This window comes from Tamandua tetradactyla, chromosome 3 (genome assembly GCF_023851605.1).
Source record: "Tamandua tetradactyla isolate mTamTet1 chromosome 3, mTamTet1.pri, whole genome shotgun sequence".
NCBI lineage: Eukaryota > Metazoa > Chordata > Mammalia > Pilosa > Myrmecophagidae > Tamandua > Tamandua tetradactyla.
The window spans coordinates 204,552,960-204,620,963 of NC_135329.1; the positions used below are offsets into that span (position 1 = coordinate 204,552,960).

The 68,004-nt window shown below is 37.0% G+C and overlaps 1 long non-coding RNA gene across 1 annotated transcript; it reads right to left on the reverse strand.

The window, feature by feature from the left end:
• Positions 1-21,577: 21,577 nt before the first annotated feature.
• Positions 21,578-60,616, reverse strand: LOC143676614 (uncharacterized). Its single transcript, XR_013172222.1, has 4 exons — positions 60,560-60,616; positions 41,427-41,537; positions 40,868-40,970; positions 21,578-21,746 (listed from the first exon to the last, which is right to left on the reverse strand). It is a non-coding gene; the product is annotated as an uncharacterized LOC143676614 (long non-coding RNA).
• Between the last annotated feature and the right edge of the window lie 7,388 nt (positions 60,617-68,004).

The window sequence follows — 68,004 nt, forward strand, 5'->3', positions numbered from 1 at the left end:
AGCCTTGTTATGGAACTGCCCCATGGGGCTGGGAAAATAAATGCCAGCTGCTGGGTGGGGTGGGTACAGAAAAACAGCAGCCCACCACACCCTAAAAATGCTATGTGTGATTTCCATTTCAGGAATGGTTTGAAAATGTGAAATTTTTCCCATGAAAATGCCTCAGACCCAGACCTTTATAATCTAGGATGTTGTTTTTTTTTTTCTTAATAATCTATTGTTTCTGGTTTGACCACAGGACAAGACAGTCCCTCCTTCACCCCAAAGCCAGACTTGTCCTCAGAATGTGAGGGCTACCTTAGCATGCCTGGAGGGTCCAGCTGAAGATCCAGGAGCTGCATGCCTGCAGATGACAATCTTAGAGGGGAAGCATCATTCTCTCAAGGATGTGGAACAATCTGGCAGTGCTACTCCTGGTGCTTTAAAACCTTAATGAACTCTTCTTTCCCATTGAGCTTTGGTCCTGCGTTCTGTCTACATTTCCATCCTCCAGCTTCAACTCCTGTTACTCCTGTTCTATTTTTTTCCCCCCCAAGGACTCCAGATCCTCTCACTTCCCACCCATGCCTTTAAATCCACAGCATTCACTAAGATATCTCTTCTCATCTTTCAAGACATCATGGCAAAATTCACTTTTTCTGTGACAAATCTCCGTCCTTGGTTTTCTTAAACTACTTTGGTCACATCCTGGTTTATTTATTCAATCACTATTAACTGAGCACTTACATGGTACCCAAATGTCTGCCAAGGGTTTAACGCTATGTGGGTGAATGAAAGTTACAATCTGTGCCCTTTGGATGTATATAGAAGGAGACGGAGAATTTAGTGGTAAAATAGAAATACAGAACTATAAAGTGGAGAAGTTATATGAAGAAAATGTACAGGACAGAGAATAATGAAATGAGGAGATAAAATTGCTCATAAAGGTCTGTTGTGGCATTTGCCTGGTTGAGTATAATGTATTTCCTTTTGTGTATTTCTCTCATATAAGTCTTTGAGCTCCTCAAAACAAAGAATGGCATATTATGCAACATATGAAGAAAGGCATTTATCCTGAAGTCAGGGCTGGGATTGACCCAGGAATGAAACAACCTGTGGACAGCAGTTTAGACCAGATTAATTCAGTGTTTGAAAACCAAGCAAAAGCAATCCACTGTTCCTGAGTAACCGTGATGACAACCCAGTACTCAGTGGGAGGTCAGTTGCATTCACCAAAAAGCTCACGTTCATAACAGAAAAATCAGTTCTCAAAGGGAACTTGCTCTGTGTGGTTGGCTGTTCCCTAGAGTCCTGATAGCACTAGGGTCCAACTTCAATGGGAAAAACAGAAAGGACAAAAGAAAAGCAGAAAAGCTTCAAGTGAGAAAATGAATATGCATGTCATTTACTTCAGAAAATTCATAGTTGTGTACGTCCATGCTCGTCTCAAATTATACACCACTGGCAAAACAAAATTGCTAATTTAGTAATGACTCACTTAGTTATTAATGCTTTAATAGGACCGCTTTGTGGTATGCCTATTATTTTGCTGGTAAACCCATTTCTGTGAGTCTTTTGTCTTTCCCCAAATATTGTGTGTATTGTACAGTTGTTTTGTAGTTTTTTCATTACTTGTCTCCTAGTATTTCCCCCTTATTGAGGTAAAAAAAGATGAATATTTTCTTTGCATTTACATTTATATTTCTATATTTTTAATTACACTTTAAAAAGTTCAAAAGTGGAGAAAACATCTTGAAAGATGAATCTGAAAACTGTTAAATTCTTACAAGAATTAAGACTTAATATCTCCACTTTTAACAAGGATTTACTTCTCAACTTATTTTTAATTAATCTGTCTTTTTTCTAAAGGGTCTCTTCAAGATTGCCAATGATTTCTGCATTTTAACTCAAATGGAAATTTATCAATTCTCATCTTCACACTGTTCAACAATCTTCCTCTTCCACTGGCCTCTTAAGATCCTTAAACTTCCTGATTTCTTTCCTTCTTCTCTGGCTGTTTCTTTTTCATTTTCTTGTTGAACCTTCCTTTAGTGACTTACTCTTGTATTCAGGCATATTCTGGGGCTCAGTTCTAGCTTCCCTTCTTCCCCCCACATGCCGCCTCCTGTGGCAAAAGTGCTTAGATAAAACTGTAGACTAGCTATGTCAGTAAGACTTAGTTGTTTGCTTAGAAACAAATGGACAGTTTGCTTTACAAAGTTCCCACAAATCAATTTATTGGAGAAAATGGACTGTTTACCTTTGTAAAGAACTTGAACCCCAGACTATTTATCAGGAGTCACTTAGTGGCCCTTCTCTTTGCCCTCCATGCCTAAACTGTTACATCACAAACTTTGCCTTGAAAGAACCGCCTTAAACCACCTTAGCTCCAACCTTGTAAGCATTCCATTCCTGACTTTCCCTTCTAAGACACTAGTAATGTCAAGGTGGTGTTCTCTCTTTCTACAATAAATTCTAAGCTTTCCTTTATTAAGGGTTTTCTGTTGATTTTTAGAGAGTTATTAAACGCTCTGGGAAATTTTCTCCAGAATAGTTATTTAGACTCCACAGATTTGCTGATTTCCATGCAGTACATGTGTCTCTCTTTCTACCTCTAAGAACTCTCCTCAAAGAGTCAGACCTATTATATATCCAATGACCTCTATAACACTCCTAGTTGAATGTCTCAGGGTTATATAATGTTCAACACATGTAAAACTAAACTCATAATCTGTGAAGACCACACCTACCCTTGTCCCCAAACTCAGTAAATCTAGCACTAACGCAAGAAATCACACATCAGAAGTGTTCATTAGAGATACACCGTTCCCATACTCCCAATCCATACCAAGGTCATCAACAAGACAACTGCAGATAAGCTCCTACAGACCCAGAAACCTGGGGCATATCATTGACACCTGCCTCTTAACACCCCCCACTTACAGTCAGACAACACATCCTGTTGATTCTACACCCAGAAAATACAACAAATCTGTCTACCTCTGTGCTTTTCCACCGATAACACTCTTGACCAAACCATCACCTGCCACCCAAACTACTGCACAATCTGTTGTCCACATTCAGTCCATTCAGTCCTTTAATACTTGAGGCATCTGAATCTTGAGGGATCATTTAGGGAATAATAACTCCTAGGAGTATGAACTGTTTCTATCAGGTTCAGCAATTAATTCACTTTCTACTGCAGTATTTCTTTTTTAATTTCTAAAATGTAAATAAAATAAATGCATTTTTTAAATTTAGTATAAAGGATTCTTTTTTAAGTATTTTTATTTATACACCTAAATCTACCTACTTACTATTATTTAATCTTTCTGTCTATCATCTATCTATATCTATCTATGTATCTCTGCATAGATATTGAATAAAATTTCTGAATGCTAACGATGGTTTTTCTGGGTGATGGAGTTTGTAAGCTTAATTTGGCTTTTTGTGTGTGTGTGTGTGTGTGTGTGTGTGTGTGTGTGTGCGTGTCTGTAAGTCTGAATTCTTCATCATGATCTTACGTGGTTTTTTAAGATGCAAAGTCTATTACACTAACATACCATAGCAGTAATGTCACAAAAAACATTTTTACATGTGGCTTTTTATTATTGAATTTGAATCAGTGAAGAAAACAGATAAATTCTGATAAGTTTAGTAAGTCAATCATATTAAAAGGATCTATGAATTGTAAAGTTATGTTTGACTTCAACAAGTCTGTGATGATAAGAAGGATGATGCTATTAGAGGCTTCCTAGAAAGCAGCCACCCAAGAAATCATGCATCAAAAGTGCTTCCCTTAGAGAAACATCATTCAGCTGAGTCATTCTTAGGGTTATCAACAAGAGAAACAAGAACAAGCTTCGGGCAACATGCTTCCTTTGAAAGGAAACAGTTCATACCATTAAGACCAGTAATGAAGTCTCAATCTTCTTGGACTCCACTTTAGTGCAGAAGATTGCAAATGCTCAGAGCTCAGTATTAGAAACTATTGAATGAGAAGTGGACATACAGTCCAACTACAGAGACACCAAATACAGAAAACTAATTCCTAGGCTGGAGAAGACAAATCAATCCTTTAGGGAGGAGGAATTGCAATAGAATAACAAACCCATTGAAACATCTTTGTTATTAGCAATTGCTGTCATTATTAATGATTGTTCATACAACCCCTTATATATATTTTTTGAGATCCTCATATAACCATACATATGAGACTTCTGAGTCCCAAGGAGGTTATATACTGTAAATGATTTATACAACTCTATGGGTTCTAAAGTATATGCTCCCCTCACTATAAAGATGTCTGTCTCACTTTAGAAATGTTAGAGTATAAGTTTGCAGAGCCAATAATACATTAATATCACATTTTACATATTTATACAGAGTATCAAGTTCAGTTATGCCAAAAGCTGTATTTGTTATTTTCAAAATGATGTATGAGAAGAACTTGCTTTTAATTCATATTAACATATTAACTATTTGCTTATAATTTTCTAATGATTGTTATATATATTACTGAAGCCTGGACTCTTCTTTTGAATTCAAGATTCTGTTTCTCCTGAAATCAACAGCTCTTTCAGAATTCTATCTTTCAAAAATTTATTTTCATCTGAATTTCTGCTAGTATTTTGAGAAAAAAGTAATAATCTTAGAATTATTTATGTTTACATCTAATCAATTTGTATTTTTAAACATAAAAGCACTAATAAAGTATAAAGGATTCATTCTGACTGGCTTGAATACCTGAATAATATATATAATGTTTCTTTTGTTAGCTATAGTTCATGACCACTTTCTATTACAAAAAAGCTATATTTTCAAGAAGTTTTTCCATATAATTCTTCTGAAAATTACTCACTAAAACATTCCCTGTTAACATTCAGGATGATATTTCCTACCTTAAATTTCAGTATTGAATAATAATGAGTGAATTTTATTTCATTATTTCAAAACCATTGAAAGAGAAGTCTCCTATAAATTTATTTTGAGTGACATGGAAAATAATCACAAATGGATCAGCCAGAAATTGTCATTTTAATCACCACCAAACCCAAATTTTTATTCCTTGAAAGAGAGAAATAGGCTTATATATAGCATTTACTTAATACAAGAAATGTATACATTTTCCCAGCCCTGAATGAGGTGTGTTTTTGTATTTAGTTTCATGCCTGTGGATGCATCTTTTTAACATCCCACAAATTTCTCTTCTCATGTTCTTAAATTGATGCTTCTTTATTCCTGGAGAGCCCCTTCCCAAAGCCGTTTTTTCTTTGGTTCCAGTGTGGATTGTAACTCTGTGTCATCTGAGCAATGAGTTTCACTGCCACACCATTCCAGGTCCCCTCTTTGATCTGTTTCTCATATCCTATGTTTTCTTTTTCTTAATATAGCATCTCTTAGCAAGTAACATCCTTGTGAGGTGGATGAAAATTTTTGCAAATACGTGTTTTTCATTTTTAAACCCTCGCAATGCATACATATTTTAGCTAGCTATACATTCTTTTCATTAGAAAATATTTTCTGAAAGCACTGCAAAACAATCACCCAATTGCTTCCTAACAACAAGTGTTGTAGGTAAAATGCCTAATGGTAGTGTGTTTCTCACTAACTTGTAAATGTCACGTCCCTGCCCCAAATCCCAGAAATTTAAGTATCATCATTTTATCCCTTGGTATAACAAATATTTGAAATTATTTATCTGGGTAATATCCCATTATAAAGATTTAAAAACATGCAGATAAAAAGTCAAGAGCAGGAAAACTCTACAGAAGATTTATTTTCTTGAATAGTGTTCATTAATGGAAAAGCTACCAAATAATTAATCAAATAAGAAAAATCAGATCTCCTTCCTCTGACAGATGAAAGTGCGTCGAGAATGAACAGCTATCTGTTAATCACCAGATACTGGCTCCATTTGAGCCAGTGCTGGCTTTAAACCAATTAATTTTGGGACACATTTCATCAAAGATGCCCCTGGCATTTGGCAACATGAGTGAAAAACTTTTAACAGTGTGGGTTAAAATAAACTAAAGATATAAACCAACTCTGTCCAACAGAAATACATCATGAGCCACAAATGGAATTTTGAGTGTTCTAGTAGTGACATTAAAAAATAATAAGAATAAAAAGAAGCAGGTTAGATTAATCTTAATTATTTTTATTATTTTGAATGGGCAGAAATCAACCCCAGGTCTCCTGCATGGCAGGCGAGAGCTCTACCTGCTGAGCCACCATGGTCCACCCAATTATATTTCTTTATTTAAACGTATATATCCAAAACATTGTCACATCAACAAGTAATAAATATGTAAAAAAAAATTGAGATACTTTGCGTTCCTTTTGCTTTCATGCTAAGTATTGAAAATCAACAGTATATTTTACACTTATAGTCCTCAATTCAGACTAGCCACATTTCAAGTGCTGGGTAGTTATATGTGTTTTTAGGTGCAAACCTAGTCACATAGCTAAGATATAATGTCAACAAGAATTGAAAATTTCTTTCCTATAATTATGATGATGACTGCATTGATTTTAGACTAATATATAAATATTGATTCCTCAGAAGAATGTTGTTAGTGGTTAAAATAACAAGAGAGAGAGAGACAGAGACAGAGAGAAAAGCTTTCCTTTCTTAGTACTTGTCTTGTTCTAATGTTAAGGTTTTAAGATACCCCCTCCACCTCCACCCTGCAACAAACTTTAACTGAGAGATTTTCTATGCCATTGGTTTATATAAAGATCTGTGTGCTGCTGCTGATAGAACCTACTTAGGTACTCAATTTAAATATATATATATGTAGGAGTTACTCAATTAAAAAATTTATATATATATTTATATATTGGAGTTACTTACTTATGAATTAATTTATTTAACTACTATTAAGAAGTATGAAAATACAGCTCATGAATATTTTATTTCCTTTTGGTGAGCGTGTAGGGGGAGGATTGGTTCCAGTGTTCTCTTCCATTCAGTTTAATTACTATTTCAACAGCACATTAAGAGGCATCTATAGTGAACCTAGATAATAACACTTTTCAGAAATTAAAATATTTTGGAAACTCTTTGGAACCTAAGAATTTCCCATAAAGCAGTTGTTCACAAAGTGTGGTCTCTGACCAAAAGAATCAACACCTCTGGGGCTCTCCAGGAGTGAGCATTCCTGATTTCCATCCCATCTTCAGAATTACAAACATGGAAAGGTGGGGGCAGCAGCCTGTGGTTTAACTGGTCCTCCACATGATTCCCCTGTTTATCATTATTTGGAAAACCACTGCCCTGAGCTCAGTGTGAACTTTTTTTTAAACCTTACAGTTTGTTTCAAATTAATAAATCATTTCATTTTGGTTGCTTTGAAGATAGCAATACCCAATATGCGACAAATTTCCTTTGGATCTCAAAATTCCCACAGCTTTGCTCTTGACAAAAATTAGTGTATTTCTCTCTCATAATGAGATTGTCCCATAATGACTTGTATTTTTATTTTGGCTTTGGATAATCTCAGAGCTAAACGTATGGATTCATAACAGCCCCTCTCTCAGAGTAGAAGGATAAATTAATCTCAACATTTAGTATACAGGTAAAAAAGTTGAAGACAATTTGTGACTTATCTGAATGGTTTCCCTATTAGGTGGAAACTAGCTCATCCAATTTTGTAATTCACCTACTTTATTGAAGTTTAAATGCTGGCCTGTTGAAGAGCACAGAACTAAGTTTATTTGAATTAGCCTGACTTGGAATAATAGGCAACATCAATATAATTCATAGTATGTTTATTTTAAAAATGTACCATCTTAATGAGTGAAACAGAATTTATGTCCGTTATCAAAGAAATACTACAAAGAAACTAAGAACAACAGGGAACTTCTACCAGCTTCATGCAGTTTTGTCTAAGGCTATCAAAAAGGCTTGATAATGATCAAAATACAGAAATAGGGCAGAGATGAAAATACCACCCATTGAATTTCATGTTTATTTGTATGTATTTCTGGTTTATAAGGCAAAACTCCCAAGTTTGTCTTTGGCCGAGAGTAAATAAATTTAATTACAGGGATAAAGGAGATAACCAAATGACTCTTTTCTTTATTGTGTTTATCACTATTCCCTGTGAAAACCAATTTGAAGCAGTCCTATAGCCAAAAACAATTGGAACCCATAGGAAAGGCTGCTCAGAGAGTCCTTTTCACTGAGCTAGTTAGGGAAAGTCCAGAGAAGGGCAGTTCTAATCCTAAGGCTACCTAAAGGGTCAGTGGTTTCTGACTGTTAAGTTTGGGTTCCTTCCCCCATCCCAGTGCAACAGAATTAGAAGTGGAGGACTCCTAAGGGAAAATAAGAATTAAAAAAAAAAGGAAATGAAGGACGGAATTGAATCTAAGAAAGCAGATAAATACTTTACATCCTCTCAAATAGAACAATAAGGAGACCACAACATCACTAAATGCAAAGAGTATCAATGCCATTTTACATATTTTCCATAGGTACCATAATATTAATTTTTTGCACCATCACTTGTTTCCGGGACACTTTTCAAAGTCTTCCTTTTGTGCAGTTTCTTTGAGGTGCTTATACAAGTGTTTTACTTTGCTGCCGATCAAAAGCCTACTAAGAGGAGTTTTTTTCCCTCTCTACCTGGCCCTCTTCCTAAGTGGTCATTTCTTCCATCTGGTTGTGTGGCCGGGAGGTTATATTTCTGCATCCAAAGTTATACCGTAGTGCCAGGGATATGGTTACATGATTGAATACTGTATTAACCTATAGGGTATAGCTAAGAAGCATGCACTGATATTGCACATATTTAAACAGTAGGGGATTTACTTATAAGCATTGTAGGGAAGATAAACACCACCTATTTCTTTCTCCTTAATCACAAAGGGAAGATTAAAACAAACTGCTAAAACCCTTCCATGCAATCTCTGTTTTTTTTTGCTTTTTTTTTCCCCTTGGGGGATAAGAGATGTTAAGCACATGTTTTTGGTGAATAGTTGATACACTGGTGCTAAATACAGATTGCATTTTTTCCTAGTAAAAACCCCTTCCCAGAATAAAATGAGTCATCACTTGTGAGTACAATGAATCGGCTGGAAGCATTTGTTATTTGGTTTTTCTTGCTGTTGAAGGGGACCCTGCAGGTCCTGGGTCCTTATCAGGTGCAGAGAAAGACTTGTCACAGTTGTTTGGTAGCAAAAGGAAATGGTTTATTAGCCAGTGGAGACAGGAGACCGCACAGTCTCAAACCTGCCCCCCTGAACTAGAGAAACATAAACAAGGGGAGGTGGAGACAAGGCTGATGGGGATACTGGCACATGGTGATTGGTTAATAAATATCTAAATTAACAATTACAGGTTAACTATTGTCATTGGCTGTTTGAAATAGTCAAATTCGGGACTGCACACTAGCCACTTCTGCTAATTGGTCCTTTATCGTGAAAGGTGGGGCCTGGGATATCGCCAGAATTGGCACTAGCTGGAGCTTTCATTTTCTTTTTGGGTCCCTTGTTTCTTTTCCCTGAAGTTTCTGCTCTCTTTAATTCTGTTCACAGAGTATTTTATGTTCTGGGGTCACTTTAAGTTCAGGGTCCCTCTCTCAGCACATGGACAGCAAATTGGTTTGGACTGATTTTTAAATAAAGTGGGCTCCTCCTCGGTCATTTTGGGAAGAGGGTGGGACTCTTGGCTTGATTTTTGTCTTAGAATCCCAGTAGCCAGAGAAAACAGGAGGGAGAGGCAGGGGCCCTTGGTTTGGGTAAGCCTGGGGGCTCTGTCACTGCTGGGGTGGTCACTGCTTTGTTTTTTAAAGGATTTGTGTGGAGAAACAAGTTAGAGCACCTGAAATAGAGCGTGCAACTATGTCTTCTTAAGGAAAGAGGCTTCACTTACATTTTTCCATGCTCATTCACTTCTACATTGTTTTGTCATCACATTTCTACGCTGTTCTCTCCATCACTCTGAATCCTCTAAGGGGTCCCAAAGCTGCCAAGTATGACTGCGCCACTTGATTTTGTAACTAGGGTTTCTATCATCAGCATCGTTATGTGTCCTTGTGTTTTTTGGTCTGCTCTATTTAACTTTTTTTTTTTTTTTTTACAGCTCATAAGCATGCAATTTCTAAGGTTTCTCAACTCAGAGGTACTTATTGGGACCCACTATCTATGTGTCAACAAGCTCATTTGTTTCATTCAAACAATCAATATCTATCATTTCTGTCCTACTTCCCCAACTTCTCTAGTTTTCTGGCACACCATTCTCATTGAGGGCCATTCCCTCATTAGAAACTCCCTCTCGTTCTCTGATTTTCCTAATTTTTAGTAGAAGCACATGATAGAAGAGTCATGCACTTGCTATTTTTAAAAAAAAACAGTTGTTTTGCAATATAATTAGCATGCATTTAAAACTAGACCAATTTAATTCCATCAATAAGTTGAAACAAGACAGATATATTCACTGATATCACTTATGAATTTAAGGAATTCGATCAAAATGTGAGCTGCATAGATAGCCCTTCATGTATAGTTCAGGACTTTGTAAGACATTGTTAAAAACCTCTTTCAAATCTGTCCCATTTTGAAGTGATATCCAGACTTATATTGGACTTCAACTGTCCACTCTCAACGTGGATAACTAAGAGGAATCTTAAAAATCCTGAATCCAAAACCAAGGTCCTCATCTCCCTCTTTCGGCAAGCCCCTCTTCCAGCATTCCCCTAGTTGATGGAGACTTCATCCTTCAAATTACCTAGAACAAAAACAAACAAACTTGGTGCCTTCCTTGCCCTTTTGCTTTCTTTCGCACCATTCATCCAAGCCATTATTAAATTCTATTGATTCTGCCTGTAAAATGTATCCAAACACTGACCACTTCTCTCCATGTCCACTGATACAAGTCTGTTCCAATCCGCTGTCCACTCTCCCTGGGATCACTGCAGAGCCTTTGAACTGGTGTCCCTAAGTCTGTTTTTATTTACTTCAGTCTGTTCACCACCAACAGTCAGAGTGATTCTGTTAAAACATGTCAGTTTCCATCACTCTTTTGCTCAAGCCTTCTAGACTCCTAGATTTGACTATGATTTGACTCATTCAGTGGCTTAAAAAGCCCTGTCTGTTCGAACTCCTCTGCCTATCTGACATCTCTACTAGCCACCCCTGATTTACTGACCAGAGGGTCATAGTCACACTGTCCTCTTTGATATTCTTAAACAGTAGCCTGTTCCAAACTCACTACTTTGGGGATCTGGTATGTTCCCTCTACTGGAACTCTCTTTCCGGGTGTCTGAATGGTTATGCGCTCTCCTATTTTGCATTTTGACTCAAACCTCACCATTTTGGTGAGAGCTTTCCTGATCACACTTTAAAAAAAAAAAAAAATGTTACCTTCCCTCCATCCTGTCTCTATCAGCCCCATCTGCTTTATTTGTCTCCAGAGGCCTCATTATCTTCCAACATGCTAAATATTTTCTTCTCTTTAAAATTTTTTTTTTCTCCGTGCATTAAAATCTAAACTTCATGAAGGTGGAGATTTTTCAATAGTTTTGTTAGCCACGGTATCCCCAACACCTACAGGGTTCCTGGAACACCATAGGTGGCTAATAAATATTTACTGAATCAATTAATGAGTGTGTGACTTGACATGACAGAAAATAAAAAGAGCTATCCTTTTTGTAACATATATCATGTTTTAGACAATTTATCTATGATGCAGTTAATCTTAATAACAGCTCCACACTCCATAACTATCCCCAAATTATATGTGGAAATTTAAGAATTAGAAAGATCAAATTGTTCAAAGCCACACACTTTTAAGAGAAACACTCAGGATGGGGGATTTTCTTGTTGATGGTGAGACTGCCCTTTGTAACTCAACCACCAACTACATTTTCCTAAAATAAAAGTTTCAGGCTCTGGGTCCATTATTTAAATATTTCTTTCTTAAGAAATGCTATATCTCTATAGATGAAGTTTCTTGGATGGGCCTTTGTATCAATATATATTTATATTAGCTTTCCCTATTGAATGCAGTTTCTTTTTGCATGCATTTATTGAATGAATTTGAAGGTTACTCTGAAGTTGCTGCATGTAACCTTATACATCATGTGCTGTTTAAACTCTGTGGCTGTGTTCCCAGTGGGACATCTATTAGGAGATTAAAAGCAAATATCTCTTTTACTTTCCAAACTGGGTGATAGAGGTCATATGCTTTTCCCATTTACTCATTTTGAGGATTGGCCACTGTTAAAAGCCATGTAACAGATACTGTGATTGAATATAATACTATGAATCTCAAGGCCTCTACAAATTGAGATAAGAAAGTTTAATAAATAATACCAATTTATTAAATTTCTATAATTTGTATAGGCCACGTGGTACCTCTACATACACATTCCATGTAATTACCACAAGAACTCCACGAGATCAGTCTTGCTTTGATCTTGCATTCAAGGACTATAAGAGGCCAAAAGGCCAACTGGCTTGCTGAGGATTCTCACAACTAGCCTTTCCCCTAGATAGTGGCAAAAATAGGAAGCATGGGCAAGCATTTTGTTCCTGGGGACTCCTACTTCATTATGAACATAGAAGGTCATACTGGTGGATAAGTACCTTGATGTGTGGCACGACAATTTATTCACCTTTCTGCACACAGCAGTATCTAGCTGCTCAATTTAGAAATATGCTTAATTTAGTGAGATATTAAAATTTTTCATATATTTTTATCAGAGAAATTGAAAGTTTACAGAAAGACCATGCAGAAAATACACCCACCCAAATTTTAACATTTCGCATTAGTGCAGTAACTTCAATACACTGGACGAGAGAATATTATTATAATTGTACTATTAACTTTAGTCCATACGTTATACTGGGGCTCACTGTTTGTGTTGTACAATCCTACGTAAGTTTTTTTTAATTTTTGTTCTAGCAATATATATATGTACAATCTAAAATGTCCTCTTTAAACCATATTGTTATATAGTTCAGTAGTTAATTAAATTCACAATGTTGTGTTTTGAAAAGGAGACAAAACACACCTTAAAATGAGAAAGACTACTTCAAAACGTCATTGTTTCAGTTGCAAAGTTTTTTCAATAAAACAATTATTCTTTGGTCTTAAGAAATGCGTCTTGAAAATCTGAAATATGTTCTCTTAAAATAAGAAAAATTATGGTAATTAATCTTTGTCCTTTGTTAGAAGATTTGACCTTTATAAACAGGCCAAATTCACTTATAGCAACATCTCATGAATCTGATTTTTGACAAAGACAGATAATGCCATTTAGGATTAAAAACTAAGAAAGTTTATTTAGTAATGAAACAACTTTTCTTGCATGACTTAATATGTTCTAAGTCAATTTTCCAAGAAATTTATTTAAATGTTCTGAGCCATGAATTATTTAATTCCTAAAGTTATTTTTGAAGGCATACTCTTTTAGCATCATACCTTATACACACAGATTCTCAAGAACTATAATTCCTTTACAATTCTAAAAGTATTAAAATAAGCAAAGAACAAAAGCACACCAAATAACAAATGGCAAATCATTATATGAAAAATATTCAAACTCACCAGTACGCAAAGAACTGCAACTTTCCCTGTGAAAATGTAATGTTCTTGCCAAATATAATAAAATGAGCTCTCTCAAACAATGCTATTCTTTGAGGGAAAATTGGAAACCACTATTCAGGGGCTACAAGACTGTAAACCAATGTATGACTTCAGTGTTTGCTTCAGCAACTCCCTGGAAAAAATATTTATCTGAGATAATAATAGTCTGTTCACCTGGGCAAACAACTTACCTGATCACAGTTTACGTCTAAAAATTCACATCAAACCCTCACTTCACTGTGTCCACCAAATCCTAAGCTATTATGCCATACATTTTGACCAATTCCAGTTACCCTCATCCACTTGAGGACAGAGCCCAAGCCCTGTAAATATCCAGCCTAACTTCCTCCTGTGGAGACAATGTGAAGACTGCAATAAATTTTAACAGCTTTGCTTTATTAAAAGGTTGTCTGCTGATATTTCAGAAGATCAACAATTGGCTTCATTCTTCCCTTTTGATATTAAACATGTGTGGTTTTTATTAGGCAAGGTTTCAGTTTGCTGGTCTAGATATTGCCAGTTCAATAACTGTAATTTGACGTAGAAAAGTAATGAGGTTATCCTACCTAGTAATTTTTGGATGCTTAAAATGTTCCAGCACTCTAAGCATTCTCAGCACATTATGAATATTAAGTTATTTAATTTTCAAAACTACCCTATGAGGTAAGCAATGATATTTCCATCCAGTGTCCAAAGTTACAGAACAGCTGCTTTTCAGAGCCCAAATCAGAGCTCAGGCGGTCCGAGCCCACACTGTTTACCACTATACCATCTGCTTCTCATATAGACATATCATATTTTTCTAGAAAGAAGCAAGGCCAAGAAGATTGGTACAGGTTCAGCCCATTAGCGGTGCTGAACTCAAATATTTGTGCATAAAGTATCTTCAGAGATTCCCGCAAGGAAAGATTTCTGCCTAACTTTTCTTCCCTGCTTCTGAGACTCTCTCAGAGACTGTATCATCTCCCTCTGTTGACTTATCTTCCCTGAGTGCTGCCTCTGATTTAATGTAATTGTTTCTATTCACTGTGGAAGATCGCCACAATGTGATTGGACAAGCATCCCTTATAAAATTTTAGGAACACTGTCTTGTGCTTATGCAAAATGCTTCTCTGTGTCTGCAGTGAGGCATCTTGCTGAAAGACATGACATATTACCCAGATCAAATCTTATTGTTTTATTCTGGAACAAGCTGAAGCTAACTTTCTGGTTTTTAAAAAATACATGATATATCATATATATCCATATACAAATATATCCCTTTACAAACCGAATGTCCTAAATGTAAGACTTGAATGTAAGACTGAAATTGCATAGTACTTGCAAATCCAATGTGTTTTATATGTTAAATAATATGCAATAACTATTGAGCAGGAAAAACGAATGTCATATTTTCAACTCCTGTCACATTTATGTAACTTCCTTACTGAAATGCATTTTACATATATTGGAACTAGAAATTTAGTTGCTAATTTAAATTAGACTAGCTACAGAACGGTCTTTGATAACAGCAAAGTATGAGGTTGACAACCAGTCACTTTTCCTGAGCACATTTTCCACTAACTGTATAATAAAGAGAATTGCCCTGGTTCCTTGAAAATCATGGTTTGGAGATGGGGCCTTCTTATCTGAGATGTAGAGATATTTATAAAATTTTTAGAAATAACTTCTGCCGAAGGTATGGTAAATGAAAGGTATCAATCTGTGATTTTTATATGTCACTCGGTGCCAATAAGCACCAACTGAACCACTTGTATCTCTAGCTAAAAATATAATGTATTATGCATCCTATTCCTTACTCTAAGTCTTAGTGGGAATCTACCTAAATTGAATGAAGTTGGACTGCACAACAGAGCAAATATCGATGCTTATAAGCATTTTCTCTTTAGAGCCCATACACCCTGTAAACCTCACTGAAAATAACAGCTTTTAGGGCAGCCCACGATGTCTCAGAGCAGAGTTCTCGCCTGCCATGCAGGAGACCTAGATTCCCGATGCCTGCCCATGTAAAAAAAAAAAAAAACAATAGAAATTACCCTCATTTACAGTTTGTGCCTGACTAGTGTATGGACAAATGGAGAAATGGGGTATGTACTTTGGACTCCATTTGAAAAATTTCATTCATTCTCAGTTCTAAGCATAGAAGACTCATTATGGTGATTTAAGATTGAGATATGACTACATTAGCCCCATTGATTAGCTTTCTTTTTTGCGCTGCCTCCCCCAAATATGTATAGATTTGGCCAAAGCAGAGGTAAAGAACAGTGTTTGGCTATTTACATTGAAATCTTTTAATCCAAATGCCCAGTTAAAGTTTCTATGTAATAAATGAGATGCTTAAATTTGAAATGTTATCAAAATTCTTTCACAATATGTAGTATTTTACTATATATTTTTCTAAGACTGAATGAATCCTAGGTAGATAGTTCTTGGTAGATAGAATAGAAGTTTCCTGTAAAAGATCTATTTTTGAGCTCAGGTTTTAAATGCCACTTTAAGCCATTGACCTTGAAGTACATGCAATAAATGTGGGAGTCTTTCGGATACAGCTGTCACTACAAAATGATCGCTCACAGATGGATCTGAAATAATAAACATTCAGTGAGAAATAAAAGCAACTCAAAACTGGATGCTTGGGTAGATTACATGGAGCTGAAAATGATACCAACTTTTCCAGGCAAGATACATTTGCTTTTTTTAATTCTTTAAAAAGCATGTCATTTTTTTCCGATCAGCATGGTTCTTTTCAAAAAACAGTACAAAGGCATTTTTTCTCAAACAACATTTTATCAAAGTAGTCAAAAGATTCTTGAATTACTGTTCATATTTTAAGCTATTACATACTTCCCTGATACAGAAGTTAATGAATTTTGAATCTCAGGTTTCAATATATCTGGCAGTGGAGATGTTGTTATTTATCCAAACTAATTCTGTTACAAAACTTTTAACAGTTGGAAAGCAACTGATTCTAAATGCCAAAGAACAGCAAGAACTTATTGTGAAGCAAATGGGCACATTCATTTATTTTTTTCTTTCTGGATGTAATGGTTTGTCACAGGTTTGCAGTTTCTGAAAATAAACCCAAATAATCTGTTTTCCCATTTTGTAAAATTATACACCTATATGTACCTTCTCCAAGTTTCAGATGTAGAAGCTGGATTTACAGAGTGGTTTTCAACATTATCCAATTATGAGGTCCATCAAAATCAATATGTGTTAAGTGTGAGGTTGAATGATTTCAAGTTATTTGGACATCACAAAATTCAAAACTTTGTGCTTGTAGTGCACATAGTGAGCTTCAGTTTGCCTGCTCGGAGAAAAAGAAAATATATTTCAGGATGGAGTGACTTTGGAAGCTTTTAACTTGTAGTTTCTACTTTTCTCTCCCTTCATGCAAACTACCTAACTTTTGATCAAAGGAATGCACTTACTTTTCATTCCTAATACTTATTTTGTTTTATTATTATTATTATTATTATTATTATTATTATTTTTTACATGGGCAGGCACCGGGAATCGAACCTGGGTCTCCGGCATGGCAGACTAGAACTGTGCCTGCTGACCCACCATGGCCTGCTGCATTCCTAATATTTATTTTAAAGTTTACAATAATTTGGAGCTTTTTTTTTCTTTTAATTCTCCTATCCCTCCCAAGTGTTGGCAAGAGAACGAGTAAATGGTATCAGTTGGGGAAATAAGCTTAATAAGAAAGAAAAAAGCTAAAATGTAATCATAAATACCTGGGTTCATTTCACGTTTGTATCCTTGATGCAGTGGAGGCTATAAAAATCAGAACTGATCAGCCTGTTAGCCAAGACCCACAGATGCTCACTTTGGTAACCACACTGCCAAGAACATTCTGGAATCAGCACCTCTTGGTCCCAGGAACTTAGCTGGGACCCAGGCATCAGCAGATCCAAACCCATCCAGACCTGCTGAGCTAAGTTTCACAATGTGCATGAGAAGTAAGCACAATCGCCTGCTCGCTGCCACCATTCACCCTAGAACTGAGTGAGAATGTGGAGGTTCTGCTGACTTAATGAGCAGCCACTGTAGAGTTTTACTCTGCTACCATGAAAGTTTTGGAGATTTCCTGTTTCTCTCTTGGTCTCCGGTCATACTATCTTTTATCATTAAGTGATCACTGTGGTCTTCGGTGTAATGCGATCAGGGTTGCTTTCAAGATGCAAAATCACAGGCTTGTCTTTGCTCAGGCTAGCGACCGCCATCTTTTTGCCTTTTTGCGGTAGAGCAAAATTGGCTACTGTTTCCTTATGAATAATGAAGACAGTGAGAGGGTGGGTGAATTCCAGCCCACTTGAAGAATAGTAAAGCTGCATGTTAAATTGTATCCCAAATACGGTAAGTTTAAAGGAAGTAATTGGATCCACACACTGCAAAACTGGATTGAAACTGAAGACCAAATTCACACAGTTGATTTAAAAGTCAACTTTTTGGAAAAATCAACATTTAAATTAGCACACTCTTAATTGATGCTAAATACTTCACTTTATACACTCTTTTTTTTTTTTTAAAGTACCTGGCTCCAACCAATAGTTTACTTGTCCTCTTCTTTCCTTTTTCTGTTCCCCACTAAATCTAATGAACCAGTCAAATTCTTAATCTGATGTCAAGGGAACACTATTAAAACTGCTTTTTAAGCTGTGACTTTCTCTATATTATCAAATACTACTGTGCAATATTAATAAGCTTAGGGAAATCAGCAAATCACTTTATATTTGATATTCATTGATACTAGTGAAATATGCATTGTCCATAATTATGAAGTATGTCATTTTCACCGTGGGAAGCCCATTCACATTGACAGTCACAGAATTGAAAATAACCCAAATTTCTCTCTGCCAAGAGATAGCATTAACCAGTTATCATTCCTACCCACCGAAGTACAAAATGGTAACAAATCTACTGGGAACCACCCAATCTGCAGCATAGTTTTTTTTTTTAAATCTTTTTTAAACCTCAACACTCCCAGACAAAGAGTCCTTTCCCACAGCTGAGTGACACGGGCGGTAGCTCTCTCACCAGCTTCTCAGGGGGATTTGATGAAAATAGCAATATAAAATACCTCATGTGCAGCATGTGCTAGATCATCAGTAAATATCAGCTACTATTATTCACCGAAGATGTAAATTACGCCTTTCCTTCAAAGAAACCACGTGTTTCATAAAAATATGTTAGGTGAAGTTTAAAATATGAAAAAGCTGTTCTGGAAATTGCCGAAAACCCTTGCAAAGTCGTAAAGCAATCCGAACGAGCCGTGCAATGACCCTAAAAATTCTCATTAAAAGAAAATCATCTGGGTTTCCCAGTGCCTGCCTATGTAAACAAAAAAAAGAAAGAAAAAGAAAATCATCACCAAGTGAAGCTTGGCAAAGCTCACAAGCTTGATTTCAAGACTTGTCATGACCTACAGAGCTGTGCAGTTTCAGCGGCTTAAAAGTGGCTAAGCCCTGTGGTATCTGCCAACAAAGCAGGGATGTATATTTCATCAACTATTTTATTATCTAAAACAAGGTTTTTTTGTCCTCACCCATACCACATCCCATCCCATTTATGAACTCCCTGCTTTCTCCTCTGATAAAGGCCTCAGTAACCTAAAACAGTTTTTTAATTGTTTTAAAATCTGCTGTATATGTCAGGTTGTGAACTCATGAATGGAAGCATTTGTCTCTTCCTTTCTTCCTAAATGCCTTGGGGCTTGAACATGTTTGGTGACATATTTGGCGGGACCCACTGCTGACAGCAACTGAAATGAAGACTTCTTCCCCAAAGTCTTTGCTTCAGTGAACATTTTATTTCAAAAGCTCCCTAGTGCCAAAACCGTTGCTTTCAAAATAAACATTTTTTTCTTTTTTCCGTTTGAAAGAAGGTGTTAGTTTGAGGATTAAACTTTTCCAAAATAATGGAAGTATTTTCGTTTGTTGTTAAGATATATATTTTTCTTTGAGGTGGAGAGCATGTGTTTGTGTGAGCGTGTTGTTTAATCAGTTTATTTTAAATGAGAGTCGACTTGCCCTAAATATCAAAATATTTTAAAACCAATTCTTCCACCTTGGCCACAAAGTCACTAAATAGTTTGCAAGCAATTTTTCTGAAAAAAGTGCAGCTCTGGGCCTTATGACTATCAAACATAGCTTCAACTTTACAATTGTTGTTTTAATTCTTTATCAAATTAAATCCATACATACATTTTCAAACTCAAATAGCTCCACAAAATTTATAATTAAAAAGAACAATCCTCCTATTACCACTTCCAATCTTTGAGTCTCACTGTCCAAGGGCAATCATTTTTGACTTTCAGCTATTTCTTCTATCCCTCTACATTTCTAAGTAATATTTCTTGACTTTTTTTTGTGTGTGTGGTTATTCTCTTACTATCAAACACACACATGTTACCCCCTATCCCTTGTCCCTCATCTGATCTTCTCAGCAGTTATATAATACTTTGTTTAAATCAATACTCAATGTTTACATTATTAGAACATTATTATGACTTATGTGAATCATTTTGCCTTTTATTCCTTTGATTATGTCTCACCCTCTAATTTCTCTCTTCTCTCCTTTTGAAATTTATTTTAGTCAGTGGCTGGAAAGAAAATGGGGTCATTTAATTAGTTAATCATTATTCTGCTATTTCAAATCACTTTAGCTTTTTGTTTGACTTTCTGGTGATTTTATTCTGATCTGAACCTTAGCTCTCCTTCTGCACTCTCTCTCTCGGACTCTTTGGGTTTTGTTCTTTTTCTCATATTCACCATCATTCTATTCATTCCACAAATAATTATGGAAGCCCTTCAATGTGCACATACTCCCCCAGATTCTGAGTGGTGATGACAACAAACAAAAATCCCTGCCCCAATGGAGCTTATATTCTAGAGAGAGATACAGAGCAAAATGTAAGGGAAGTAAATTGCATGTCAAGTGGCAAATGCTAAAGCAAAAGCCACAAACAAAAAGGAATAAAAAGTGTCCAGAGCAGGAGGAGGTTGACACTTCAGTTTGGGTGGTGAGGAGACTCTTCACCGAGAAGGGCTCATGACCGAGCTGAGGGAGTAGCGGCTTACATATCTCATATTGACTTAGTAATTAACCGTATTAATCACATATCTTACTTTTCTAAAAGTTGCATTTGACTTTGCAGATCGGCTTGTCATGTTACAGTCTTTTGTGTTTTATTCATATTTTCTGTCCCCCTTACTGTGTTACTTTAAAAAAATGAAACCCATTTATTTTATATTTTGCAATTTGGGTGATTTTAGTACATGAAACCTCTGCTGGTTTTTTTCTTTTCAGTTGTTTTGCTCATGGTACTTTACTCAGTTCCTTGAATATTTCAACATTTCCTTCCTTCCTTCTTTCCTTGCTTTTTCTCTCTTTCATTACTGGAAGCTCATAATTCTTGGGAATTAATCTACTGGAATTCTTTGAATCTTGCATTAAAGGTTCATTCTTTATTCTTTAGCTACATTATGTTTCTACCAACTCAGGACTACTTTAAACTGAGGTCTTGGTTTGAGGTATTTAGGATTGAAATGGTAAGGAAAATTCAAGTTGCAAAGCAACCTCTGGTTACAAATTATAAAGGAAAAAATATGCCTCCAGTCACCCACTGCTTGCTAAACTTCTTAACCTGTAATTTGCTTTCAACTTGCAGCCTTCTGGTAAGTGTGTAGAGGAGAGAAGGATGAATGGGTGAATGAGGTCCGCAAGGAGAGAGGTGTTTCTACTTCATTCACACACTGAGAACATAGCCTATTAGATCACCCATCTTGATGCACTCTGGGTTTATATCCCATCCCCAGAGCTCAGGAGGCCATGATAACTGAAGTTCAATTTTGTCTAATATGGCAAATACCCTCAAGGATAGAGTTGACTTCAGTCTTCCCTCCCCTCTTCGGGTTACTGCTTTCAGTTAGCTTTTGGTTATTTCTTCTGTTGAAAATGAATTGGGGACCAAGGGTACAAAAAACAATTCAAGCATGAGATTTTATTTAACATTTTTTTAAGTTACTGATGAATTTAACTTATTCTTAGAATACTTTATTGGACATTTGTTGATTGATGTCTTTTATTTTTATTTTTGAACAATGTCCATTCAGTTCATTAATCATTTTGGATGGATAAAAAATGATGGATTATCTCTCGAGTAGCTCTAAAGAAAAAAAAAAGACATAAAATTACAAAAACCTAAATTATAGCACAAAATTTTAATAATCCACATGCAAACACTAAAATATAATGATTAAATATAATTTCAAAATCCCCATTCTGTATGGAAATTATAATTCAAAAGAATGAATAAAATTGCTTTGCTGCTAAAACCTCATTTAATTTAAAATAAAATCTAGAACTTGAGTTTTTACAAAGCTTATAATTCTATAATATATGTAATTGCAAGTAGGGACAGGAATAAGGGAAAGATTAAAATCATTTTAACCAGAAATGTCATGCCTTTCCTTGATATGACAGTCTTAATCTAATGGTTTAGGCTTTGAAGAGTCAGATTGCTTTGGGTAGGGAAAGTAAAATCTGATACCTGAAGTGGTTAGTTATGAAAGGGAAAAAAATTTACACTCAAGGGGATTGCATTAATTTGTAGATTAGAAATGATGAGATGGGATGAAAGAATTACCATGCTCATCCTTTGTCTTTCCCCATTGGATACAGAGAGAGTGACTGACTTTTCACCTGAGAAGGATCTAGAATCTTCTAAATGACTAATGACCAAATCTTTTATTCATATATTTTGCATGCATCAAAATGTTGTCCATTTTCAACTCACTTTGACTGTTTTTGGCTGGTTCCAAAATAATTGTCATTTTATAAAATGGCATCCACTTACTTTGAAGAGCTATCTTCTGGCAATAATGTGAGAAAAACAAGGCTAGCTACAACATTTACAGTGGTTGATTTTTACTACATTGGTGCCGAGGGCAGAGTTCGATCGTCAAATGTTTAAAAATCTAACTTTTTAAGAATTCAGAATTGGGGCAAATACTCATGGTGGTCTGTTATTTTCAGAATACTAAATATAAGACAGACAAGGAGTTCGAACATTTGGAATATAATATCATCCCAAGTTAAAGGACTGATGACAAGTTCTTAAAATACTTGAGCCTCATTTTTCTCATTTTAAAATGAGGAGTTCTGACAAATTCACTTCCAAATCTAATAGTCTATGATAATGTGATTATATTTTGTCTGAAAATCTTGATTCTATCCTAATGAAGAGGCAGGCTCTTTCAGATATTCTGATAGAATCATTAGGCCACCTGGAATCTTTAGTTGGAAACATAGACTCAGCATGATGTGAAATAATGTGTGCACTGCAATGAGCCCATATCCCATTAGTAGCTAATTAACAACCTTTTAAACGACATTCCTAAATGAATAACAAAATTCATGCCAAGGAACTCTGCTACCTCACCGACATTCCAGCTGTTATTTTGATTTTAGCTGTGCTGCAGTCTAGTGTCTGATGATTTCCATTTCCTTATTTCTAATCAATGTTTATAGAAATACTAATATCAAACCGTAATTACAGAAAAAATTATCGGAACTTCTTATCTTTCTAGTCCATGTTGCACCTTCATTTCCTCTAAAATCTTTCTGAAATGTCCTTTTCAGTATTCTTTTATCATCATCATTTAGTCAAGTAACTATTCCTGATAGAGCAATATCAGCGTTCAAAATACTTTTGTCTTATTAGAACTAAGTACAAAAATTTTTAAATAATAACTAAGAGACATAAGCAATGAGTGTCCTAACTAAATTTTAACCTGAATCCAAATTTAAGAATGCAATGAAATAGCATATTAGTCTTCAACTACTTATGACCATGATGAGAACTTTATACCTGGTGAAAAGACTATTAAGATCCAATACAATAATCTACTAATATCATAGAACCAACATTTAATAGCATAGTGCTTCCTCAAGGTAAGATGATATATATATCAAAGAAGTTAATTAGCTCATTATATATGCAGTGTGTGTGTGTGTGTGTGTGTGTGTGTATGCATTTTGTTGTAGATAACTATACTGAGAGGATATGAACTTTCTTATTGGCCGTCTAACAGTATAATAAATCTAACCAGACAATAATCAAGCACCACCCTCACCCCCACTTTTTGTAAACAGACTGATTTAGTAGAATACATAGTTACTTCCTGTATTTTGATATGATTATGCTGGCTTAGATTTCTCAAAGTTGAGTTTACAGAAATGTTTATGAATATTTAGCATACATATACACAATTGATTTTTTTGCTGCAACATGTCAAGGTAAATTACTTTTTCAGATGCTATACTGAATGAACATGTATGCATAATCACTTGGACATGTAACATGTCACTGGTACAAACTTCATCAAGAGAAAATAGTAATGAAATATCTCTGGAGTAGTTGTCTGCTGAAATGGAGAATAATCATCACAGTATTTTTCCACAATAAACTCCTGGCCAGTTAGTTGTTTCATCATTAAGGCTTAAGTTTTAGAATGGTCAGTATTGAACCACTGAGTAATAAATTTTGAATTAGAATTAAGTTTAACCTCATTGCTTTGTGCTTTGTTTTGTTTTTCATTTTTTAATGTATATGGATCAGTTTAAGAATAGTTTTCTTATATTTTTTGACAAATTATTCTGGATGTACTGCAATGTTGGAGAGAAAGTTATGAAATTATCCCTCTGGGTATAAATTTTGGCGTAATTCCCATCAGTGCTGTCTAGGGATATTTCTATTTTAACTTTTATACTAGTCCTCTCATTGGGTTAATGATTTTGTAGTTTGAATTGAGTTGATTTTAGGTTTGTTTGTTTTGTTCTTTTTTGCATGGACAGGCACTGGGAATTGAACCCGGGTCTTCGGTATGGCAGGCGAGAACTCTGCCTGCTGAACCACTGTGGCCTGCCAGGTCTAATTGATTTTAAATAACAATAATATATATTTCATATTCCACTACATGAGCAAGAATGGTGATTTTTTTCCTGTGGAACTTGACTTTTCCCTTTGTAAACTTGACGTGTGTCAGGTCCAAGCTTGAGAAGGGTTGATAATTTATGGAACAACAGAAAAGATATCCAGAAAGTGTTCAACAGGCTGAAATGAGAAGTCAGCATTTATCTCATGAAATTGAACAAGAAAGGATATAAAATTCTACATTGCAGTTCAAAATGTGCCCCATATAGCTATGAAACTGGGAGAGAGAGAATATCTCTCTTAAAAACAATCAATATAAAAAGAACTGAAAGATTCTGATTGACAGCAAGATTAATATTAAAAAAAAAATCTGTGATGTGGCTGCCAGAAATGCTAATGGTTTCCCAGATAATATAAATAGAAGCCTAATGTCTAGGTGAGCTGTCATTAAAGTGTGTAGCAACAGAATCACCTGGAATACTTATAAAAATGCAGATTCCAGGGGCCCTTCAACATCTACCAAATATGATCAAAGGTTTGGAAGTATGCCCTAGAATCTGCTTTTAATAGTCTCTGAAGTGATTTTCATACTAATACCCACCTAAGGATTAGTATAGAGAATAAATGGCATATATATGCACAGAGCTTGCACAGAGTGCAAATGTTCAAATAAATGGTAATTTTAAGTACTCTTTATGGTCTATTTATTAGTTACATTGGCACATTTGTAAAAGTCTTTAATGCGTCAAACTTTGCATTAACTACGTATGTGGGTCCTTTTGTGTCCTCCTTCCCTGCCTTGCATTCTTCCTTCCTTCCAAATTTCTCTTTTCTGGCTTTTAACAAATATTCATCAGAGGCTACTATATAGGGTATTATCTTTGGGTATGGGGAGATTTAAAAATAACATGGGACGTACCCACAGGCAATATATACCTCTCCTGGTAAGAGAGGTAAAAACTGCATATAAATAGGCATAAGAGAATGTAAAGGCTCAGGGAAATTTCTGGAATTGCCTGCGTCATAGCAGTGCTCCAAATGAGAGATGGAGCAATAAGAACAGACATTGGCATTCACCTCCGGTATCCTCTTAATGGAGGTCATTTCCTTCAACAAGAAGACCCTCGCTGGAGGAAGTGAAGAGCCTCTTGAAAAAGGCAAGCTGTGTTCTGTTCTCACTACAACCTCCTCCATCCTTCTTATCCTCCTCCCCACACCCCTCCACAGACATTAAATCCTGCTCCCTATGATGACCGAATCTTAGGAATGCTCCTTGATATTACTGGAAATGATTTCATGCTCCATCACCTTCAAAATCTAAACCAGAACTTCTCAAACTTTAATGTGCTTGTGACTCAGAGCTCTTGTTAAAGGGCAGATTTCAATTCAGTAGGTCTGAAGTAGAGTCTGAGAACCTACATTTCTAAAAAGCTCTTGGGTAACTCTGACGTTCCTGGTTGAAAATTTCTGTCTGTCAATACAATATTCAGTTTAACAGAAAATCAGCTAAAAGTTAAAATACCACCTTGAAAAACAAGCATAATAAACAATCAGAAATCAACAGTGCATCAAAAGCAAGACTCTGACCAAATTATTCTGTGAAATAATTTTTAAAGGTGAAATGGAGAATTTCCTACATATTTAGAGTTGCCTGAGAAATGTCTCCACAATTTTGTGGTTTTATATTTTTCCAAGATATCACTGAAGCTGCAGCTAATTGCATTTCTCCTGCTACAAAAATATTTTTTCATGCTACAGTGATTCATGAATCACCCGATTATGTATGTTTATTAGGTGACAGCTCTTGTTGACAGTGGCAGAGCATAAAATGCTTTCAGAGGAAATAAGAGATCCAGGTGTATGATTTGGTTTACACAATATCACATTGTTCCCATCGTGCTTTGGGGGATGTTTATTAACGTTTATTATTTTGTGATATGACCACATGCAGGTTTAAATTCCAGATTGTCGTTGTATTAGTCAGATTTGTCCAGAGAAACAGAACTGACAGAATATATTATATATATATTATATAAAAAATTATATATATATCCTGTAGGGCAGGTCATAAGATGGAAATGCCTTTGAAGGTTTCTATGAATATCCCAGGAGAAGCTGGCTGGATGTAGTAGAAAGGAAAATTATTTTTCTCTGATTCCTGAAGTCATAAGTTCACCTTTTAAGTTTTCATTGCTGAAGGCAGTCTTCTTTGTTGATTGTAGATGTATCAACCATCCGTGAAATCAACAAACCAATGGTTTAAATCCATTAAATAGCCTCACAAAAACAATTAGGCTGGTTCTTGCTTGACTGCACAATTCTACTCCATAACCTAACCAAGTTAACACATGAACTTAACCATCACAGCCATCTTTCTTTAAAGAGTATGAAGAAAATAAATCATTGAAAAAAGAAAAATAAGAATTAAGCATTTAGATAATAGTGCAGACTCAATCTTGAGATCAAGAGATTATCTTGGATTATCTGGGATAGCCCAGTCCAACCACATGGGTCTTTCAAAAGTGGTGGATCTTTCTCATCTGAGGTGAGAGTCAAGGAAATGTGACTTTAGAGGAATGATAGAGTTTCTATGTCACTGGTTTTGAAGATCAGTGTCAGAAGACCACTAGCAAAGGAATGTAAGAATGTGGGCAACCTTTCAAAGCTAGGAATGGATTCTTTCTTAGAGCTTCTGGAAATGAATGCAGGCCTGTCGACACCTTGACTTTATCCTAGCAAGACCCAAGTTGCACTTCTAACATACAGAACTGTAAGATGATAAATTTGGTGGGTTTAAACCACTAAGTTGTGTGATTTGTCTCATCAGTATTTAGAAAACTAATAATAGGTTTTTAGTTTATAGGGGCACAAGATCACATTCTCACTTCTAACTCTTGGTTCCTGGACCTATGTTCTCTAGTTAAGGGGGAAATAGAGCACCATATATCGGTTGCTGATTGTGATGATTTAGAGGCTTCATGGACACCGGAAGATCATCCTGTTAAAGCCAATCCATTCCTGTGGGTGTAGACCTTCCGTAGGTAGGACTTTTTGATTAGGTTATTTCAGCTGATGTGTACCCCAGGTGGGTCTTAATCCTCTTACTTGAGTCCTTTACGAAAGGATGAAATTCAGAGAAAGGCACTGAAAAAAAAGCCATATAAGCTGAGAAAGAAAGCCACAGAAGCAAGAAGCTGAAAGCACGGAAGCCTAGAAGAGAAGGGAGAAATCAGCAGATGCTGCCATGCACCTTGCCATCTGATATGGTATTGTCCAGTTATCATCTTGATAATGCCTTACTTTGGATATTTTCATGGTAAATCCCTGCTGCAAGAGCCAACCCAGTTCTGGTATACTGTATTTCAGCAGCTTTAGGGAACTAAAACACTGACATAGCACATTTACTGAGGCCTCTACTAGTATTCAGGCCACTAAAACAAGTGGTGCACAATGGGTTGGCTTAGCAACAGGAACTTATGCTTCTTCTCAGGTTTGGTCCATTCTTGTTTGGTGGAAATCCATGGGTTCCTTGGCTATCCTATCATATGGCTATGCTCTCTCCTTTGTCTCCTTGGTTCTGTTAACTTCTGACTTCCAGCTCCTCTTTTACAAGGTGCTATCTCTTTTATAAGGTCTCCAGTTATAGGATTAAGACCTATCCTGATTCAGTTGGCCACACCCTAATTTAAAATAAGGTCTTCCAATAGTCCTATTTACAGTGGGTTCATACCCACAGGATTTCGATTTAGATTAGGAACATGCTTTTTTTTCCCCTGAGATACGTGATTCGACCTTCCCCAAACCCTGTGAGATGTCATTTCTCATCAAGTATTGTCGGTGCTCAGTAGACCCCTCCTCTATGTTATAAGGCTAGCAGCTTCTGAAGGATGGCATAGATGTTATAAATTGGTGCATCTTGAACTTGACTGAGGTAATATTCTGTGAAATATTGTGAGAACAAATAAGTCATTGATTAAGTCCTTAAATGATTGTTCTGGACAAAAGCATTGTAGAAATAGAAAGAGACATATCTATGTGAAAATTATTTGCGTACTTGAGAGAGGACAAAAGGGTCTGATGTAGTCAAGCTGCCTTTAGGAGAAAGACTGTTTTCCCTGGGGTATTTTTCCATATCAAGTGCTCAACATTGCTTTATTATGTTGGAGATGGAAAACTCAGCAGTGGTGGCAATCAGATCAGTGTTGGTTAAACATGTCATTGAAACCAGGCATTATCTCCATTCCTGCAAGTATGCCCCATTAAGCAAGCATTGGCAATGATTGGAGAAAGGAACTCACTGACATCCAGAGAATAGCCCATCTTATCCTTAATATTGAGTATCTGCAGAGGGTGCATTGGTGAGCATTCTCATGGAGCACAAATAACCTTCCACAATCTCATTCTGAGAAGTCCACTCACGTGCCACTTCCCCAGACCTTGTCACTAAATTTTTTCCTTCCAAACATCTGACTATCTGGTCAAACAATTAGATTCTGCTAATGAGTTGACATAGATCCATGCCATTTTTTCTTTCCAGGAATAGAGGAGAACAAAATGAGTTGCTTGAAGGTTTTCCCACTGGGAGAAATTTATTTCTCTGTTGGTTGTTGGAATACTCCTGAGTGTGGCTATAATGCTCCACAACCTTGGTTAAGTTTATTCCTAGATACTCGATTCTTTTAGTTGCTATTATGAATGGAATTTTTTTCTTGATTACCACCTTAAGTAATACATTACTAGTATATAGAAACACTACCATTTTTTGTGTGTGTTTGTTGATCTTGTATCCTGAAAGGTTGCTGAACTCAATTATTACTTCAAGCAGCCTTGTCAGAGCTTTTTGGGATTTTTAAATATAGGATCATGTCATCTCCATATAAGAGTTTTACTTCCTCCTTTCCAATTTGGATGTCTTTTATTTCTTTTACTTGCCTAACTGCTCTAACTAGACTTCTAGCACAATGTTGAATAGAAATTGTCACAATGGACATTCTTGTCTTGTTCCCAATCTTAGAGGGGAAAATTATAGTTTCTTACAATTGAGTATGATGTTAGCTGTGGGTATTTTATATATACTGTTTATCATGTTGAGAATGTTTCCTTCTATTTCTACTTTTGAAATGTTTTTATCAAGAAAGGATGCCAAATTTTGTCAAATGCTTTTTTGGCATTAATTGAGATGATCATGTGTTTCCCCTTAGATTTGTCAGTATGGTGTATTACATCAATTGGTTTTCTTGTGTTGAACCACTGTTGCATACCTGGGAAAAAGCCCCCTTGGTCATGTTGCATAATTCTTTAAGGTGCCCTTGGCTTCAATATGCAAGTATTTTGTTGAGGATTTCTGCATCTATATTCATTAGGGAGATTGGTCTGTAGTTCATAGTATCTTTATAGGCTTTGGTATTGGGGTGACGTTGGCTTCACAGAATGAGTTAGATAGTGTTCCCTCTTCTTCAGTTCCCTCTGGAAGAGTTTGAGCAGAAATGGTGTTAATTCTTCTTGGAATGTGAAGCCATCTGCTCCTAGGCTTTTCTTTGTTGGCAGGTTTTGGTGACTGATTTAAGCTGTTTACTTGTGATTGGTTTGTTGAGGTCTCCATTTCTTCTCGAGTCAGTGTAGGTTGTTTGTGTATTTCTAAGAAATTGTCTATTTATCTAAGTTTTCTAGTTTGTTGGTAAAAAGTTGTTTGTACTTTCCTCTTATGATCTTTTTTTATTTCTCTGGGATCTGTGGTAATGGTCACTCTCATTTCTGATTTTGTCTATTTGCATCTTCTCACTTTTTAACTTTGTCAGTCTAGCCAAGGGTTTGTCTATTTTATTAATCTTTTCAATGAACCAATGTCTGGTTTTATTGATTCTCCGTATTATTTTTTTTTGGTTCTCCATTTCATTTATTTCCACTCTAATTTTTGTTATTTCTTTCCTTCTGCTTGCTTTGGGATAGTTTGCTGTTCTTTCCCTACTTTCTCCAGTTGTTAAGTTAGGTCGTCGTTTTAGCTCTTCCTTCCTTTTTAATGTAGGTGTTTAGTGCTATAAATTTCCTTTTAAGTACCACCTCTGCTACATCCATAAATTTTTATATGTTGTGTTCTCACTTTCATTCATCTCAAGATAGTTACTGATTTCTCTTGCAATTTATTCTTTGACCCACTGGTTGTTTACAAGTGTGTTGCTTAACCTCCATATATTTTTGAAATTTCTGGTTCTCTAATTGTTATTATTTCCAGCTTAATTCCATTATGATGAAAGAAGGTGCTTTGTATAATGTCAACATTTTAAAATTTATTAAGATCTGTTTTGTGTCCCAGCATATGGCCTATTCTGAACAATTGCCCCATTAGCACTTGAAAAGTATGTATATCCTGCTGTTTTGGGGGTGCAATAAATAATATATATCTGTTAGGTCTATTTCATTTGTCATATTATTTAGGTTCTCTGTTTCCTTATTAATCCTCTGTCTAGATGTTCAGTATATTCAGGAGACTGCTGTGTTGAAATCTCCCACTATTATTGTAGAGACATCTATTATTGCCTTCAGTTTTTCCAGTGTTTTTCTCATGTGCTTTGGGATATCTTCATTAAGTGTTTAAATATTTATCATTGTTATTTCTTCTTGGTGAATTGCTCCCTTTATTAATATATAGTGTCCCATGTTGTCTCATAACAATTTTACATATAAAGTCTATATAGCTACCCCAGGTTTTGGTTGCTGTTTTTCCATCCATTCACTTTCAAAATATTTGTTTCTTTGGATCCAAAAAAAATGAATTTCTTATAAACAGCATATAAATGGACTGTATTTTCTAATCTATTCTGCCAATCTGTGCCTTTTGTCTCTAGAGTTTAATCCATTAACATTCACTGTTATTACTGTAAAAGCCATCCTTACTTTGAACAATTTTATCATTGGCTTTTATTTGTCAGATCTATTCTCTTTTTATCCTTTTAGTTATCCTTACTAATCATCATTTCTGTACTCTTTTCCAAATCTCTCCCTCCTGTCTTTTTTTTTTTTTTTTGCTAGCAGAACTCCCTTTAGTATTTCTTATAGGGCAGGTTTCTTATTAATACATCCTCTCAGCTATTGTTTATCTGTGAGTATTTTAAACTTTCCCTCATTTTTAAAGGATAGCTTTACTGGATAAAGAATTCTTGACTGGCAATTTTTCTTTGTCAGTATCTTAAAAATATTGTACCATTGCCTTCTTGCCTCCATGGTGTCCGACTAGTAGTAAGAATTTAGCCTTATGTGGCCTCATGTATTGGTTAATCACGTTTATCTTACTGCTTTCAAGATTCTCTCCTCTTGGCACTTGACAGTCTGATTAGTATGTTTCTTGGGGTGGGTCTATTCAGATTTGGAGTATGTTATGCCTTTTTGACTTGCAGATTTATGTCTTTTATAAGAGTTTGGAAATTTCCTGTAATCATTTCCTCAAATATATTTCCTGGCCCTTTACTCATCCCTTCTCCTTCTATGATTCATATATTTGTACACTTCATATTTTCAATCATTTCCCTGAGATCCAGCTCAAATGTTTCCATTTTATTCACTTGTTCTTTTGTGTGTTTAAATTCAGTTGCTTTGTCCTGTAGTTCCCTGATCCTTTCTTCTGCCTCTTCTAATCTGCTGCTGTGTGTCTCTAGTATATATTTTTAATTTTACCTACAGCATCTTTCATTTACATAAGATCTGCCTCTACTTTATGCACTTCTAATGGCTTTACAATATCCTTTATCTCTTCAACAATCCTGTTGAAATTATTTGAGATTTGTTTAAACATCCTTGATTAGTTGTTCCAAAGTCTAAGTCTCCTCCAGCTTTTTAATTAGATCATTCAGATTGGCCATGTCTTCTTGTTTTTTGCTGTGCCTTGTAATTTTTGGCTCATTTCTGGGCATGTGATTATCTTCATAAGACTATTTTGAAAGTTGGCTTCCCTCTTTTGTCTAAGATTTTGTTGTTGCCTCGGTTCACACTGAAGGAGCCCTTTGACATTTGGTTTATCAGTATTTACCAAAGAAGCCAGGGCCAGGGTCTCATGCAGGGGGTGCAGACCTGTCCTGAAGGGTGGTAGAAGTAGGCAGGAAAGCAGCTTCCTGAACTGCACCTTCCCAGCCTTCTCAGCAGACGGCACTATTGGGCAACCTATGCCTCACAACCCGGCTGTGCAAGGTCCACTCCAGACTTGGGTGTGAGGGTTGTTACTGGGAGTCACCATGCAGCTCTCTTTCTCACCCCTCCTTCTTTGTTCATGAAAATAGTAGAGCCATGAGTGGCCTGCTTTTCTACATGAAAATGTTCAAGGTGTGGGACTCAGAGGGATGCCTTTGCCAGCCAATTAGACCAGGACTGCATTCCCTTATTTTCCCAAGGGGAGGATCTATCTGTCTTTTGCAACATTTGAGTTCACTCACACCTAATTCTCTGCATAGTTTATCCATTTCTTCAGCCAGTTCTTCTTTTTATATTGCAGTGATTCTTCCCTGATCTCCCAAGCCTGCAAACTACTGTTTTGGAAAGTTTTTGCCTGTTTTCTAGGTGGTTTTGGTGGATGAGTAAGTTCTTCCTGTCCTTATTCCACTATCTTCTCAAATGTCTCCTAAGGTAGTGACCTCTAAACAGTAATTTAAGGTGACATCAGTTGTCCTGGAGTTGACAGCAGCTCTATATGGCTGTGAGGGTGCAGGTGCCTAGTTTGGTAAAAATATGTGGTTAACTTAACCAAGTTAAGTCTTCTACAGCTTTGTAAGCTAGACTGTTATCTGTCACTTTTCCTCATACAAATGACACCAGGAGACTTAACCATTAAAGGGAATACAGGGTCAGAAATAAAATGAATCATCTGTCTTCAGTTTTCAGGTCGTGAGGTGAGATAGACAACGTCAGCGACACAGGGCATGGAAGGACAGTATGGAAGTGATGTTTTCTGAAGCAATTAAATGAAATATTATTAATCATAAGAAGCACCAGATTTTTCATAATGTGTCATGCTTTGCAGATAATTTTCTAGACTCTTTTGCTCCATTTGTCTTTTATTTACTCTTTACATTTATTCCATCAGTAACTGAGGAACAGTGCATGTATCATTAAAAATTTTCATTCCTTGTTTTATTTAATTGCTCTTTAGAAATTCAGATTTGCCTTGGAAATGAATCTATATTTTGTAGCTTGCTGGACCAAATAAGTCTTGTGATTAGCCTTATTTTTCTACATATGGATCAAAGTTATATTTAAAGTGTGTAAGTAAGTATTAAAATTGGTGGTGAGACACAGTTGATTCTCAGCCAAGTGGAAAGCATATTACTGAGTGAAAAATTTTTTCCTAGGAAATAAATACATATGCATCCAAGTCATAAGTGTGGGCGAGAATGTGCTCAAACTGAAAGACATTGTAGATAATTTGACATGACCTCGTTTCCTGAGCATACACCTCCAATTTTGGATTTATGAAGACACAGACTGCAGAAGTCAAGTGATGGAAACTTATTCCCATCATTATGTAAAGCCAAGACTATCCCATATCCTAAGCAATATAAATGAAAGTACCAAGAATACAGATTATTTCTGAAAATCAGAAGTATCTAGGAGCAGTAGACAATTCCTCTTTGGAAGATATTGTACCAATTGCTGTTGTCTTATTTAAAGAAAAGACAATAAGGTCTAGACAGAAAATGGACTACTTGCTTGCATTTGGGGTAGCAGAAAAGGAATCAACTCATTTTGTGGGAATAAAACCACACACACACACACACACACACACACACACGAACACACAGAGAGCATATGGTAATAGCTTTAAAGAAGAGAGGAAATCAGAGATAGATGTAAATGATGCCCCTTGGAAGGCAAGTGCCTGTCCAGAGAGGTGACATTGAAGAAATGTCCTAGGCAAGTAAAGTGCCAGTGAAACATGTAGGAACCCAGTTTCTCCAGGCATTGAATGCTATTTAAGTCTATGAAATAATTCTACTTAGTTCAATTAGACACATTTAATAGGACACAGTTTTAGATGTGTTCTTTTGTATAATCTTTTGACTAATACATTTGAAACAGGTTTGTTTATTAATAGCCAAATTGTCAAATTTGATCTCACTTCTCTAGCATTTCTGTATCTTCACTGGCAGTTAGACAAAATGAAAGTTTCTCAAGCTTTCTCTATGACTCTGCTAGCATCTTAAGCACTAGTGATAAACCAAACAAAAGTTCAAGGAATCAGGGCAGCTGTGCAGTGTTGATGAGAAAAAAAATAACAGACACCTTCATTGGTTTTGAAAACGGGTTTTCAAAGTCAATGCAAAAAAAAAAAAAAATGCAAGCGACAAAATGATAAAATTATAGATGTAGAACAGATGGCTGGTTCCCAGAGGCTAGGGAGGAGATTAATTTGGGAGGTGGCTGTGGCTGTACAGGGGATAAGAGGAGTGATGCGGGGTGATAGATACGTACAATGTCTTGATTGTGGAGATGACTTGGCAGGTGTTTAGAAATGCCAAATATACCACACTGTACAATCGAAATATGTGCAGTTTATTTAATATAGCTGTTTAAAAAAACAATACAGGTGCTTCCGCTTAGGTTGTAGAAATACAAACTGGGGGACTGGGAAAAAAAAAACCCTACCTCCTTCCCAGACCCTTCTCCCAGAGCAGCAAAACCTGCTGGCAAGTGGGACAGAAACAGAAAACGGTCCCATTACCAGAGCTCTGGAAAAGAGTCACTCCTTTAAGGGAAGGGTAAAAACCAAGGACGTTTGCCCAGGGGGTGGGTGAGAAACCTCTTTGGACGCAATAACCAGCGGATGTAAAGCTATTGGAGGGTCAGGAGGCTTCCCCACCTGAGACCCGCCAAAGAAGAAAAGCAATTCGGTGAAAGAGCAGAAACACTAAGGGAGCCCTCCCCGCGCCTGCGGCTGGCCCGGGAGCGCCGAGCCTGTTCCCCACGCGCGCCACGCACAGAGCGACAAGCTGTAGCAGACTGCCCGTGAGACCGCACCTGCCCCCGAGAGACCTGAGACCCCTCTTCAGCTCGGGTGTGCAGGAGCTGCTCAGAGTTGAGGTGAGAACAGGAACACCGAGAAAATTCCTCCAGAACGCCAGGTCCACACCAAGCACAAGCTGGTGGCAGCCCCCGTGGGATGAATTTGAAGCCTGTGGCTCATGGAAGGTAGTATGGCAGCGACAAAACCCACACCCAGCTCAACCACTGACTATTTGGACTCAAGCCTCCCCCGTCCCACCCACCAACCTAAATGTGCATGCATCCAGGAACAGAGCTTCCAAAAAATGAAATGCAAAACCGCTATAATTGAAAGACAAACTAGATATGTTAACGATGATAGAGATTTCAAAACTCCTTTATCAGTAATTGATGGAACAAGCCGGAAAAAAATCAGTAGTATTTAAAATATCTGAACATCGCAATGAACCAACTGAACCTAATTTACCTATGGAACTCTACAATCATGGCTTACACATGATTTTCAAGTCCTACCTGAAACATTTATCAACGTGGATCATACTTTGGGGTCATAAAACAAATCTCAACAAATTAAGAAGGCTTGAAATTATACAAAGTATGTTCTCTTGAATAATAGAATTATTACATATTAATAATGGAAAGATATCTTAAAAATCCTAAATATTTGTTTAATTCACCATATCTATACATTAAAAGATAAAAAACAATTAAATAAAAATCTTTGAAAATATACCAATAACTAAAAATTCTAAATATTTGGAAGACAAACACACTTCAAAATAAACACACTTCAAAATAACCTATGGGTCAAAAAAGAAATTAACAAATATTTGATTTGAAAAAGAAAAATATCAAAACAATCAAAATCTGCGGAATACAGCTAAAGCATTAATAAGGAGAAAAATGATAGATTAAATACTCACATGCTTAGGAGAAAAATTATAGATTAAATACTCATATACAAATTATCAGATCCATAATCTAAGCTTCCACTGTAAGAAACTAGGGAATAAAGCAAATTAAACTCAAAGTTAGCATATGGAAGGATAAGATAAAAAGAAAGGAGGTTATTAATGAAATTAAAAACAGAAACCTATAGAGAAAATCAAGTAACAAGGAGATTCTTTGTGAAGGTCAATACAGCGATGCCTTTCTAATAAGACACATCATGATAAAATGGAAAAACATAAAAACTACCAATATCAGGAATGAGAGGACATACATGTATATTCTACAGGCATTAAAGGATAATAAGAAAATAGTGTGAATAACTGTATGCCAATAAATTGATAACTTACATGAAATGGACAAATTCCTTAAAAAACACAATCTACCAGAGCTCACCCAAGAAGAAACAGATAACCAGAATACCCTGAAATCTATTAAATTCAATTTCTAGTTAAAACATTTGCATAAAACTCTGGGTCCAGATAGCTTCACACTGAATTATAGTGAGCATTTAATCAAACTGTGCCATTGGATTGGCATTGATCAATGGAGCAGAATAAAGAGTCCAAAATTTGTCACCCACGAACATATGGTTTACTGGCTTGCGTTAATGATGCAAAGGCAATCTAAAGGGAAAAGTCATGTTTTCAATATACTTTATTTAAACAATTACATAACCATGTGGAGGAAAATATACTGTGACCCTTGCCTCACACCATATTCTAAAATCAATTCAGTATTGATCAGAAACCTACCTATAAACGCTTAAAACTATAAAATAGCTTGGAGAAAATTGTCAGGATCTTGGATCATAGCAATCATAGTCCAGTTAGGGGACAAAACACATGCCAATCATTTGAATAGGAAAAATTTATCATGAAGAATTTTCTATGAGAAAAATAGAATTACCTACTGTAAGAGGGGTTTAAAAATGATTGTACTATACACACAGAAATATCAAGTGCTTGAGGAAGCTACTATCCCTGGGACTGCTGGGAGTTAAAAAGGACAGAACTCATCAGTTTTATCCAACCCCAAAGCTGAGATTCTGAATGGCTGCCAGAGAAATCCACGGTCTGAGGGTGGTGAGGAAACGTGCTAGAGGCGGTGGCCATAGCTGAACAGTGTGGGTGCTTAGATGAATGCACCCTAGAAGAAAGAAGAAACATCCTTTCCTTATGCTTTGACCTGGCAGCCTCTCTTTCATGCCTTCTAATGGCAAAGACAATCATCAATCCTCCTGGAAAAGAAGAGATGTCCACAGGGTAGAGCCACAGTAAAAAGGAGGGTGAAGAAGAGTGGATTTGGAGCTGACAGACAGTACATGAATAACTAAAACAGTTCCTTCCTTTGGCTACTCAGCATCAGTACTCATCTTTCTACACAATTTGAAATTCCCTACATCAACGAAAAACTCTGCATTTCTACTTAAAATAATGCAGCTATCCTTCCTAAAACTGAAGAATTTCTCACCCATTTCCCAAAATGAAGAGACAACCCATTTCAACAGTCGTTGTTTCAACCCCTGGATGCATTAAGTACTTCTCCTGACCAGTTACAATCCTAAAGGGCTGGACACCTGGCATGTTATATTGGTAGGAAGCAGCTGCCTGGCATTAGGTAGAATGGATGAACTTCTGTTAGAATGCAAGCTGCAGCAGGAGAGTTTAGTTCCTACTGAAGCATCTTGGAAGACTTCCTGGAGGAGGGAAATTTTGTTCAGGGCCCAGAAGTATAGGTAAGTTATCTCTTGTAGGTTGAGATGGAAAGACAATCCAGCATATGGGACAGTGTGGACAAAAATAGTAAAGTAGGAAAATGTGACTGAAATTTAAATACATGAGGAGGTGAAAATTTCCTCATATCCACCATTCAGGTCAAGGGCAATGTCCTGGCAGGTGCTTTGTTGAGAAGGACTTGGAGGTCGCACTGGCTCAGTGAAATGAACATCACAATGGGCTGGCAATGTGGGCCAACGCCACAGGGCTGCAAAGGGGTGGTGGGGGGTAATTTTTGCCATCTTTTGTTTAAATCACATCATTTACCATGAAGCTGTGCTAAATGGTTTTTTATTCATTGTATCTGCTCATAAGAAACTAGATAAATAGTGAAACATTGAAACTTTCATCCGGAAAAAGTTTCTTTTACATACAAGGGATCTGCATGACATGTCATCTGCTGAGCTATATCCTGGAGTGACAAATGTTGCCATTTTCTACCGAAATGGCAGACTAGTGTTTTCTGGTGGGTGATGAGGGGAGGGCGTGTTTGAAAGTAGAGGTAAACAAGTGTCCATTTTGAGTAACGACTGTCCCTTGCTCAAAACACCAGCAGAGGAGAGTGGTCCAAAGGCTTCTACATCTCCCTGCACCCATAGAAGCTGTTGCAACAGGACTCACTGTTATAACTGGATATTTCCTTGCCCTCTCCTTGTCCTTCCTATAACCTGAGACCCTCATGGTCAATTTACCCCAGCCCCAACCAGCTCTAACTGGTTCTTGGGGATTCCCTGACCACACTTGCACACTCCTTATGAACCGTTACCGAGAATAAGCTAATGACCTCTATTCCCAAAATGATCCACCCATCGTGCTAAGGATGCCATTTTCTGATCATGTGAGGTGTGATTTAGCAGGATGCCACCCATGCATGCTCCCCTTTTCTCCACCCATCCCTATGTCTCCCAACCCTCTAAGCCCAGCCCTTGCATGGAGCCCATGGACATTCTCAGCTCCCTCCAATCAGGAAGACAGATTTGAGCTTACTACTGTCTCCTTGCTTGGTGGCTTCACAATAACCCTTTCTTTTCCCAAAATCCTGGTGCCATTGATTTCTGTGCATATCGGGCAACAAGCCCTCTGCTCAGTAACAACATGCTATAAATTTTTACGTATTTGAACTGTTAGAGACGTTAAGCACATAAGATCTTCTTCCTCCAAATGGTTTTTTTCGAGGAAGAAATCAGTTTTTATTTTGCCATCTGATAAGTTTTGGAACTAGTCATGTCATAGATGTTCACTTTAATTCTTTCCTAAAAGAAAAAACTTTTCTGCATCATGAGACATCTTGAATAGAATACATTTCTTTGGGAAAATTGTTACAATGAAACATTAATCGGCTGCTTAACATGAAGCTTTTTTTCAAATATCCACCCCCATTGTTTATTGAAAGACACTTCTGTAGATTTCCCCGCAGAAGCATTTTTAAAGTACTGTGAAATTATTACTCAATTTAAAACTGGTTTCAACAGTTCCTCTAGGATTGAAGTGTAATAACACATCAGTGTATAATTCTTTCTTTCACTGCGTGTTTCCTTGAAAGATTTTAGCTATTCCAAGAGAACATCAAATTGAGGGACATTTTGGTTAAGGACATTTTAATCGTATAGCCTTTTTTTTTTCCTCTATAAAGAAGATGGATGACAGGAGTTAAATGATAAACACTAGCATTTCATTTGACAAAATATTTAACTTCAGCAAAAGCAAACAAAGAAGAGTAAAATAATGGTAGTTATTTAAAGCCGGGCATATGAGATTCTTGTCAATCCAGATAATGATGCATCCTCCTTCCTCGTGTGGCTGTAGATTGATTGTCACACAAACAGATGTCCAGCACAATCAGAATTTATTCTGAAGCTGAGGGGCTGCCTCATTTCCCCTTTCTCTATTGCAGTGATTAAAAAGAGCCTGGATTTTGGAGTCAGAACATCCTGAACTCAGCTTCCCTAGTTAAAACGGTGCTTCCTCAGGTAAATGAGTAACAATAACAAAAATAATAGCTTACATTGATTGAATACTTACCTTTATCAACCTTTATAATAAACACTTTAAATGCAATCTTGGTACTCTTCATCATGATATTATACACTCTTCCTTTTAAATATGAACACTCAGAGGGCTTGCAAAAAACTTGCCCAAGGGTATACAGTTTGTAAGTAGCAGAATGGCGTATTTAGCAACTTCTCTGATAACCTTATGAATGTAGGATACCATCCATCCAGGGAGAAGCTCTGCAAGCGAGGAAGAGACCTCCATTTAAGGGACAAGCAGGAATCTGAGGTCGAGGGAAGCCAAAGCTTAGCAAGCCACACAATGAAGCAGATTTGTTCGTGGTCCCATCACACACATGATCCTAATTTTAAGGCCAAGTTTGCAGTGGCCTGACACTCTTCTGCCATGCAAAGTCAGAACCCAAAGTGGAGTTGCCTAAGCCTAGAGACCCATGGAAAGGCAGGTGCACCTGTCCAGGGAAGACACAGGAGGACAGTTTGTAAGTGGATTCAGAAAACAGGCATATCTTCCCTCAATACTTAAGTACTATTAACTATGTTTGACTAAATCCCAATATAGAGAAAATTTTAAAACACAGAAGAAAATATTTGCTTCCTAGAAAATAATTAGCCCATAGTAAAGGGAGACCTGGTCTCCAAGTGGCTCAGTCTTTCTGTCTTCCATTGCTGGGCCAATGCAAATGGTCTCTGAGTACAGGATCTTGCATTTTTCATGCTGTCATGTTGTTCATCTGAAAAGCATGCATCAACTTTTACTGTGTGTAAAATTCATCTCTTATAACTATCAAATACTCAGAGTCCTGAGACCAATTCTCAAAGTTTCTGATTGAATACATCTGGGTAAAGATCTAGAGAACTGCACCTAGACCACACAGACCCCACACAGACCCCACTTCCTGGGGACAAAAGCCAGTCCTGGGGACAAATGCCTCTGCCTCTTGCTGGTGAAATGCACACAGGCATTCACATGCAGACTCGCATTGGCACCTTGAAAACTCCAGTTTCCCTGCCTTTTGGGAAACTATCCCATCCCTTTCTATTCCTTGGATTAAACCATTTCAATTTCTCTTAGTCAATGGCTTTTTTTCTTAGAGCAACATTCTGAAGGGAGGCTGTGGTAGATGGAATCATGTGGCCCACAACGACATGTTCAAGTCTGAAGTTCGGTTCTGTGGGTGTGGACTCACTTGTAAATGGGGTTTTTGAAGACGCTCAGGCCAAGCTGAGTCAGTGTGGGCCTTTATCCAATAAAGCAGAGGTCCTCACCAGCAGAGGAAATCCGGGAGCAGGAGTAGAAGCTAGAGCAGGAGAAAGGAAACAGATCACCATGTCACAGAGACAGAGGTCGAGTTACACACTGCCGTCCAGCCATCACCAGAATGCTACAGACCTTGGAGAAGGTGTGATCTTAACAAGACCTTGAGGTTGGACTTCTGGCCTCCAAAACTGTGGCACAACAAATTCTTGTTGTTTAAGCCAACCAGTTGAGGGTGTTTGTTGTAGCAACCCTGGCAAAGACAGGGCCATAGTTCCAGGGCCTGACAACTTCTGTTTGGCTCAACAATACAAGATTTGCTGCCCTCCTGAAAGAAGGCATTCCAGAGCTCAGAATACCAAACCTGGCACTTGGTGGGAAAGGGGAGGAGGCTACTTTGTATTTCTTCCCAGGCTCTAACAACAGAAATTGCAGAGCACACCAGAAAGAGGGAAAGAATGAAGGCAGGCACCCTAGTGAGATCCACGGGGCAATGGGCAGTCCCCCATGAGGTACTTAGTCTCTTGACACTGGGTAAGATTTATGTCAATCCCATTAATGAAGGACTAACCATGGAAGCAATGGAGACTTTGGGGCTATCTGTAGAAAATGTCCCTCTGTATTCCAAACCTTAGTTATATTGGCAAGAGGTGGAGGACAATTTTAAAAGAAAAAAGAAACCTTTCTACATTCAAGGAACAAACAACCTATGGAATGACCAACAGTGGTGGCTGAATGTTGGCTACCCCAAAAGAACCTGTGAATACTACTTTATGTGGTAAAAGAGAAAATATTACCTTCCATGCAGAAGATGTGCTTAATTAAGGATTTTGTGAGAAGGTACTTAAGGATTATCCAGATGGGCCCTAAATCCAATGAGGCAGAGGGATGGACACAGAGAGGAGAAGGTGCTGTGAAGACACAGGGAGAGATTAGAATGTGCAGTCACACATGCAGGAATGCTGAAACAGCCACCAGAAGCTGGAAAAGGCAAGGAACATATTCTTCTCTGGATCCTCCGGAATTTTTGCCCAGTGAAACCCATTTTAGATTTCTGACATCCAGAAATGTAAGTTAATACATTTAGGTTGTTTAAGCCATTCCATCTGTGCTAATTTATTACAGCAGCAATGGAAATTAATACACCAACTGCAGGGAAGTTACAGTCTTGGAAATGCAGTCCCAAACACCTGGCAGTTTTCAAATCTTAGCTCATCCACAAACTAGTTATAGAAAGAGGATAATAATATTTACCTCCTAGGGTTGTTGCAAAGACCACATAAGATAATCTGGAAAGTATTAAATAGCAGACAGCTATTAAATAATAGCTACAAATGTGAGTCTTGGTTGCCAAATATTGCCAATCAGAAAGGCTCCCTACATCTCTACAGGCTTCCTATTCCCTAAAGGTATTATTTGTAGTTCAGAGTAATCTTACAGGAAACAAAAATGTATTGGGACTTTGTTCCCATAGCTATGCCAGCCAGAATGCCTTGGGCTGCATTGTGTCAAAAAGTTAATGACATCTCAAGTCACCTGCTTGAGGTGCCCCTTTGGCTCTTCAAAAAACTAAAGGCAAATATGCTATTTGGCCCAAAAGAATGTAGAAGACTCAGATGTTTATGCAAAGTGATGGAAGAAGCAGAATAAGCAGGCTAAGATATAAGCAAAAAACAATATTAAAGAATTATTACTCTGTGACTTGCTTCCTTAAATATTGTTTCTTTTGGCGATCGAGTATGTGGAGCTGGGCTGAAAGGAGGGTGAGTTCTGTAAAATCTGATCAATATAAAGTGCATGCATTCTTGTCTCCAAAAAAAAATATTGTCATTTGTTTCTGTAGTTCTCATCTTATCAGGAAATAAATAATATTTCAACTACTTTATAAGGGCCATTATTTTGTAGGTTTCTAATATATTTCAGATATCTTAGTGAGAATTTGCCTGGCTCTCTTTTGTATTTAAAGAAGGTCCAACAATCTCCTGGAACAGCGTCCTAAATTCCAAGCGCTGGAAATGCAAGCCAGAGGTACAAGTCTACTCAGTGTCCTACACTGACTGGCCATTTCCCTTCTTCCCCACTGCTCTGCCCTAGAAAGACCCAAACAACCCTTCTCCAGACCCTAGAACCCACACTAACCTTAGAGAATGGAGATGTAAGTACTGCCTGGATAAGAGCTCCTCAGCTAGCTTTTCATTAGCTTTGTTATCTATCCCCCTCTGACTTTATTAGTTAATTAATTTATTTTGAAATTGCATTTTCTAGTCTCTGCTTTGTTTTCTTCTAACTGGATTCCTATTTGGCATTCAACTGTAATGGCTGAAGTTTTTTTTCTTTCTGTATCTCAGTTTCTGGCTTGTTTCTATGTTCAGTAATCTGGATTCCCTGAGATCCAGTCCCAGAACAGGGCAGCATTCTTATTGCTGTGTAACATTTTCACATATTCCAGGATAAGGTGGTAGATATTCTTGGGGTGGGGAGGGGATTATTCACCTACTACAGTCCACCTTCTGGCCCCCAATGATTCATGTCCATCCACATACAAAATATATTCATCATGTCACAAGGTCTCCAAAAGTCTCAACCAACTACAGCATCAACTCAAGTACAAAATCTTGTCTAAGTCTCAAGTAATAATCTGCCCTTTGACCCCAAGGCACCATTATTTGGATTCAAGACTCTCCCATCTGAGTCATCCTTCATTTCATGAGTAGAACATATTTGCTGCTGAATCATTTCATCAGCCTGTCCCCTGCCTGTACAATTGTGGGAGTCTCACAGCCTTATTTCCCTTGCAGTCAAGTTGATTAAGTTTCTGTTTGAATACCACCTTCAAAGATTTTGTGTGTTTCCTGTGTATATATCATGAATTCACTCCATTACACAAGAGGTTCTTCTGAAAATCTTTCCTGGAAAATTGCATCTCCATTCCTGGCTTCAGCTGAGAGGGATGAGGGGATCCTGAACTTTTCAGAGCCCTCAGTATGACTAAAAACTTTGATCTTTTAGTCCAGAGGAAATAACAAAAGGCTGTCCCCCCACACTCTTGGGTTTCTCTATAGATCCTACTTTCTTGAGTGAGTCTTCTAATTTTAGCATTGTTTGCAATCTACGTAGCCTGAGAATCTCCAAAATCAAGATCTGGTTTCTTTTTGTTTAACAATTCCTCTTTTCCATCATTTTCTTTCCTGTTGCATTTTACTATTAGCAGCAGGAAGAAATCAGGTTATAGCTTCAACACTTTCCTTGAAAACAGCCTCATCTAGATGTACTAGAAGCTCTGCTTTCCATATGAATAGAGAACAGAATGCAGCTAACCTTTCTGCCATGTTATTAACAAGGGTTCCCTTTCCTCCAGTTTATAAGAACATGTTTCTCATTTCCACCTGAGGCTTCACCAGTAGTATTTTAAATATCCCTGTTTCTATTACCAGGCTGTTCAAGGCAATCTAGGACTTTTCCATCATATCCTCAATATTCTTTCAGCCTCTCCCCATTACCCAATTCCAAGAATACTTCCACATTTTTAGGTATTTGTTACAATGGCACCAAATTTCCAGGCACCTAAAGTCAGCTTTAGTTTCCTATTGCTGCAATAAAAAATTCACAGATTCCAGGAAATAGGATGTGGAAACCTTTGGAAGGTCAATTATTTTACTTCCACATTAGGGAAGGTTCAAAAAATCTCCTGGTAGATATTTTTGATCCTGACTGCCCACCTCTCTAGTATTTATGCCTAAGTGACCCCCATTAGTCTTTCTACATTTCTGGGTTGACAGGTTTCCCTATTTTGTTTTATACTAAGTCACTGTTATGGAACATGCTGAAATGCAAACTATTATAACTCTGTTGGGATAAGAGAAAGCAACATTTTTGGATGCAAGCACCCATTGGAAGGTTAAGAGAGTTGGAAGCATTTATCAACTGAAAAGTGCTTCCATTTTATTTAACTAATTAAATCCAAATAGTAGGTGTTTGGATATGAAATATTTCAAAGTGATGAGAATGTCCAAGTAGTTGAGTGTGTTTCGTATACTGCTGTGGGGGATTTGAATAGCAAATCTCATAGAACATGGTCTATGAGAAGTTAAGATAGTCAAGGAATATGGAAGGAGAGTTCAGCTAGTATGAGCAGAGTTGGAAGAATTGACAAAAGCCAAACCTTTTTGCTCCCAAATATGTTTGAGTGTGTCTTTCTCACTCCCCTCTTTCTTACAAGGTAAGATCATATTTGCTAGTCATTTTCATAGGGAGCTCAGGAAGCTCTGCAAATGATGCTCCCTGAAAACATCCTCATAAAAAAAGTAGAATTGGACAAGGGCTTAATGAGATGATTCTCATATATCCTCAATGAGCTTAATGACAAAATACTCATACACCCTCAATTTTCCAGGAAAGTGTCATTTACATGTATTTTCTTGGTATAATTACTGGTAGTTTCCCCTCTATTGACTCTTTAAAATTTCTCTAGTCAATGATAAATTACGTGGTCAAATGACTTACAGTTCAGTAAATCTAATGACAACTTGTATACTTCAGTCTCCTTCAAGTTATCCACAAATGTATGTAAATATACAATCACTGGAAATCATAGGAAACTCACAACCCTCACAACCCATCTACTGCCAAAACAGTGCATTCCATTATGGTTCCAATCTCCCATTTAAAATTCTCTGCATGTTGGGACAAAGTCAATCTCCATTGGCTCTACTTTTCACTTTCAGGCCCATTCTAAACAAATGTGATCAGTTCACCAAATATTTGGGAATAAATCAAAGTTCCTCCTGAATCGTTTCTTTGCCAGGTGTGCTGGTTTGAAAGGATGTATGTACCCTAGAAAAGCCATGTTTTAATCCTAATCCCATTTTATAAATCCAGCAGTTTCTTCTAATCCTTATTCGGTATTGTATGTTTGAATCTGTAATTAGATCATGTCCCTGGAAATGTGACTCAATCAGGACTGGTTGTTAAGCTGGATTAGGTGGAAACATGTCTTCATCCATTTGGGCGGGTCTTGATTAGTTTACTGGAATCCTATAAAAGAGGAAATACTTTGGAGAAAGCTAGGGATTCTGAGAGAGCAGAAGAACATAGCCACGAAAAGCAGAGAGTCCACCAGCCAGCTATCTTTGGAAATGAAAATGGAAAACACCTCCCAGGGAGCTTTATGAAAGGAAGCCAGGAGAGAAAACTAGCAGATGATGCCATTTTGCTACACGCCTTTCCAGATGTGAGAGAAACTCTGACCCTGTTCACCATGTGCCTTCTCACTTGACAGAGAAACCCTGAACTTCACTGGCCTTCTTGAACCAAGATATCTTTCCTTGGATGCCTTAGATTGGGCATTTCTATAGACTTGTTTAATTGGGACATTTCCTCAATGTTAGAACTGTAAACTAGCAACTTATTAAATTCCCTTTTTAAAAACCACTCCGTTTCTGGTATATTGCATTCCAGCAGCTAGGAAACTAGAATACTAGGCTAATCCTTCCCATTTCCTTCATCAATTGTCATGTCATTTGTTCATTTCTCATCTCCTATGTTTTAGTTCCATTGCTTTCAGCTTCTGATTCCAGTGGCTTTCTCTCTGTGTCCTGTGTCTCCAGGACAAAAACTGGATTTCATCTCTTAGCTTCTTTTGGCCCCCTCCTGACTCTTTCATTTCTTGTGAGTCCTTACTTAACATCTCCTGGGGCATTTTTGTCTGAGCTTTCTACAACGTTTTTTGGTTTCATCTCTCTCATAAACAACTCCAATAAGCAGATTAAGACCCATCTTGAATGGACAGGGTTACATTTCCATAGGAACAACCCAACAATAGGTCTGCTCCAACATGATCAGATTTTAAAACATGGCTTTTCTGGGGTACATGACAGTTCACACCAGCACATTCCATCCTCTGGACCCCAAGAGGACATATTCTTTACATGTACAAAATACTTTCATTCCATCACAATATCACAAAAACCTTAAACCATTTCAGTAACAATACAAATACAATACAAAGTTAAAAACAGTACAAAGTCTCATCAAAATTAGCTACAAGCCTGGTGTGTCCTAAAGCAAAATTCTCCTCTGGCTGTGGACCTCTGAAACTCAGAAGAAGTTATCTGCTTCCAATATACAAAGGAGAGACAGTCATAGGATAAACATACCCATTTCCATAGGGAGAAATTGGAAAGAAAACAGGGGTCAAAGGACCCAAACAGTTCCTAAAATCTGCAGTGCAAACTCCATTAGATTTCAAAGTCAGGGCTTGAGAGAGTGCAAGTCTCACCCTTTCCAAGGACTTACACAGTGGCCCTGCTCTCTCAAAACACTAGGGTGAAGGTTGCAACATTGGAGAGCATTAGGGAGACCCCCTTGTTCTCAGCCCAACCTCTTCAAGCATCTGGGTGGCACCTGGACTCTCTGCAATCTCCAGGTCACACACTCAACTCCTTCAGAACAATGGGGTAGTGGGTGACCAGGCTCTCCCCAATCCCCAGGGAATGTGTTCCACCCTCTCTGAGGCCTGGGGTTTAGCACTCTTTCAGAACAACAGGGCAGCCAAGATCCCCTCAATACCCCAAGAATCTGAGAGATAGGGAGTGGTAACACTCCTGCTGAACATTGAGACACAAGGCCCATCATCTGCTTTTGGGGCAAACCCACCCCTTCCATGTGCACTAGTGGGTCCATTGTCCTGGCCCAAGATTTCTTGGCTCTAGACCTTAGCTTCCCTGGTTTTGCCTTTGAAGTTATTTTTCCTTCATTTTGTCCCTTTTCTGTCCTTTTTAGTCCAAACTGGCAGTGGATCCATTCATATGGATCTCCAAGAAAATTGTTGGTTTGGCATGCAGCATTCCAGGGTCAAAACCATCAGACAATAAGACTTTCCACAAATCCCTTCTGGATAACTCCAATTCCAATCCTGACTTTGCTGAAATGGCTGAATGTTTTTATGTTTGGTTAAATCCTCATGTGGGGCCCTATTCTTTGGGAATTCATTTTCTAAAAGCTCAGAATTTTACAAACCATCAATTCTGTTTTTTTTATTCCCAAGACTTCAGTTCTCAGCTTATCCCTTTCTTCCCACATTTTACTGTAAGCTACAAGGAGAAGCCAGACTGCATTTTTCATATTTAGTTTAGAAATTTCTTCAGCTAGATATCCAAGTTTTGTCACTTTCAAATTCTGCCTTCCATTCAGCACCAATACTCAATTTTGCCAAATTCTCTGCCACTTTAAAGCAGGGCCACCTTACTTCCAGTTTGCAATGACACATTCATCATTTTGTTCAAGGCCTCATTGGAAGTATCTTTAGAGTCCAATTTCTACCAACAGTCTCTTCCAAGCCAAGATCTTTTTGACCAAACTACTTCTAATTCTTCCAGAATCTTCCCCTTGTCCATATATAAAGCCATTTCAGCATTTTTAGTATTTACAAATCAAACCAGCCCACTACCCTGGTACCCAAATCTATTTCCATTCCATTGCTCTCAGATTCTGATTCCAATGGCTTTTTCTGTGCCCTGTGGGTCTTCTTATAGCTTCTCTAGGACAAAAATTAGATTTCACCTCTTAGCTTCCTTTGGATCTCTCCTGGCCCTTTCAGTTTCTGTGGGTCCTTGCTTAGCATCTCCTAGGACATTTCTGTCTGTGCTTTCTGTGTCCTTTCTTGGTTTCATCTCCCTCATAAAAGACTCCAGGCAGTGGATTAAGACCCACCTTGAATGGGCAGTCACATCTCCATGAAAATAATGAAATCATAGGGTCCCACCCAACAGTAGGTCTGCCCCCACAAAATTGGATTAAAAGAATATGGCTTTTCTGGGGTACATCACAGTTTCAAACCAACAATGTTGTAATGATACAGACAACTCATAACCAGAAAAATTATAGCTTGTCAAGGTTTCTTTCTCATATTTATACTAAAAGCACTAGTGTTTACCATAAAAATATTCTTCACTCATGGCCTTATCAGCATTAAATTAAAAGTTATATCTTTATTGTTGCAGATAAAATGCCTACTTTGATGGAATTCAGGACCACCTCTTTTCTCTCACACTCCCCTAATGCAAGCTAGATATATTATGTCTTCTTAATTAGATGGAAGACAGCGAGGTTTCCAAGTAAACTTAAATGCACAGTTTTTAAGTCAATTCTTCAACCAGTATAAAATTATGGAATTTATTTCATTTTGGATTTAAGGGAAACATCTTACAGGTATATTGCAGAATTTTATCTAATTAAAGCCAATCTGTTATTTCTCCATCAATATTCTCTTGGATCCAGATCCTGAAATCCTACAAATTTATGATCCTTGACAGTTTCCTGGCATGCATATTTGAAAAGCACGCCTTCTATTTCCTTGTAATATTCTGTGTAGAAAAATGTGTGCTGTTGAGACTAAATGGCTGAGAAAGAGGAAAATGAAAATAAAATTTTCAGATTTAGAGCATGCCAGGTTCCTTTCGGGCTGGGATGAAGTTTTCATGTAAGAATGAACATATTTTCTCCAATCTTTCACACATGTTTTCTGATATGGGAATAATTCTCTCTTTATCCATGTCTACTACACAGTCTCTCCAGCAAAATGGCTAAGTGGTGAATCAATCATAAAAGATTCAAGAGAAGTTGGTATTTTAACTTAAGCACAGCCAGGTAGGTATATACCTTTTGATGAAAGATTTGACAGCAAGAATATTTAGGAACTTGTGTACTATGGATTTGAGAAAGTCTTTTTTTTTAACTTTCAATTGAATCAATGAAATCAATTTGTTAGACAGCTTTTATATTCAAGATTATATTCTAGCATTCTGCTTTTCTTTACTTTGCTTACGAAGACACAGGCATGGCATAATATGGCAGAAAATAAGATTGGAAAAACTCCAGGTTTTAATTGCATCATTCACTCACAGGTTTCTTCAACAAAGAAACTTTTTCTTGGTGGGGATGGGGTGGGAGTGGACAGGCTGGCCATTTGTCAGACTGATGAAAGTGAAAAATGACTAAGACTTAAGACATGATCCTTAATTTAAGGGAGCTCATTTTCTGTCAGTGGAGGCAAGTACATAAGCAAACTGTAACACAATAGAGACCACTTTTAGCTTCTACTGGGAATTATATCACATCAGAAATGACTATTTTTATTTCATAGTCTCAGAGATGACTGGGACTAGAAGTTGTCACAAAAATTGCCTCCCTCCTCCATTCCTGTTAGACTCAATGACACAACCTCTTCCTTGAAAACTAACTTTAGCATCTACTATCACTCAATTTCCAGAAATGCACTCTTAAATTTAGAGTCATTTTCTCAATAGGGGTTGTCTGGGTCTTCACGACACCAAAGAAATGACATGAAAAATACCGTCATTTAACTGTTTTGGTTTCAAGATCTATATTAGTTACATTTAGAAATATTTAAACTATTTTTAAACTTTAGAAGAATGATAAAATTAAAGGAAAGCTAAACCCTTTGTCAAAATAGAAATGAATATTTGAGAGAGAGGAAAATATGATTTATCATGCTGGATGGATTCCAATCTCACATCACGTTTCTGGCAATGAGAGAAATTTTGCCAGGGACTATCATTGCCCTCTGGATGCACAAAAACAGCAGTGCTACCACCCTTTATTTGAGAGTGCTCCACGAAATTGAGAATCAACATTCTGATATTTAGACAGGTTCTTTCTTCACCTGTTGGCATAGTCACCTTGTTTAGAAGGTTACGGTTGAGAAACATTTCTGCAAACTAAATACAATTTTCTCACAGGGCGATGTTAGCCCATTTCCTCTGGTCTGTCCACAGTAAAGTTAAGAAATACACTACAATTAAAAATTGAAAATCATTGCCCTTCATCTTCTCAGCTCTATCCTACAACCATGAACATTGTTCCTTCCAGTAATGCTATTACTCCTACTATTAGTACAAGGACTGTTGTTACTCTTTTTACTCTTTACTACTATTTCCATTTCTCTTATTCGTCAGGATACTAATCACAGTTAACACTGAACAATTAGTGTGTGCCCAGCATGCATCTAAGCATTTAACATGCACTAGCTCATTCAGTTTTCACAATAACTTCATAAAGTGGAAGTTAAAATAACCTCCATTACCTAGTTGTAAAAAAAAAGAGGCACAAAGAGGTTGCGCTGACTCGTCCAAATTCCAAAGCTCCAGAAGCAACATTTTCACCCATCTTGGCATGCTATGCGTGGTTGAATCTTCAACTATACCAACTAACAAATGTTAGTATCTATTAAAGCTCTTAATTTTGTTTTAAAAATGTGTTTTTAATAAACTGTTAGATATTTTCAGAATGGGCTATTCATACAGATTATGTTACAGATCATTTTAGAAATTGTCTTACCAGTCAAAAAACATTGTTGAGCTTTTTGTTGAATGTTTGCCTCAAAGTCGTTTGAGCAACATCTAACTTTTACTTTTTGTATATTTGAGTTTTAGCTCCAGAAATATATAATTAACCAACAAGCTACCAACATACTATTGTTAATATTCTGAACTTCTAAGTAAATTTAAAAGATTTGTCATTTTTTTTAAATTTTGGCATGGATAGGTATACCTATATATGCACATAGATTTGTACTGTATATATATGTATACATGTGTAGTAAGATAGAGATACAGAGAGATAAAAAGAATAAGTTACTGCTTCATGAGGAAGGTAAGTATGTAAACATATAATACAGATTAGATCAGCAACCAGTGATGACTACCTGAAAACCTAACTTTTGTTTTGTCTCTCTAGCATTAATAGCCATTTTCTTGAGGATAGGTGTATTAGTTATGATTCTCTCGAGAAACAGAATCAGCAGAGAACACTTGCAAATATAAAATTTATAAAAGTGTCTCACATGACCATGGAAATGCAGAGTCCAAAATCTGCAGGGCAGGCTGTGAAGCCAGCGATTCTGATGGAAGATCTGGAGGAACTCCACAGGAAAGGCTTATCAGTCGAAGCAGGAAGAGAGCCTGTCTCCTCTGAATCTTCCTTAAAAGGCTTCCAGTGATTAGATTAAGCATCACTCATTGCAGAAGACACGCCCCTTGGCTGATTACAAATGGAATCAGCTGTGGATGCAGCTGACGTGATCATGATCTAATTCTATGAAATATCCTCATTGCAACAGACAGGCCAGCACTTGCCCAACCAGACAAACAGGTACCACCACTTGGTCAAGTTGACACATGAACCTGACCATGACAATAGGTACCACATCTTTCCTGTCATGATTCTAACACATAATTAGTTCTTGGAATATAATAGTAGTCTATAAAAATGTATTGTGTTGAATGAGTCATCAAATAGATTATCTTTTGTTTGCTGTTGTTCGTGTGTCACGTATCTTGATGTTACATAAAAGATATGATAAGCAAGTTTCAGAGAATAAATAGCAGTTGCCGCACATAAATGAGTGTTCACTTTGATACCTGGAAAGGAGAAAAGCAATCTGAGCTTCCCCCAAAAAGTACACAGTATTAAGAATTTATGAATGAAAATCATGGTCCCCATATACAGCTAATGGATATCCACTTTAAAACCATGTATTCTGGTAAATATTCTGATCGATTTAACTGTAACTAGAAAGCCAGAAAGGCCACATTTCTGATAATCAAAAGTAATAAATTTAGTTGGAAGAAAATCACAAGTTTTTATTCTCTACTTGATTTCTTTACCTGCCTGGGGAGATACGATCTCCTTGTAACATTGACCACCAAACAAGAATGAAATGAGGAATATTTTTTATTGCATGTACTTTTAGAGATAGACCTATATTTAACTCATATGATTTGGGAACTTTGATACGGCAACTCTAGTGCCAGGAGTTTTGAAGACAAATCATCTATCCATTGGCTTTGCAATAGATCTCTGAAAGTAGAACTATGGAAGAGGAAGTGAAGTTGAAGAATAGAGCAAATATATTTTGACATGAAATATTTAACCCATTCAGGTTAATTTCTCACCATCTTCTAGATGGATAAGACTGCAAAGCAGAGCTTCACTTTCTAAAAAACTTACAACAATAAATTAATGCTGGAAACAAATGTAGTCTTCAGACTCTGCAGTTGTCCACAGCATCAATGGCTCAAAAACCACATAAAAAACAAGACAATGGGTTTAAGGCAAAAGCAATTTTCAATTTTTACCTAAACATTAAAAAAAAAAAAAACTCTAAAATCAAAACTAACTATTCAGATTTTATGCTATTTAATAGTGGATCAAAGGAATTTCTCATCAAATAACACACTCTTTATAGACCTTTATAGACTTGGGAAAAAATATTACCATAGAACACAGAAAATATGCAATTATTTTGGTGTTTGGTCTGGAAACTCAGAACTTTAAATTGGGCTGCTACTGTTGTAGACTTGGGAAGCAAAAGGAGAAGCAAAGAGAGAAGATGTGTCCATTTTGCCTTTTGGAGATAATTTTTGCCTGTCTTTATCTCTTCAGGTCAGGTCCAGATGTGGATACCGTGAGGTAGTGGTGTATAGTAGGACACGTGATACCCAGATTAATGTGTTCTGCATTTATTTCCTGCATGACACTATAGCTGCTGAAGCCAGGAGTATCTTGCTACCAGTCAGCTGAAAACTTCATTATTACTTAATATGATGCTAAATCTTCAGGATTATAGCCTATCCCTGAGACTAGGCATTTTATAATAAGAACTAGTTTGACGACTCTTATTGACAACTAAAATGGTTGAATGCTGTTTGCTGTGCCCTATTTTAACTTTTTCAACTTAATTATCTCACTTATTTTTCTCATCAATGCTATCAAATAGGTCTTATGATTATTATCAATTTACCATTGGAAAAACAAACAAGCAGAGACAAAGTTATGTATCTCATAAGAAATGGAGTCAAGCCACAAATCCAATATCCTGACCATGAACATTGATCCCTTACCTACAATTCTTTATTGCTTTAGATTCCAAGCTATTGTATCTTGCTAAAGTCTAAATGGCAGTGTGATGTGGTAGGCCACCATGCATGGTTTGGAAATGTAAGGGTGCTATTTTAGTTTCCTGGGCTGCTCAAACAAATATCATGAAATGGATTGGTTAAAGAATGGGAAGTTAGTTATTCACTCACAGTTTGAGGCTGGAGAAAGTTGAGATAAAGGCTTCAGTAAGGCAATGACTTCTTCCCAAGGACTGTGGTGTCCTGGGGCTGACTGCTGGCAATCACTGCTCTTTAGCTTGTCCCATGGCAAGGCACCTGGTAGCAGCTCCATGTCCCTCCCCTCTCATCCAGTTTCCCTTCATGTTCCGCTTCTTGCTTCCTGTGGCCTTCTCTCTCTGCATCTGGGTTTAGTTCTGCTTATTTTCCAAATTGTGATGTTTTCAGCTTCTCACCTGTGAGGCTTTCTCTCCCTCTCTCTGTATTTATTCTGCTTATAAAGTAATATAATTTATTACTTTATAATGCCAGTAATATAATTAGGACCCATCCTGAATGAGGTAGATCATACCTTAATTGAAGTAGCCTCATCCAAAGGTCTTGCTTACAATGGTTCCACACACGCAGGACTGAATTAAATTTAAGAACATGTTTTACTGCAGTATATACTAATCCAAACCACCACAAATATCAAGGAAGAAATTGAAGACAGAGGTTGATGTTTCCCATGCCAGGGCATAATAGAGAGCTGGCCTAGAGGTTATTTTAAAGGAGACTCTGACCAAAGCTCTTCCTGCCACTGGCAAAGTAAACCAGAATAAAGAAGCTGAAGCTAAAGGTATAATGTTTGATGTAGAAGCAGTGGGGACATCCTCAGGGAGCCCACAAATGTGAGCCACAAAATAGCTATTGGGTTTGAACATCTAAATGACAGATCGAATCTTGTTCCCCAGAAAAAAACATGTTCAAATCTTAAACCCCAAGTCCTGTGTATAAACTCATTTGTAAATAGGATCTTTGAAGATCCTATTGGTTATGATGAAGTTAAATGAATCAGGGTGGCCTTAACCTGATGTTCTTGGAGCTATATGCAGAAGAATTTGGGGCACAGTCAGGAAAAGGAAGCAGTCATATGGCAGAGGAAGAGACTGAGTTGTGGATTACCAGCAAGTCACCATCAGAATGCTACAGGCTTCAGAGAAAGTATGCCTCTGATGACACTTTGATTTTGTATTCTAGCCTCCGAACTGTGATATAATCAATTACTGACTTGGTGAGGGGAATTGATTAATTAGAAAATAGGATAAACACTTAGAAAGACTCATTTCCCTCTAATAACCTTACTTTCTTGATCAAGAAATCTATAAAATTGTCTTTTAATAAACAGTAAGAAGCAACTTAAATTTATGACATGATTAGTCCCTCCTGGAAGAGTGGTTGGCTGAGTTAACTCATGAAAAATAGGAGTAAAGAGCAAGGAGAAGGGGGCACACATGGAAATAAAATATTCTAAATATAGGAAACAGTAAGTACTAAGATGCAGACATGAGTATAGAATCCATTTGAAAAACTAAAGATACATTAGAAGCCTTCTTATATGTAAGGTAGCCTGGACTGTTAGCTAATCAGTTCATTGGAAAAAGATGTATGAAACATACATTGAAGACTTCAATTTTTCTTAGAAGTTGTAAATGTACTCATTCACCAGTCTTTGGCTCTAAGATAAAGATGTTTTTCCTGGCTACAGATATATTGGTTGGGTTAATACAGAGAGTCCATTAAATGGAGGATGGATAAGAGAGTCCCTGTACAGACAGAAGCAGAAGCCAGGATTCATATATAGAAAGTTCTCCTATCCTATACCAAGAAGATTTCATTTCACTCTGATTTTTAACAATTATGGGAGATGACAGTGAAGGGTTTTACAACAGATAATATAGTCAAAGCTTGGAATTTAAATAATAGAAAGGCTGATCTGGCTCTGGCAATGATGTTAAGAATTTATTGTAAGGGCAGTAACAAGGCTTTCATGATAAGCCAGGAAAAAGAAAAAAGGTGGAAGGTCTACAAATAAAGAATGGAGAAATGACAACTAATGCAAAAATAAAGGAGATAGAATTAGCAGGAGTTGTAAGGACATTCACTATACATGGGAATATTGAAAGAATCCTAATGCAGGGAGTATAGTATGTGGGAGATGATTTTTTTTGGATGTGTTGAGTTTGAGATAAATGACAAGATATTCAAATAGAGATCACCTATAATAGATATTATACACCATATACTAGATTTAGAGTAGCAAAATTAATTCCAAGTTTACATGCACTGGTTGTAGTGGGATTCACAATATATTGGCAGCTTGAGCCAACCCAGTTTGATTGTGTACCTGGAAGCAAGAATTTATGGTGTCAAGCTCTTTCACAATGACAACTAGTGCTGCCAGAAAAACAGTACCACTAATTAGGACATAGACCAACTTCAAGATTTTTGCTTTCTAAGAGAGGTAACCTTAATATGTGGATTAGAATGTTAGCACATACTTTAGCCATTGCCTTTGAACAATTGTCCAAAATGCTTTTCCTTAAGACGTCGATATTTTACATCCAAATAAAGAAATTATGAAGGATGCTGTTTAAATGTCAGTCTGATCTCCTGAGTAATCAATCTTTTTGAAGCAACTCACCCCCGAGTGACAAGGAACAAATGACTCACTTAAGAGGAGAAACATCTAGGTTTAGGTGTCCTGGAAGAAAACACATGTTCTGAGAAATCAGAAGCGTTAAATGTTTCTCCAAACATTGGAGACTGATTTTCCCATATCGCTCCCTTAGAAAAAGCCAAGTGTATTAGGATTCTCTAAAGAAACAAATCCAACAGTAGATATCTATAAGAATGGATTTGTAAAGGTGTCTCCATGGAATGGAAGAATCCAACATTGGTAGGGCAGGCTGTGAAGCTGGCAGCTCCGATGAAAGGTCTGGATGAACTCCACTGGAGAGGCTCACTGGCTGAAGAGGCAGTGAAAAAGTCTCTCTTCTTCCTTAACAGTCTTCAACTGATTGGATTATCTCACCAGTGGGAAACACAATTCAGTAGATCGCAGATGTGATCAGCAGCAGATGCAATGAACTGACGACGTAATACACCAGCCTTCCTGTTTAACAACAGCCACAAGATAACGATGCAGCAAGGGTCAGGCCTTGCTTGCTTGACCAAACAACTGGGCATCATCATTTGGCCATGTTAACACCAGAACCCAACCATCACACCAAGTTAATCTGATCTTGTTCAGATAGAAGAAATACAGCAACCACCAAATATATAAATCCCCTTTTTCCTCTTCCCCCAAATTTCTCATCTTTTAAGTAAAATTTCAAGCACCTCCTCCAGTCAACATTTCATTAGCTAAAAACATTGAAATTTTAAATGACTAGTTTTAAGTCAAAAGAATCTTCTAAGGATTTTTTGAGGCTTGTTTTCCTTTACTTTTATAATGTTACTGTTGGTTAACCATGAAGAATGTTCCAAAATTAATTCTGAATGTAAAATTAGAGACAAATAAATTTTTGCAATTAAGAAATGGAGCACTTTTGTATTCTCTGGCACTTTTGAAACTCTCACTGAGTTACTATTCTACTCTGTCCAATTACCAACCAATTAAGGAAGAACCTTTGGCCCAGCTGAAGTTGTTTCTATATATAAAGAAAAGAGAGCACAGGAATGAGGCCCCAATTAAATGTTTCTGCATTCTAATTCCTGTAATTATTGTTAAGGTACAGGATGGATTATAGAATGCTTTATACCTGTTTTCTGTTTTAAACAATTTTAAAAATAGAAGGCTGAGGCTGACATTCTTACAAAATACCTTCCTAAGGCATCCATAGATAAACTATAGATAAAATTATTGATAATTTTAGATAAAAATGAAAGTTGATAGTTGTTTAAAGGAAAGGTTCACTTTGTACTGTCCTAGATAAGCATAAGCAAAAGCATAAGGCCTCCTAGGAGTTCTAAATTAAATCTACAGTTCAAATCCAAACCCTCCATATCATTGCTATTTTAAGTGTGGCCAATGCACCAGTGCCTGTCCCTAACCATCTGTCCCTGTTCACTAAGGAGATAAGTACAGATATTAAGAGTAACTCTTTAGGAACTTCTGAAATAATTTGTCAGAGTGATTTTATATGGGTTGACTTGAGTAATTTTTTTCAAAGGGGGTGGCTGCCACATTGTAGGTCCTATTATTTAATTTTTCAAGAGGTTCTTTTTTCTTTTCTTCTACAAAGTCTGGGTCTGCAAAAGACTGAGAATAGAAATATGTATTTACAAATATTTTTTCAGCACAAATACGTTGAGGCTCCTTTCTCTCCTCTTGAGATGAGGGAGCTTGAATTGACCTTGGGAATGAGAGATTTTAAACACATCATCTCTCTACAGTTCTAATTTCTTGTCTTCACAATAAAGAGACAAGTCAAACAAGGGCTTAAGCAGGTGACTAGATTAGGATAAAGCTGTTTTATTTATGTGTCAACACACATGAATTGGAGTGTGCTCCCCAGTGAGTCCAGGTCCTGCCCTTTCTTAGTGTCTCACGGAGGGGATGTGTTTACTTTACATGTGCGACAACTGAAGTGTGTGAGCTTGTGACCTCCGGGCTAGACAACTGCTAAGGTTCCTTCTAGATCTAGGATTCTGATTTTATAATACATGACCTAAGATGATATGCATTGGTTCCCTGCCTAAGAAAACTTGACCCCACAGAGTAACTCTGGAAGTTCTAGTTCTACATTTCCCAAGTGGGAATGGGTTTTGAGCAGTCAGTACTCAAGGCTCCTACCCATACAGTAACAAGAAAAGGTTCATCTGAGTATGGTTTGTGTGTTGAGAATCAGGTAAGGGTGCATTTGAGAAAAGGGGCTCACAGCATACAATTTTGAAAACGATTGATCTAAATGTTCAAATCCAGTGAAGCTTTTACTTAATCACATTGATTATGTATATATGATCCGCTATGCACTGCACATAATCAGAGCTGTCATGGAAGGCATACCAGTCCAATTCACTCCTATTTCACATATTTTAGTTTCCTAGCTGCTAAAACAAGTGCCACACAATGGGTTGGCTTAAAGAATAGGAATTTATTGGCTGATAGTTTTGAGGATAGGAGAAGTCCAAAACTGAGGTGTCAGATAGGTGATGCTTTCTCTTCAAAGGCTGTAGCATTCTGGGGTGGGTTGCCAGAGATCCTTGACCCTTGAATTTTCTGTCACATGGCCATAAACATGGCAGTGACTTCTTGTTTCTCTTCCAGGTTCTATAGACTTCTAACTTCTGGCTATTCCCCATTGTTTCTTCTTTTTTTGCATGGGTAGGCACTGGGAATCAAATCCGGGTCTCCGGCATGGCAGGCAAGAACTCTGCCTGCTGAGCCACCGTAGCCCACTCCTCCATTGTTTCTCTTTCTTTGGTATTTCCTATAAGGCTTCCAGCAATAGGATTTTGGTCCATGCTGATTCCGCTGGGCCACACCATAAGTGAAGTAATCGCATCAAAAGGTCATATTAACAAGGGTTCACACCCACAGGATTGGAGTCAGATTAAGAACATATTTTTCTGGAGTACGTAACTACAAACATACCACATCACTAAAAAGCTTTTAGCCCACAAAGATAAGCAAGCCATCCCAAGTACACATGGCTAAGGAAGGATTATGTCCCCATCTGATGGAGAGGAGGGGAAAGAGGGATGACACTCAAACTAGATATGCATCCCTTTATGGTCAAATGCTAGTTGACAGTGAGTATAATTCATCTTAGAGAAAATATAATGCACAAATAAATACAGTGGGTCTGAATTTAAAAGACAAAGTCAGTTACCTTTTGAGAGCAGTCCTTGGACAGTGTCCCTTATTTCAAGTAAGAGGAAGTCTATTTTTTTAAAAAAATATGAATCTCTTTTTTTTTACAGAGCCACCCACATATTATTTTCTTTCTACAGTTTGCCAGCTCTATGACAGTCAGAGTTTGGTGTACATAGGAGTCAAATTCAGTAAAATAATAAAATCAAAGGTAAGAAAAAAGAAGGAATGGAAAAGGTAGATAAATAGCACCATTCTAAACTTCCTATATATTTCCTTCATGTTTTCACTTACAGGTTGATTTCCACAGGGAGCTGCAATGAGTCACTGTTCCAAATTAAGGTATCATTGTGACATCACCAGCCCAAGATAGTACACTGTCCATGGTAAATGCACAATACATATTGGAGACACTGCTTTTATTTTTACAATCTGTTTTTATTCACCAGACACTTAACTCAGCAATTTACATGATTTATTGCACTCAAATATACCATGATCATATAAGGGTAGGCTTTATTTTTATCATTATATATATATGAGGAAATTGAATTACAACCAAGTTGGGTATTATGATAGGTCACAAAGCTGTTGTATAAATGTACTATAAACCATAGACAGTATATTTATAACTTGTGCTTATCTCCAGGGATGCCTGGATTTATAGTGGTAAATTTGGTCATCCCAAAATGAAATGTACAGTCTAGTAATGAATGTGTTTCCATACTAGTGTTCTGGAACATACCAAGGAGGCAGCATGTACAAACTGGTGAACCACATTTATGGAAAATATACAGATTTATAGTTTCCTCCTGGTATCTGTTATGTTACATAATTTCTGATTATGCATCCTGCTTTTGGCTATCTGAACAGAGGGATTTAAAAATTTCTTTCCTTGGATGGGACTATGGTTTTGTTGAGACCAAAGCATTTCACACATGTCTTGGTAATTCACCATCTAGAAATAAATCATATCCTATGGGATTAAAAATGAAAATTGGAAGTTGTGCCTTGTGCTTGGATTCCTTAGTCTTCCCTTAGGATTGAATGTGATTTCTTTCTCCCATTGATCTCATTCTTTGCCTTTATCCAAGCTTTTTTTTTTTTTTGTATACTTTATGTTAGAAGTCACATTTCATTCTATTTCCATGTGACTGTTCCATTATTGTAGCACCATTTGTTGAATTTTTTGTTGGGTGGGGGTAAGTACATGAACTGGGAATCAAATCCAGGTTTCCTGCATGGCAGGCAAGAATTCTACCACTAAACTACCCTTATACCTCCTGTCAAAGCTTTTTATGGGTCTACTTTGCAGAATTTTGTGAGTCCTTCCAATAACACACAAAGATATAACTGGTACAGTTAACTTAGTAAGCAGGATTACTGAAATGGCCCCAGACTCAAGTGAAGCGGCTAAGGCTGTGTTTGGGGTGAAAAAAGATAAGGAAAGACAGAAAAAAGAAATTTTGGTGCAAAGCTGACTGCAGAGGTGGTTAACAATTCAAGCCATGCAAAATGAATGCAATTCGGGGATCAACTTAGCTAATTCTTTACTTTCAATTCTTAGTTTGGAAAAAATATCAAAGCCAATTTCTATTCAGGTTGGATGATCACCAAGGCACGTTTAGTCCCCAAAGAAGATATTTAAAATGTCCTGCTTATTATATAAATTAGTGAGAAGAGACTTAGATTTGACTCCATTGGAGAGCACTATCAATTATTAGGCTGATAATAATATTGTTTTTATATGCATCTAAAGATCAAGCTAAGACTGAATAACAATGCCATTAATTATATGACCACAACTATAGATGAATGATTAATCCTGTTAAAACACAGGTCATAGCAGAAACAAAGAAATTCCTGGAAACAGCATGGGCTGGAGCCACTAGTGACATTCGACCCAAACAACCAAAAATAAGTTGTTTTCTTGCTCTCTCTAAAACTGAAACAAGAGTCTGGCTGCTAGAGAATCATTTTACACATTTAATGATTCTGCTATTCTCCATTCATCAAGTCACATGGAAGAAAACTGAATTTATATGGGTTATCAACAGCAGCAGTCTTTAATGGCGGTCTGAAGAGCAATTGTTCAATAAACCCCGTGTACAATCTCCATACTCAGATAATATTAGCAGACTCAGCCAATCTCACTTGTACAGACTGGAATAATTGCATAAAAGTCTTTGACTCCCACCTGGCAATGGCCACTAAGATTTTGGACTATGAGGTTTTCTGAGATTTCTGCCAGTTATATTATCTTCAAGAGACAATATTTAGGTTATTATTGGGCCTTTATATTAAAATGCCATTTTTTAACAGAAGGACATAACATATTTTTGAGACTTAAAATACCCATCTAGTAGTTATACTGACCAATGGAATTGAATTGAATGTTCAGAAATAGACCCTCTGTTCTAGTTTGTTAGCTGTCAGAACAGCTTTAAAAAGAGGAATTTATTAAGTTGTAAGTTTATATGTTCTGAGGCCTTGGAAATGTCCAAATTAAAACAAGTTTATAAAAACATCCAAATTAAGGCACCAACAAGAGGTTACCTTCACTCAAGAAAAGCTAATGAAGTTGAGGGTCTCTCTCTCAACTGGAAAGGCACATGGTGAACATGGTGACATCTGCTAGCTTTCTCCTGGGCTTCTTGTTTCATGAAGCTCACCTGGGAGTGTTTTCCTTCTTCATCTCCGAAGGTCTCTGACTGTGTTGGCTCCTGTGGTTCTCTTGGCTTTCTCCAAAATGGCTCTTCTTTTAAAGGATTCCAGTAAACTAATCAAGACCCACCTGGAATGGGTGGAGTCACATATCCTTCAAAATAAAGTTAATACCCATAATTGGGTGAGTCACATCTTCACGGGTATAATTTAAGCAAGTTTCCAACCTACAATACTGAACAGGGATTAAAAGAAATGGCTACCTCCACAAGATGGATCAAGATTAAAACATGGCCTTTCTAGGGTGCATAATCCTTTCAAACCCTCTCATCTATGGATAATTGATCTTTGATAAGGTACTCAAACCCACTGGGGACAGAGCAACCTCCTCAATAAGTAGTGTTTGGAGAACTGGATATCCATTTGCAAAAGAATGAGTGGATCCATATCTCACATCCTATGCAAAAATTAATTCAAAATGGATCAAAGACCTAAACATTAGAGCTCACCATAAAACTTTTAAAAGAAAATATAGGGAAATATAAATCTTGTAATAGGAGATGGCTTCCTGGACCTAACACCTAAAGCATGAGCAATGAAAAAAAAATAGATAAAAGGGGTCTCCTTAAAATTGAACACTTTAGTGCATCAAAGAACTTTGTTAGCAAAGTAAAAAGACAGCCTACGCAATTGGAGACAATATTTGGAAACCACATACCAGATAAAGGTTTAATATCCAGAATATATAAAGAGACTCTTTGACAGAACAACAAAAAGACAAACAACCCAATTTTAAAAATGGACAAAAGACATGAACAGACACTTAGCAGAAGAGGAAATACAAATGGCTAAAAGGCACATGAAAAGATGCTCACCTTCACTGGCTATTAGGGAAACGCAAAGTAAAACCACAGTGAGATATCATCTGACACTCACTAGAATGACCACTATCAAAAAAAATCCAGAAAATGACAAGTGCTGGAGAGGATGTGGAGAAAGAGGCACACTTATCCACTGTTGGTGAGAATGTAAAATGGTGCAACTGCTCTGGAAGGTAATTTAGCAGTTCCTCAGGAAGCTGTGTATAGAATTGCCATATGATCCAGCAATCTCATTACTAGGTATATATTTCAGGGGAACTGAAGGCAAGGACACAAATAGACATTTCACACCAATGTTTATAGCAGCATTATCTATGATTGCCAAGAAATGGAAATAGCCCAAATGTCAAGGGATGAGTGCCTAAACAAGCTGTGATACATGCATATGATGGAATATTAGGCAGCTGTAAGAGAGAATAAAGTCATGAAGCTCATAACAATATGCGTGAACCTTGAGGATGCTATGCTAAGTGAAGTTAGCCAGAAACAAAAGGTCGAATACCATATGGTCTCATTAATATGAACTAACATTAATGAGTGAATTTGAGAGTTGAAGTTAAGAGAACAGGTTATGTGAATATAGCAATAGGGTAGAGATTAGGAGTTCGGGGTTGAAGGAATATAGGTTGTGCAACAGGACTGATTATAAAAATTCAGAAATGGATAGCACAATAGTATATGGTTGTAGCACAATAATATAAGTACACTGAATGAAGCTGAATGTGAATATGTCTGAAGGATAAGGGCTGGGAATGAAGCTGAATGTGAATATGATTGAGGGATAAGGGCTTGGGGCACATAAGAAAACACAAGGAATGATAGAGGATAAAGACTGAGACGGTATAACTTATGACTGCCTAGAGTGGGCAATGATGGTGATTAAATGTACAAATAAAAAACGTTTTTGCATGAGGGAGAGCAAGTGAATGTCAACATTGCAAGGTGTTGAAAATGGATGGTATACAGAAAAAAGCACAATCAATACAAGCCAGGGTCTATAGTCAACAGTAGGGAGGGGTATGAATTCTTTGAGGAATAAAAGGAATTTCTTATAGATTATGGTGGCAAAATCATGTCTATTTATTTAGGTTGAATTGTATGATATGCAAATAAAACTGTTTGAAAATGAACAAATAGAAACAAGTGCTAGAGAAAATGTGGGAAATGAGATGCATTTATTCACTGTTGGTAGGGTAACTGAGAGGTACAGTCCCTTGGACAGTGTGGTGGTTCCACAGGAGGCTAGAGGTGGGGTTGCCTTATGATTCTGCAACCCAGTTGCTAGGTATATACCTGGTAGAACTGAGAGTGGGAACAAGAATGGACATTTACACACTAGTGTTTATGGCGACAGTGTTTGAAGATTCACAATGGATGGAGGTGGCCTAAGGGCACAATGACTGAGGGAAGGAAGGGGGAACTATGGTGTATTCATACAACATACTACTGAGTGGTCACTAGAAGAAATGAAATTGTGAGGCATGCAATTAGGTGCATGAACCCTAAGAACATGTTGAATGAAATGGCAGAAACTAAAAGACAAATATTATCATGTTTTACTCATATGGACTAACTATAATATAAAAACTCAATGAATTGAAGTCAAGGGCATGGGTTATCAGGTTGGGCTCTATTAAAAGAGTCATAGATTATAAGCTCTTATAGCAGTCACATATATTTAGGAATTTGAATCATTACTTCTAAATTCTGAGATACTGGGCTGTTTGTATATAATGGGTCATTCCCAGAAACTTTAAGTATTTATGTGACACCTGAGACTCAGAGTTAAAGTTCTGAAGCTATGAAAGTCAGCACTACCACATACAGGAACTGTTTAGAAGGTTGAAAAAAGGGATCAGACTTTGACTAGTGATACAAATGAAGCTGATCTGGATAGAACTAAGGTTTATCAGACTACAGGGTAAAGGATGATATCATTCATATTTTAAAACTTCAATTTCTGTGTGAGACCAAAGGAGAGATATTTATTTGGTGCAAAATTTATGTTTTGGGCAGTGCATTTCCTAATTTAACTTGTGTGGTCAGTTTAGTTGAACATCATAATTACATGGAATCTTTCATAGGGCATGAGATTTTGTTGGTCTGTACAGGATAGTGCGAAGCCCCAATATATCCCAGAGTAATTTGGACAGTGAATAAAGACGTATTTGTGAAGTCCCCTTGGAGGACTGGAGATGAAGAAGGAAATATTCAACTTCCCCATTTGGAGGATTCTTGATAGTCTCACAAGCAGTGGGGGCAACCAAATCAATAGATCTTGGGGTTTGCCCCTACAAAACTTAGTCTTATAAAGGATAGATTAAGCGTACTTATAATTATGCTTAAGTCCCCCCCCCAGAGAACCTCTTTAGTTGGTTAGATGTGGCCTCTGTCTCTAAGCCACCTTGGCAGGTGAACTTACTGCTCTCCCCTCTACATGGGACATGACTCCCAGTGGTGTAAATCTCCCTGGCAACATGGGACAGAACTCCCAGGATGAGCCAGGACCTGCCATCATGTGATTGAAAGAGCCTTCTTGAACAAAAGAGGGAAGAGAGAAATTAGACAAGTTTCAAGTTTCAGTGGCTCAGAGATTTCAGTCAAGAGGTTATCCTGGAGGTTACGCTTATGCATTATATAGATATGCTTTTTAGTTAGTAGTGTACTGGACTGGCTGAAGGGAAGTACCTGAAACTGTTGATCTGTGGTCTAGTAGCCTTGATCATTGAAGACAATTATATAACAATATAGCTTTTACATTGTGATGGTGTGATTGTGCAAAACTTGTGTCTGATGATCCTCTTATCCAGGATATGGACAGATTGGTAAAAAAAATTACAGATAATAAATAATAGGGGGATAAGGGGTAAAACAAATTGGATAGATGGAAATACTAGTGGTCAATGAGGAGGAGGGGTGAGGGGTAAGGGATTTATGAGTTTTTTCTATTTTCTTTCACTTCTTTTTCTGAAGTGATGTAAATATTCTATAAATGATCATGGTGATGAATGCACAACTATGTGATGATATTGTGAGCCATTGATTGTACACCAAGTACAGACTGTATGTGTGTGAAAATTTGCCAATAAAAATATTTTTAAAAATACCCATCCAGTTATGGGTTATGTCAGAATAGTCTAATTAGGAGGCAAACACGAAAAGGTTTATCCTCCTTAAATGAGACTAGCATATTCAAGAATACATGACAAAGGTGAGGAAGATACCCATTTCATTCACAGACAAGTGGTATCTATGCTTTTAAGTTCTGCCATAGTTTCAACTTTAACTCATAGGTAAATGGGCACTTACTTTTGGCCAATTATCAGAGAATAAAAAATAAAATCAACATAATGGTATCTTATAGGTAGAAGATCAAACTTTGATCTGAAAAGTAGCATATTGGGACAATTGTTGACCATACTCTCACAAAAAAAGAAAACATCTGCCTGATGGTCAGCACTAAGAGTACTAAAACTATTGGAGAAATTAGATAACATTGCTGCTACAACTATACAACTACTGGTAAATCAGGAATTATGCCAATTTTTAGGTAGTAGCCAAAACACTAGAAATATGCTCTAGATAATGGACCTTATATAATCAGATTACAAAAACCCACCCATGTTGAGAGTGCCATCTTTTGGAAAAATTTATGGGCATGGATAGGAAGAGTTAAAGGGGAACATACTTATTCTCTGATGCTCATTAAAAAAACTCCCTCTCAAATTTGAAAGGGAAATGGAATCAACAAGCAGATGCCCTCATTCATCCTTTGGAACTGATCATGAAAGGACATCAAAGAATTAAGGATATCTTGAGTCATAGGATATCCAGACCTATCCATAGGTGGTAAGTGGATTACACTGACACATTGCCTACAGCCCTAAGAGCATACTGATGGATTTTGAATGGGATAGACACTCATTCTGAATTTGAATTTTCATTTCCTCTAATGGGAACAAATGTGTTGACCATAATCATATACAAAAACAGAAAATATTTTTCCAATTTGGCTCTCCTGCTTATAGATATCCAATCAATCCCATTTTTATGCAGGTTCAGGACAACAGTGGGTCATAAAATATCATGTATAGTTAACTTATCATCTAACTCATCACCTACAAAGCATCTACTTACCAAATTGGGTGGTTGATGAAGGATTGAAGGAATAGCTTGCACAATTTAAACAAATAG